Below are 72,089 nucleotides of genomic sequence, written 5' to 3'. Positions count from 1 at the left end.
GATCATTTTGATCATTTTGATCATTTTGATCATTTTGATCATTTTGATCATTTTGATCATTTGTAATATCGTTTATTTTGATCATTTTGATCATTTTGATCATTTTGATCATTTTGATCATTTTGGTCGTATTGATCATTTTGGTCTTTTTGGTAATATCGTTTATTTTGATAATTTTGTTCGTTTTGGCAATTTTGGTAATTTTAATCATTTTGGTCGTTTTTTTTTTTTTTTTTTTTTTATTGTTTTTTTTTTTTTTTTTTTTTTTTTTTTTTAAAGACCGAATTACGCACATCCAACATTCCATCCAACCAATCCATCCAACATTCACCTACTCCATTCGGAGTTAGGCTCGGTTTGTCTTATTTTTCATATTCTGATATTCTGATTATTTCTTTTTTTTATGGAGTAGGGCTACATGCCCTCTCATCTTTTCATCGATCTTTACATTTTTCATTAATACTGCAGCACGTGCCAGTGAGCCAGAGCTCCTTTAAGGCAGTGCTTAACTACTTAACAACTATTTAGGATTTTTTAAGATACATTTTTTATGTTACGGGACAGCTTGGTTTGTTCAAGTTAGTGGCGTGTGATGGTGAGGGGTGGCGATGGGTGGCGATGGGCGTTGGGCGGTGGCGTCGTTTTGGTCATCCAGGAGATCTTGAACTTCATTTCAAATTTTGTTTCATTTAAGCCTCAAGTTTTTCTCAATTTTCCTTGCCCGAATCACTCTGCCAAATTGCTTCCCCCAATTCCGATGGTTCTCTTCCCGGTTGGCATTATTACACTCTGGTCGAAATGGTTTATACGACTGCCGGCACGCGTTCTACCTTAGTTGACTGCTGCTTTCTAAATGAATTAACTTCCAGAGCTTCACCCTAATGGCAATGGTCCAACGACGTACCCACCACAGCTGTATAACATTATTCTGGTTGCAAGATACGAGAAAAAGGGGGTAGAAGTTTTTTCTGATGAATCTCATTTGGTAGATTGCAGCGCTATTTTTCATTAGAGAGCCAAAACACAGTGGGGAACTTTAAAATTGGGATGGTTTTTTTTACGGAGTTGGGGTTCTGGCTCGTTCTACGTTTTGTTTTTTTTTACTCCTTCGTTTTTTTAACAGTATCACTTTTAATTTAACGATGAGTAAGGGGGCGCCTGGTGTTTTGTAGACTCCGCGCGATTGTCTTCTGAGCTTGGCTTATGAAAAGTTAATGGAAGCATTAAATTAGTGGGATATATGGTCGTAATTAACGAGAAAATGAGAACTCGTGCTCGGCGGGGTACGTTCCTAAATAAATATTTTCATTAGCTGGCTGATTAATTATGTGATGGGAAAGTAATAAGGTTTGGCTCCAAACGTAAACAATCACAATGGGTAGTTAGAGTTTGGAGTTTTGTCGTTCTTCAAGTTCCAGCTGAAACCTGTCTCGATTAACAATAGTTTAGAAAACATCGAGGTGGCCCTACGACGATGATTTGTGACTATAGTCTCAACTCCCTCTATCCAGACCTAACAAACCCTTTCGACAGAGGATAGCGTGTTCAACGATTAACTTTACGGCGCGTTGATTATGGGGCCTTAATTTCTGTGGCAGGATGTGCAGCAAGTGACAGAATGCAGTCGCACGGAAGAACACCCCCTCCCAAGTGGAAAACCCTCTTGGGAAATGGCCTTTACGGCTGCTTCGCGTCACAGAAGAGCAATGCTGGAATTATATCACCCTCGATTTTACAGCACCACTACATTGGTTAGGGAGGAAATTAAGGAAACACGTTTGGAAGAACTGTACACTTTCCTTTAATTTGATAAAATTGCTTTTTGGTGAATCATGGACAAACTTATCGAGCAGAGTTCAAAGTTAAAAATAATTAGAAAAATTAAACATTCATAAATAGTACCAAAAAAACTTAAAAAAAAGTCTGCCCTAGTTTGCAATTTTATCTCGAATCTCCCTCTCCTACTCATGCCACCCTCTGGCTTTTCCGGCGAACAAACCAAGGGATATTGTACTCGGAAAGCCGAATCAAAACATGCCTTCAAGCTATAGAAAGATGCTAGGACACAGGAGCGTACCAGGTAACCGGAGAAACCCGTAGCAGACAAAACAACCAGCCTCGCAAACAAGCAGACTGTGGAAAATTCACCGGAAAAGCCTGCGGCACCAGTTCTCAGCCAGTTGAAGCTGCTCTTTTTTGATAAAAAGTAGTCTACATTTTAACGTGGTGGGAAAATAGTGAAAATGGCTGATGCAGAGGATTAGTTTCAGAATAGGTATGAATTTTCAAATTGCATATTTTAAAAATCACGAATCGGAACCACCCTTAAACTGATTGTCATACTTCACAAAAATGATTTTTTGTCCTCTGAGCAATTCAATAAACTTCGGCGACGTTTTTTTTTTTGTATTTTTGACATCAGTAGTCTGTGCAAGTCTCTTTGCACGACTTTGCACGCAAAAAAAAAACAAAATTGCTCAAGATATATGTCATTAAAACATTTCAAAAACGAGAATTTAAAAAAAACGGTTCTTGAAAAATTTCCGTTTTTGATATGTTTTGGAAGACAAAAAAATTTTTTTGAATTTGGCACGAGTTGTTCTAATTTCATTTGGCAGTATTGCCATTTTTTTTTTTTTGAAAAAAATGATGATATAAGTGTTTTGGGTCTTTTCAAATGTTAAGAATGATTTGATATTTAAAAAATATATTTATTCGAAAAAATTTACGATAGTATCATTTTTTACATTGAACATCGGACGCACATTAGCTGATTAATCATCACTCATAATTTTGACGCTATTTTCGTGGGGTCGAGCTTTAAAAACCGAAAAACAAAATGCCGATTTTTAAGAAAGCCGAACCACTAAACAGGCCGAACAGACTGACTCGGAAACATTAATTTAATTTCAAATATTCAGTGTATCTCTTGTTAAAACATTTTATTTGGTAAGCCTAAACTAGCAATAATATTTTTGAAAAAAACGAAATTAAATATTTATCTGGATACATTGAAAATGTATTAAAAAGATAGTGTTAAAATTTTATGTACAATTTGTTTAAGTTATTTAATCAAATGAATTATCCTTCTTTTTAATAAAAAATGTTGAATATTGAACTGAACTTGAAGATTCTTTGAAAATGTGTTTCAAAAAACTCTTTTTTCATTTCTAATTTTATCTCATTTCAGTAGACAATTGTTCATATAATCCGAGAAAACACTTTAAGAATATTTGAAAACCTTTACACTTTAAGAATATTTAAATTTTCTTAATTGTAGTTAATAAAAATGCAAATATTTTTTGAAGTTTATGTCCCTCGACTCTGACCAAAGTGAATGGAGTGGAAGGAGCAAAAAAATAAAAATAAAATATAAAGATTGAAATTACAATCCAGGGTTACAACATTTGGATGAAAACAATTGTTATTGAAAAAAAAAGTTTTTTCGCGAAAAAAAATATTTTCTAATTTTAATTTTATGAAATACCAATGTACAGTCCACATTGCTATTTCATAAAATTTCAAAATGATTTTAAAGAAGTTCAAACCTGCTAAATCTGACTATAAACACAGAAAAATGCATTTTAACTAGTTTTCAGTAAATTAAACTTAAATTGAAAATTTTCGAAGTTTTTTTAAAACATATTTTTTTTCATCCCTTATTTTTCAGGTCAGCTTTAAAGAGGGAGGTTGTAGGTGGAATAAACTTTGAAAAATATTTTCAACGGCCTTATCTAAATTTTTAACTTTCCATAATTGTTTGAAAACTACTTCTTAAAGTACTTAAAATACCATTCCGTATTAAATTTGTACTTTTCATGTTGCGGAAAAATCTCCAACCTGTCGAAGTCCGGCTATCAATGTCACTCCGTTTTACGGTATTTAACAAAAAAAAAAACAATATTTTAGTTATGGAAAACTGAAATTTCTGTAATGTACTTTTTGACTGCCAATTTGATTTTAAGTCTGAAAAAAAATACAGTTTTTACAATTTTTTTCCACAGTTTTCGAAATCGAAGATGTTTAGAAAATAATGTCAACAAAGCCAAATGAATTTTTACCAACTTTTGCTCAAAATATGGCATTTTCTGTCATTTAAAACATGTCCAAAAATAATATTCTGAAAAATGATAATTTTGCGGAACTTACATTTTTTGTGTAAAAAGTCAATTAAAAAATCGTATTTTTTAGGGTTCAAATTTTTTTCTTCTGAAAATGAATAAAAATTACATTAATAAAATGTTAAGGATGATTTCATTCTTACATTTTTTACAAAATGCTTAAATGGTTGGAAAAAAATATCAAAATTAAGTAATTTTTCAAACAAAGCTGATTCAGCTCAACCTCACCCTATGAATCGGAAGCACTCGATTAAGACATTTCCTTATCTTCATCTTGAATCACCATCATCATCATAACGATGAGTCGCTCAACTTCAATCCATCGATCTCGGGAAAGTTCATTAAACAGCTGCCAAAAGCTTAATCGAATGTAATCCCTTTTCGCCTTCGGAATGTCAGCAAAACTTCCCCAGCAGCCTTCTCAAAACCATGCTGTGCTGCCGTTCTGTACACGACACATCCATCCTTCCGAAGAACGCCACCGTTCTGTGTTATCCTACCTCGAAGATCTCTCGAAAGCCATCGAATCGAGACGAAAAAGTATTCTTCTCAACCCCCTCGTACACGCGATTCAAAAGATGTGCACGATATGAATCAGTTGGTTTTGGTCCAGCTACCAGCCAGCCAGGCAGTAGACTCCCCTCTGAATGACATCATGGGGCTTCCGAGGGTGATGCGGGAGTCCTGCCGTCATGCCACAGCAGTATACTACAGTAGACGGAGATTTCCTTTCAATTGAAATCATTCAGAAAATAGAATTTCTTCCGCCCGTGCAGCGGTGATCTACCTACGTAGTGCTTGGCGTGATTGTTCGGTGTGACGTCGACGTTGTGCTAGCTTGCCACAATATCACACGTCTCACATTTTACTCAGTCTTATCAAGTACAATACTGAAGAGGACATTTGAAGATTTATCGAGAATTTGACAAGCTTGCACTATAACGACTATTTGGACCTGCTGTAGTCTACACATTTATTAGACGTGAATCTTGAGAATCCTCAACAGAAGGTGTTTTTCCGCGTAAGAGTTGGCGTTTAATTCCACTGTAGAATTCCTTCTCTAATCCTGTAAACCTAAACCTTCTGTGGTTCAACCACCTTAAAGTCTAATCGAAGAAGACTCTTCGAAACTCCATCAATCATCTTCGACAGAGTCCTGAACACGACACGACGAGCTCGCACGATTTTCCCACGTTCCCTTCCCGTAAAAGCCATTGGATCCTTAATTTCCATGCGTCCATTCAAATGAGCCACTTAGAGCCCTTGGCATTGGTATAATTCCTTCAACGTTTAGCGTGCAATCTCCAGTTGAAGTGGCCTCGAAGGGTTATTTATTTAGGACGGCGTGCGTGTGTGTAAGTTGTCGTGGGTACGTGCCCAAAGGGCCAAACATAACATTATCTTCAATTATCTCCCTGCGGGTTCTCAACGCCTATCCGCCTGTGGAGAAGGGGGTGATCCGTTTTAAAATCTGAATGGCAGCAAAAAAAATGAGGTGGAATAGTGATGTGAAACAGTAGAACTGAAGTAGTTTATGGCGGTGGGAAAGCTCCTCGGAATGGGAAACAGGAGACGAAGGTGCGTTCTGCCAAAAGGAAAGGAATACACGGAGAAAAAAGAGTTCCCAAAATCGTGAACAAGCGTTCATGAAAATGGGAACCACGAACAAAGTGTTCAAATTTCATGGTACGTTTTTCAAAATCGTACTATGGGATTTGAACACTTTGTTCGAGGTTCCCATTTTCATGAACGCTTGTTCACGGTTTTGGGAACTCTTTTTTCTCCGTGTAGTTTGTGAATGGGAAAGTTGACAGAGCAGATTTAAGTTTGAAATAAGTGGATTTACGTTGAAAGTTTTGAAATTAAATCTGCCATTCGATACCAGCAAAATAGCCGGCGGGAAGTTACCATCGTGATGTTGTGATGTTTTTCGTTTTTCTATGAAATATGATACAATCTTTTTGGGACATGTTCCACTGAATTTATTTGATTCCATTTGCTTGTCACGAATTATTTCTGAACTTACAAACAAGGTATTAGACGTGTTCAATATTTTTTTTTGCTTATACAATGATTTGGAAATTCTTCAATTCTTAGAGTCTGAATTGTTTATGATTATGACCATTCGTTTAAAAAAAATATTCGGGTTTTATCCGAACGTATTGAAACTGTGAAATGTTTTTCATTGTATTCCCATGCTTGCCTTTATTGGTGTTATTTTCAGGAAGAAATTTAAATGTTTTCATTGATTGTTATTGCTTTAAATGTTTTTCATTTAATGTTATTGCTATAATTGTTTCTTCTTTAACAAAAGCTTTCAAAATAATGTAATAAATAACTTATGCTGGTTGGCTTAAGTTCAACTCAAATGAACCATAATATTTACCCGCAAGTAGTGAACTTTCGATTGATTCCTGGTATTGGAATATACTTGACATGAACATACATAGTTTGTTTTGATTTATTTATACTTTTGTGAACATATCTTTTATTTTGAAAACTACAGAAGTTTATGTTGTTATATACTTCGCCTCACATAAACATAGATTTTTCAAATGTGCCAAATTTTTAACGCAGCGTTGAATAGAAACTTTTTTTGCAAATTATCTGAACATTGTATTATTTACCCCAGCACCTGTTTTTACAATATAATCTTGAAAGAATCGTACCGGTTGAATTATATTTCAAAAAAAAAAAGGTTATTCTATCAATGTCACCCCGGATTGCGGTGCTCAAAATATGTTTGAAAATATTTTTGTCAATAGCTTGAGTACTTCTATTTTTTTTTTGTTTCAGCAAATTTAAGGATTTATTTGATTGTTGTGAGAAAGGTTTTGGATGCCCAAACCAGCTTACGGGCCAAATGTACAAAAAAGATTATTTTAAAAAAATCGTGTTTTTTCTTTAAAATGCTACAAAATACTTCCATCTGTTCAAGTTTTATCAAATTTCTTTTTTTTATTTTCGTTATTTTAAATATTAGAAAACAGAAAGTGGCAGTTATTTTTCCGTTTTGTTTTTCTAATTTATTGTTTTAGTTTTATTTTAAAAAAATGGTGTCATGAAATCTGAAAAATTTATGTTTCGGCGTAATTATATCTTTCAATCAAGTGTAACCAATGAAAAATCGATGCGAAATTACTGTTCAACAATTAGGACGATGCATATATTTAGATAAGTTTTTGTCCCTCCACCCGTGTCACAGTCGAGGAGAGACAGAAAAATAAAAAAAATATATACATTGAAATTAAAAGCCAGAATTTCAACATTATAAAAATCAAATTTAGAAAAAATATTATACACCCATTTCAGCTTAAAAACACTTTTTGCTGTTCATCGAGTATTCAATAAAATTCAAACTAATTTCAACATTTTGTCTGCCTAAAAGAAGGTTTCTAAGTGCAAAGTATGTTTGCGACTCAGTTCATAAAAAAGGGTAATTATGACTTTGAAATTAATGTGAAATACTTATATTTTTGCTTTTTGCTTTTATTACAGTTTTCTACCTAAGCCAAATTTTAACGTTTCACAAACATTTCTAAAAATGTTGAATTAAAAATTTGACGATATTTATTAGTTTCACTCACATTGAAATGTGTGCAATTGATTCAATTTGAAGGATTATTGAACTAAATATTTGTTTCGGAAAATGGTAATCAAAATATGGATAAATCATTAGTTTTATATTAGCAAAACAAAAAAAAAAAGATTATCATAAAGTTAACTTTGATTTTGAAAACTTAGCTCACTCTACAAATGGTCAACAGCCCATTTTACATAATCATTCAAAATTGTTCCGCGAGCCACAAAAATTCACATCACGGGTCATGTTTGTCACGCGGGCCAAATTTTGGTCACCACTGATGTAACTCAATAAAATTTGTTGCCGAAAATTATTGAAGTTTGAAGATAATTTGGTATTCTGTTTCAATAAAACTTAATTTTTTTTTTTTTTGAAAACGAAAATGAGAAGCTAAATATGATTCCCTACCCATTCCTAATTTATATGTTTTATATCAAAATTTCAAATGATTATGAGCACTCAATTATTAGAAAACAGTTTTACTGATTTGTTTACTGCGCATTTCATATGTAACATTCGACATGTTTGTTAATATGATTGAAAATCAAGTATTAACCTTAATAGATACAAAACAAATAAAATAATATAAAAAAATATAGTTACGACAATGCTAGTTTGATTTCATATTTTTATCTTCCATTTACCCTTTAAAAAAATATTTAAAATCCAGGAAGAAGTGGGAGGGGCAGAGAAATAATCAAATACATAAGGGTAATTCTCCGCCAACTCACACAGCAGTTGCCCCGACCCCTCTTCGATTTGCGTGAAACTTTGTCCTAAGGGGTAACTTTTGTCCCTGATCACGAATCCGAGGTCCGTTTTTTGATATCTCGTGACGGAGGGGCGGTACGACCCCTTCCATTTTTGAACATGCGAAAAAAGAGGTGTTTTTCAATAATTTGCAGCCTGAAACGGTGATGAGATAGAAATTTGGTGTCAAAGGGACTTTTATGTAAAATTAGACGCCCGATTTGATGGCGTACTCAGAATTCCGAAAAAACGTATTTTTCATCGAAAAAAACACTAAAAAAGTTTTAAAAATTCTCCCATTTTTCGTTACTCGACTGTAAAAAATTTTGGAACATGTCATTTTATGGGAAATTTAATGTACTTTTCGAATCTATATTGACCCAGAAGGGTCATTTTTTCATTTAGAACAAAATTTTTCATTTTAAAATTTCGTGTTTTTTCTAACTTTGCAGGGTTATTTTTTAGAGTGTAACAATGTTCTACAAAGTTGTAGAACAGACAATTACAAAAAATTTGATATATAGACATAAGGGGTTTGCTTATAAACATCACGAGTTATCGCGATTTTACGAAAAAAAGTTTTGAAAAAGTTGGTCGTCATCGATCATGGCCGTTCATGGTCACCCGCGACAGACACGGACGACGAAACAAAGAGAAACGCAAAAAGTAACTTTTTCAAAACTTTTTTTCGTAAAATCGCGATAACTCGTGATGTTTATAAGCAAACCCCTTATGTCTATATATCAAAATTTTTGTAATTGTCTGCTCTACAACTTTGTAGAACATTGTTACACTCTAAAAAATAACCCTGCAAAGTTAGAAAAAACACGAAATTTTAAAATGAAAAATTTTGTTCTAAATGAAAAAATGACCCTTCTGGGACAATGTAGATTCGAAAAGTACATTAAATTTCCCATAAAATGACATGTTCCAAAATTTTTTACAGTCGAGTAACGGAAAATGGGAGAATTTTTTAAACTTTTTTAGTGTTTTTTTCGATGAAAAATACGTTTTTTCGGAATTCTGAGTACGCCATCAAATCGGGCGTCTAATTTTACATAAAAGTCCCTTTGACATCAAATTTCTATCTCATCACCGTTTCAGGCTGCAAATTATTGAAAAACACCTCTTTTTTCGCATGTTCAAAAATGGAAGGGGTCGTACCGCCCCTCCGTCACGAGATATCAAAAAACGGACCTCGGATTCGTGATCAGGGACAAAAGTTACCCCTTAGGACAAAGTTTCACGCAAATCGAAGAGGGGTCGGGGCAACTTTTCCCGATTTCGTGTGAGTTGGTAGAGAATTACCCATAAATTGAAATTTCATGGTCAAAATATAAAAATACATTGTTTTATTTTTTGTATTTTTGATCGAGTGTGGATATTTTAATCTAATTAAAAATTAAATGCATTGACTTCTTTACTGTAGATAAACTTTATTAATGTAAAAAGCAGATTGTGATATTCTTTGTTCTTTGTTTGTTAGAAAATGGGGGGCTGTTTGGGTATAAATTTGAAAACATCAATTTTCAAGATTGTTTATCTTTTTATTCGAAACATTGAAGGTTGGACCTCTGGTTGCTTAGATAAGGAAGCAACCAGAGGTCTAATCTTCAATTATTCTAAGACTAAATTGTAGGAAATTTTCTGAACTCTTCCAAAAATATTTCAGAAATGGTTGAAAAGAAAAAAGAAGAAAAAACTGCAAATTTTTAATTGAAATCAAACGTTCGGCAGCCATATCTCAAAAACGATGCACTTTATCAAAATTTCAAAATTTCGTAGAGAATTGCTCAAAGGTGCTTTTGCATGCAAGTTTACCAACTGATTTTTTGCTGAGTACTTAAAAATACAAAAATCATTCAAATTTCTCGAAAAACATACATGTTTGATAACTGATAAGGTGTTTACTTTTTTTTAAAGATTTTAGGCAAAACTGTATCTTATCCAAACGGAAATATTTCTATTAAATTCCACCAAAAGTTAAATATAAGATTTTTAATAAATAAAAAAGGGTGAAAATTACTTCCCGAGCGTTGGAGTGTTAAGAACAAGACTACTCTACTTGATTTGGAATATTTGATATAAAAAATAAAACATAGCGTGTACACCAACGTTCCAATAATTAAAAAATACCACCACTTCATTCCAACCATTCGTTACGCAATTAATTCCTCCCAAAAAAACCTTTCAAAATACCAACGGGTTCGCCATCTCTCAAATTTCCTCCGTTTTAAATAAGGGTTGCATTTTCACCACTTTTCTCTCCCTCTCCTCCTCATCGAAAAGAGGTTTCCGATTTGTTTTCGAGTGGGTGTCAAATTTAAATCGCCCCTGTTAACCCTCCTGGGGGTCCACGGGATAATAATTAGACAGATCATGTTATGCTCACATCCGGCGGTGACGAAACCATGTAAGCTGGGTGGAAGAACATTGCAAAATTTGAATTTTTACCCCTCGTTCAATAACGCAACTGGGAAGGACGGAAGTTTAATAACGAGACATTAATCTGAGGGGTTTCGGGGTTTTGGGTTCCTGCGAGAAGAAGTGGGCATTAGTAACGAGATTGGCCAAGTATTAATTTGGCGAAATTAAAAACTGAGACGATATTGGTGGTGAGGGGGGAAGGAAAAATTTATTTATGGTTACGAAAATGGGAAAATAAATTGCGAGGATGGATTATGACGCCGGGGGTTGCCCTCTGGCCATTGACGGAGGGACGATTTTTTCCCTTCATCATCACCTTCTTCAAATGTGCCAAGGATTGCCAGTTAATCCCGATTGGGCCCCCTTCCGAAATTCCGAAATGCTTTTTCTCCCCACGTTTTCGAAGAAAAAAGCAGAAATCCCTTTCTCGTTCATTGCATTTTCCCATTCATCGGCGATTGGGATCAGTGGGACTTGGAACAGGGAAAATCCAGGTCGTAAACGGTGAACTCAGTCCTGTCCCCACCCCCCACGGTGCCAACATATTTCGACCCCCTCCCCCCGTTGACTCATCCCCATATTTATGGCTCTGGGTGCCGATTTTGTCATATTTTATCCATGCAACGATTCATTCACGGCGAAAGCCTCGTAGATTTGATCGAGTTTTTCCCCCTCATCAAATTGTATTCTTTTTTGGCCAACCCCATTGCAGCATCCAGCAACAGCAACAGTAGCCGGCGATGGAGAAAAAGGATGGGGAAGCAACTCCCTGGTGGGCAACCCAATTTTATGCCCCCGTCCTTTTTTTCGGGCGCAAGGATGTACAGAAAAGAGGGCGGAAAAGTTTGCGGAATTGATGTTGTTGAAATTAAATTTTAGTGGGGGAGGCGGGTTGGGTGTGGGTTGAGTTTGTCGTACCGTAAGGTGGATTGTTTTTGCTTTTTGCTTTTTGCTTTTTGCTTTTTGCTTTTTGCTTTTTGCTTTTTGCTTTTTGCTTTTTGCTTTTTGCTTTTTGCTTTTTGCTTTTTGCTTTTTGCTTTTTGCTTTTTGCTTTTTGCTTTTTGCTTTTTGCTTTTTGCTTTTTGCTTTTTGCTTTTTGCTTTTTGTTTTTGCTTTTTGTTTTTGCTTTTTGCTTTTTGCTTTTTGCTTTTTGCTTTTTGCTTTTTGCTTTTTGCTTTTTGCTTTTTGCTTTTTGCTTTTTGCTTTTTGCTTTTTGCTTTTTGCTTTTTGCTTTTTGCTTTTTGCTTTTTGCTTTTTGCTTTTTGCTTTTTGCTTTTTGCTTTTTGCTTTTTGCTTTTTGCTTTTTGCTTTTGAGCAATTCTCTACCAAAACCCGAATGGATTTATTTGTATTTTTTGATTTGGCTCAAACTTTGTGGGGGCCTTCCCTATGACCAAATAAGCTCTTTTGTGTCATTGGTTCACCCATACAAGTCTCCATACAATTTTGGCTGCTGTCCATACAAAAATGGTATGTAAATATTCAAACAGCTGTAACTTTTGAGTGAATTTTCTGATCAATTTGGTGTCTTGGGCAAAGTTGTAGGTGTTGTTGAGGACAATTGAGAAAAAAATAGGTACACGGAAAAAAAATTGCTGATTTTAAAATCAACTTTTTTTTTTACTAAAACTCAATTTCCAAAAATACGTATTTTTTGATTTTCGAGATTTTTTGATATGTTTTAGGGTACTAAAATCTGCAACTTTTGAGCCATAGAGAAACATGGTCAAAAAATCTGCCGCCAAGTTATGATTTTTTTTTAAAATAGTGATTTTTGGAAAAAAATCTAAATTTCATGCAAAAACAAATTTGAAGTTATTTTTTAATGCAAAATTGAATTTGCAATCGAAAACTACTTTACAGATTTTTTGATAAAGGGCTCCGTTTTCAAGATAGGGCCAAACATTGAATATTACGCCCATTTAAAATGTTAGTCTTGATTTAAAAATTTTCAAAATATTTTTTTCGAAAAGATCCGAAAATTTCACGAATGTTTCATGTTTTATCATTGAAAATCGGACCATTAGTTGCTGAGATATCGACATTAGAAAATGGTGGGTTGTTTTGGTGAGACTTAAAAAACTTCAATTTTCGTGTTTCTTTTTCTTAAAGCGGCTGTATCTCAGCAACCCAAGGTCCAATCTTCAATGTCTCTTAGACAATTTTATAGAAAATTTTCTGAACTTTAAAAAAAAAAAAAATTTAAAAAAAGGTCGCTTATGGTCACTATTTTTAAAAATCAAAAAACTGCAATTTTTTTGCTAAAATCAAACTTTCGGTGGCTATATCTTGAAAACGGAGCCCTTTATCAAAAAATCTGTAAAGTAGTTTTCGATTGCAAATTCAATTTTTCATTAAAAAATAACTTCAAATTTGTTTTTGCATAAAATTTTGATTTTTTCCAAAAATCACTATTTTTTTAAAAATTTATAACTTGGCGGCAGATTTTTTGACCATGTTTCTCTATGGCTCAAAAGTTGTGGATTTTAGTCCCCTAAAACATATCAAAAAATCTCGAAAATCAAAAAATACGTATTTTGGGAAATTGAGTTTTAGGGAAAAAAAAGTTGATTAAAAAATCAGCAATTTTTTTTTCCCGTGTACCTATTTTTTTCTCAATTGTCCTCAACAACACCTACAACTTTGCCGAAGACACCAAATTGATCAGAAAATTCACTCAAAAGTTACAGCTGTTTGAATATTTACATACCAACAAAGTTTGGTATGTAAATATTCAAACAGCCAAATCAAAAAATACAAAAAATAAAAATGGTCGAAATCGGCCGATTTCGTAGAGAGTTGCTCTTTGCTTTTTGTTATTTTTTTTTTTGTTTTTCTTTTATTCATATATTAATTTTGAATATTCTGGGAGATCTTTTAATTTTTTTTGTGTCATTTTTCATTTGAAATCAAAAAGAAAACATATTCAAACCACTAAATCTAACTCCACCTTACGGTCCCCAGTAGAATCTGCAGTACTAGGTTGTTCCCCTGTCCACAAAGTGCTATTTCTGAGGGGTCCATCCCCTCCGTTCAAGCCAGTGCGCATTTGCTTCTGCCCCCGTCGTCCCCTTATCGAATTGTTAGGATGAGATGCGGATTACTCGCTTTGGGGTTGGGAAAGGTTTTGTTTTTCACACTTGCCTCCCCCCGGGCTCTTACGCTCTCTTGAATTCAGGGGGTTGACTCATCTTGAAATGGGTTTTCCCCGAAAATGAAACCACCTGAAGCCAGAAGAGGGGATGTTGACTTCCAGCAGACGTAAATGAACGTAAATTTCATGAATATTTATACCACTTTGGCTGGCGGGCTCCGGTAATAAGTTGACTGTCACTATTTTCGTTTTTAATTTCATGGAGTTTGGCAACCATTTATCATCATCCCCCGGCCGTTGGAGGTTGGGACGAGTTTTATAATTCGGGGGAGGATTCCTCAGAACGGCATCGAGTTCACCCAGAACGGAAGCTAATCTACATATTTAACGTACTTACTGGGGAGAAAAACGTGCGCCGCCACTATCATGGGCTTACGATCGAAAATCCTTCCACGCTTTAACCCTTTCATCTGGTTCATAAATTTATGACGACTATATCCGTTTTCCGAATCAACCTTTGTTCAACACGAGACACCACGTGGAGACCTTGAAGCGGAATAAATTATCACGTTTTTAAATTTGAATAAATCTTTAATCACTTCTGATTACCCCCTGCTCCGCCGGTGTCCAAATCTTTATGTTCGAGGCCCATTAAAAGCGTTTAGAAAGTCGATACAATGCGCTGATAGAGGCGTTCTGATGTCGCTGATCTTTTATTCATGAGCCTGGACTTGGAGATAGCTTATGAACGCCTTCGATCGAACTAAGTTTTGCTGGTGGGTATCGACGAGAGTAATGGTCACGTTCCACCGTGCTCGGCTCTGATGAATGAATAATTTAGAAAACATAACTTTAATTCAGACGTTCGACGCCTGACATCAGAAATGTTTGGGCAGGCAAATATTGATGAAAATTTAAAGCACAAGCAGTAAGGTGCGCTGTGCTGTGAGTTCATGCAATCTGGCGTTGGCTCGTTTCCTGTTTTTGTTTCATTATGTGGGATTAATTAATTTTTGATGGATTGAAAAATATTCTCACGAAAAAGCTGATTAGCTGAGCTGTTTGAATTTGCCGTTTACCTTACTTTTATACTTAATTAAAATAAAAATGCTCCTGAATTTTCAAGAAAAATAAGATCACCACACAAATATTTGTGATATCTACGTCCCCTTGTTAACACTATCCGAAATATTTTTACATGAAAAAGAAATTTACTAAAATTTTACTTTTTTTATTGAAGGAAATAATTAAATCGATTATAAGACATTTGTAAACCATATTGAATATTATTTCTTATTTGGGTAATTCTCTACCAACTCACACGAAATCGAGAAAAGTTACCCCGACCCCTCTTCGATTTGCGTGAAACTTTGTCCTAAGGGGTAACTTTTGTTCTTGATCATGAATCCGAGGTCCGTTTTTTGATACCTCGTGACGGAAGGGTGGTACGACCCCTTCAATTTTTGAACATGCGAAAAAAGAGGTGTTTTTCAATAATTTGCAGCAAGAAACGGTGATGAGATAGAAATTTGGTGTCAAAGGGACTTTTATGTAAAATTAGACGCCCGATTTGTACTCCGAATTCCGAAAAATCGTATTTTTCATCGAAAAAAAAAACACTTAAAAAAGTTTTAAAAATTCTCCCATTTTCCGTTAGTCGACAGTAAATTTTTTTGGAACATGTCATTTTATGGGAAATTTAATGTACTTTTCGAATCTACATTGACCCAGAAGGGTAATTTTTTCATTTAGAACAAAATTTTTCATTTTTAAATTTCATGTTTTTTCTAACTTTGCAGGGTTATTTTTTAGAGCTTAACAATGTTCCACAAAGTTGTAGAGCAGACAATTACAGAATTTTGATATATAAAGACACGGGGTTTGCATATAAACATCACGAGTTATCGTGATTTTGCGAAAAAAAAAGTTTTGAAAAAGTTGGTCGTCGTTGATCATGGCCGTTCATGGTCACCCACGACAAACACGGACGACGAAACAAAGAGAAACGCAAAAAGTAACTTTTTCAAAACTTTATTCGAAAAATCGCGATAACTCGTGATGTTTATGAGAAAACCCCATATGTCTATATATCAACATTTTTGTAATTGTCTGCTCTACAACTTTGTACAACATTGTTAAGCTCTAAAAAATAACCCTGCAAAGTTAGAAAAAACATGAAATTTTAAAATGAAAAATTTTGTTCTAAATGAAAAAATGACCCTTCTGGGTCAATGTAGATTCGAAAAGTACATTAAATTTCCCATAAAATGACATGTTCCAAAAAAATTTACAGTCGAGTAACGAAAAATGGGAGAATTTTTAAAACTTTTTTAGTGTTTTTTTCGATGAAAAATACGTTTTTTCGGAATTCTGAGTACGCCATCAAATCGGGCGTCTAATTTTACATAAAAGTCCCTTTGACACCAAATTTCTATCTCATCACCGTTTCAGGCTGCAAATTATTGAAAAACACCTCTTTTTTCGCATGTTCAAAAATGGAAGGGGTCGTACCGCCCCTCCGTCACGAGGTGTCAAAAAACGGACCTCGTATTCGTGATTAGGGACAAAAGTTACCCCTTAGGACAAAGTTTCACACAAATCAAAGAGGGGTCGGGGCAGCTGCTGTGTGAGTTGGCGGAGAATTACCCATTTATAACTTATTCCTTATTTTGAATCCAATCTAGATAATGTAGGGAACAGCATCTAATTCCAGCGTGCCTCTAATGTTGCCATATCAGCAATTTGACATTCAAATTAAAGCTCATTAAAAGCGTTTTCAACTGAAATCGAAGTATTAATAGCTCAATAAGAAGTGAGCAAGCAAGTTTCTATCAAAAGTTTTGCAAAATTAAGTGTTTAAACAGTAGAAATCAGCAAATTGGATGGAGTTAGGAGCGAGTGCTTAACCTGCCAAACATACGAGGATTTCCCCTAGTAGTTGAAAATTTGATTATTTTAACTACATAAAAATTATCCGAAGGCCTTGGAAAAAATAACTTTGAAGAATAAAATCTTTAGATAATCGAATCACGAAAAACATTTTTTCTACGTAAATGAGGCCGCAGAACTCGAATTTGAAATTAAAATGTTAAAATGTGATGAGATGTTAAAATTAAAATACGAAACAAAAATTTGTTCGTGATTCGATTATCCGAAGTCTCACCTTTGGATAATCGAACTTCGGATTATCGAGTCTGGACTGTGTAGGAAAAATATTTCAAACTTAACATAAATGATAATTTTATGAATTTTACATGATTTTAAGTGATATCAAGATTAAAGCATTTTGTGATGCTTTTTGCTACGCTATTTTGAAAAAGCCACACATTTAAACAGCCACAACGCTTAAATTAACAATTTATTTATATTTTACCTCGACTTAAACAATTAAACAATTAAACAATACAAAAATACGTTTAGATTAGTTTAGATTAGATTAGAATAGATTAGATTAGATTAGATTAGATTAGTTTAGATTAGATTAGATTAGAATAGATTAGATTAGATTAGATTAGATTAGATTAGATTAGATTAGATTAGATTAGATTAGATTAGATTAGATTAGATTAGATTAGATTAGATTAGATTAGATTAGATTAGATTAGATTAGATTAGATTAAATTAGATTAGATTAGATTAGATTAGATTAGATTAGATTAGATTAGATTAGATTAGATTAGATTAGATTAGATTAGATTAGATTAGATTAGATTAGATTAGATTAGATTAGATTAGATTAGATTAGATTAGATTAGATTAAATTAGATTAGATTAGATTAGATTAGATTAGATTAGATTATATTACATTACAAAATAAGAAAACATATGATAATTAAGCCAAAATTTCAAAAAAATTTACTATGATTCTAAACGCAGGGTAATGCATGTTAAATAGATTTCAGTTGAATGCACTTAAATTGTCATTGAATTTGAACTTTTTTGAAAAAAAAAAAATAACATTAATCATAAATTTATTCAAAGACTATCTTTGCTGAAAACAACATAAAATTAAACGAATAATTTCGTCGTTTGGGAGCTTTCTTCTGACACTTCTGCATGTATAAAAATACTTTATAGAATTTTTCTCTTTCTGATCAAACTTGTTTGAGATTACCGATATAAATATTAACGAGATCTGATCTGCTTTTTTTATATTAATGTTCAGAGATATTTTTTTCAATTCTGCTTCAGATGCAGAAATCATGATGTTTTTAAAAAAGTTCTCTAAATGTGCAAAGCAAGTTAAATTGACAGCAGAATGGATTTAAAGTCGGAAAGGTCATTTCCGTTCCATTATTGCCAATTTTGTTCGTTTCCAATTGGATGGAATGCAGCGAAAGGAACAGCTCTTTTGCAGTTTGAATAAAAGCAATTCCCTCAAATTTGTTCAATTTTCGTCCGTAAAAAAGCGAGTTTGAGGGACGATTCCAAACTTCAAAATCCTCACTTTTTCATAATAACTAACAAATTACTTCTAATTTATTGGTGTTTGCTTTGGCCAGACAGAGTTAAAAAAAAACAGTCCCGTACAATTAATCCCGAAGCAAAAAAAAAAATCGGAAGGGGACCGGGGCTGCACTTCCGAGCATCTGTCCGTGCAACCCCAGCCCAACGTAGGAAGATGACTCTTTTTCTCTGTGGCAATTTTCGGGTTCTATTTTTTACGACCACCACGTGGCGCTTGAACGTGGGCTGGTTTTCTTTTTTTCGGCCGAAATGAATAAAGTTAATGGGTTTCCCGATAAAGTAATTTCCCTGACGGTGGAAAAATTTCAGCTTTCTGACGCCGCTGAGTGATGATTAATGGTTCTGGTATGGTGGCAGAAACAATATTGAGGTAGTCACTTTTTGTTAGTTTTTTTGAAAATTATTAACCATGTGGGACAGAAATAGCTGCAGTCAAAATTTTACTTGAATTTTTATTTAGCTAGAAAAACACAAACCCCAGCCATAGCTTGAAGCACATCGAATCGGGAAGGCGTGATTGCTGGCCATTTTCACCGGATTAAACAAGTGATTGAGTGGCCCCTCATCGGAAATGACAGCGCCATCGTCGCCAGAAGCAGCGAACTAAAACCTGATGGGAAAATAAAAGCAAAAAAGAATAATACAGCGAAAAAAAAGAAGGACACTAATCGAAAACTATTTTCGAAATGATTTATCGACAACTGCATCTGGAAGAGGGTCGAAAAGGTTGGATTTTCGCCCTTTTGTACTGTGTGCTGCTGGCGGAGGATTGCGGCTGGCAACACTGCTCGCACAGTTCACATTCAGTGAGAGTGGCGTTTCGATAGACAAGCCCATTCGATCGATCATAATTTATCACCGAATGAATGTATCCGAGCGCGAGTGTGCGATGAACGAAATTATTGATGAAATGAACGGTGAAATGCTGATATTGATATGGGCTGTCTAGAATGGGGGGAGATTATTCCCAATAAAACTGGATTAAGGACCATATCATCGAATGGCCATGTTGTAAAAAAAAAAACAGAAGAGCAATTAATCTGTTCACAAAATGATTGCAAATGGAGTGTTATTTCAACCTTTTCAAAATTGGAAAATCGCTTAATGAAAAGATTTTATGAAATCAATAAAAGTAACATTGAATGATTGAACAAGGAATTATTAATAAAAGTCGAGAACAAACAATATGCCAAAAACTAAACCAAAAAAGTGAAGCTGGTTACAAATCATCAAAACGGTTTTTTGAATCAATTCTAGACTTCAAGAGTTTTTTTTTTTTTTTTTTTTTGATTAGGTCCTATAAACATATGAAACACAATTGCTTAAAAGACCTTTTCAAACTAAAAAAAACTCTGGAATTTAAAAAAATAATTAAGCGGCCCTTCTTGAGAGAAAAGGTTTCACTTGACAGCTCTTTACTTTCATAGGCCATAATTGATCTATCGTAAAATGTTGTCATGTCATTTTAAAAAAGTGATCAGACATGTTTTTAAGCGTGTTTTTTAAAGTTTTACAGAAAAATTTACATTGGGCTTTAGGATCCTATAACAATGTTTTGCTTGATTTTGCACATTGCACATTTAGTATTGAGATAAACTGCAATGGATTATCAATACTTGGCAATAATTGGGTACTAAAGCCCTATGTCAATTTTTATGTAAAAAAAAAAAACACGATTAAAAACCATTTCTGATCACTTTTTTTCATTTTAATGCAAAAAAAAATATTGACAAGACAACATTTTTTCGATGGATCAACTATGTTCTCCTTGGAACGAGCTGTCAAGTAGGAACTTTTTTGTCAAGAAGGACCGCGAGGTTAATTTTTCAAAATTGATTTAAAAATCCATTTCAAACTCTTTATGGTCGTTCAAAGGGTCATTGTACTCAGAAAAATAAGCTTTATCGCTGTAAACAATAATATCAGCAATCTAAGCTTCATTTTAGGACCCAATTTAACTGAGAGTTAAATACTCAGAAATCCAATCCTTCTCCGATTTGACAGAATAAAAGTTTCCGCAATATGATTTCAAAGTATGTTTAATAGGGTGTTTCATCAAAACAAAAAAGTTCTCAGAATCAGGCAAACCGAGGTTCCTCTAGTAGAGGACACCCATAGGGACTCTCATGCCAAATATCAGTCAATTTGGTTGAGAATTGGCCTGTCCCCAGCGGTTTAAAGTTTACATGTAAATTACTATGGGATTTTTGTGCTTTTCGTTCAATCGTTCCTACAGGGACTATAGTTGATCCATCGCAAAATGTTGACCAATATTAAATTTTTTTCATGAAAATATAAACATTAGGGTGTTTTATCAAAACAAAAAAGTTCTCAGAATCAGGCAAACCGAGGTTCCCCTAGTAGAGGATACCCATAGGGACTCTCATGCCAAATATCAGCCCATTTGGTTGAGAATTGGCCTGTCCCCAGCGGTTTAAAGTTTACATGTAAATTAATATGGGATTTTTGTGCTTTTCGTTCAGTCGTTCCTACAGGTCTGGGGACAACATGGATTCACTCGGAATAAAGACAGGTGTGTAGGGGATGGTCCAATGAACAAATTCCAGAAGGAATTAGGGTTGTCCATTCTTTCCCCTAGGTGCGCAATGGATCGACGTCCGGTGTCTCCAGAATCAACGATTCATCCTTCAAATGTACGTATTGTTCTTAGTATGCTATGACGGCTAGGGGCAAATTACGACGCCCCATGTCAGACGGTGAACACGTGGAGAAGCATCGATTGCATTATTATTACAAAATCATCATGTTACGTTATTTAGAATAGTTCAAATTGTTACAGGAACATCAAGAATTGTAATTTCATTACTTTAAAGAATGTTTCTGAGCCAAAACTTGAGTGTATGCTCTGCCACGTGTTCACCGTCTGACATGAGCCGTCGTAATTTTCACCTAGCCGTCATAGCATACTAAGGACAATGCGTACATTTGAAGGGTGAATCGTTGATTCTGGAGACACCGGACGTCGATCCATTGCGCACCTTGGGGACAGAATGGACAACCCTAATTCTTTCTGGAATTTGTTCATTGGACCATCCCCTACACACCTGTCTTTATTCCGAGTGAATCCATGTTGTCCCCAGACCTGTAGGAACGACTGAACGAAAAGCACAAAAATCCCATATTAATTTACATGTAAACTTTAAACCGCTGGGGACAGGCCAATTCTCAACCAAATGGGCTGATATTTGGCATGAGAGTCCCTATGGGTATCCTCTACTAGGGGAACCTCGGTTTGCCTGATTCTGAGAACTTTTTTGTTTTGATAAAACACCCTAATGTTTATATTTTCATGAAAAAAAATTAATATTGGTCAACATTTTGCGATGGATCAACTATAGTCCCTTTGAAAAACTTGACAAACAAGATTCATTCTGTCAAGAAAGGCCTCGAATCATTTTTTCAAAGTAAATTTGAATTTTCATTTAATCTATACTCAATTTAAGAACCCAATTCAAAATAAATTATGGACATTTCACAGTTTTTCAAAAAATTCAGGGTATTGCAATCTCAAAATTATTTCTTGACATCATCGATTCATTTCACAACAGTAAAATTGAGCAAATACTGGAAATCAAGTAGTATTAATTTCTCTGCAAAAAGTAAGAAACATGTCAAACATGTGACCACCATTCTTTACCGCACACTTTTCAAGCCAAAAAACGTCCAAAATTGCTCTGTGATGGAAATAAAAGGAAGGTCCCTTCCGATTCTAATTTTATTCTGCACTGTCAATTCATCTCGTTCTGCTTGGGTGAAACAGTTCATAAAGCAATCAAGATGGCACGTCAGCATCAGAAAATGATGGGAGTTATTTGATTTTTATTGAGGAACACTGGGGAAAATATTTGTTAGACGATATACAATTACACATATTTTTTGACTTCAAGCGAATTCCAAGAAAAACAAATTAAGCAAAGACTTGTCCTTCGATTACTGAGTTGCTCAGTTGAGTCTTATTTTTATGAGAACAAAAGTTCAAAAACATGTCAAGTTGAACAAACAGATTAAATTGTAGGTTGAGCAAATAACACCTATTCTGGGAAAATAAATATTGATAACATCAACTCTCGTCCAGATTTCCGAGAAACTTAACTTGATTTACAATCATGATTCATCACGAAGCCACACACACTGTAAATTGAGTGTGAAACTGGAAAATCTCTTTAATTTCATTGGAACAGATTTATTGGACGCTTTCTTCCTCTACTTTCTCCCGAAAACCCCTCTCACAAAGGGGAAATCCCATCTGTCGGCCCCCCACAAAACAGTGTGACACTTTGAGGCTTTCAACTATAAAACACCATAAATTAGTTTTACTCATCGAAGCGAGGGCCCATAAATGCGCCCGGGCCACCATCATCGTGGTATTAAAACTGAGCAACGGGTTGACATTCCCCTCGGTTTCCTTTGTCGAATGAAGGGCGTTAATAAAATTTATAATCCCAACTTGAAGCTTCAAATTACCGACACACGGAAGCTCCCGGCTCGATCGGATGCTGGTTGGAAGTTCCGGCAGCAAATTTCGCTCCCTAAGTTTGTCGGTTCTCGGAGTTTATCTCAGCCTCATCATTATTATCTCCGGGCTCATCTCTAATTGGACAAACTCAGACTACGCGTGGGTAGTGGTTCCAGAGATAAAATTGATCAATTTTGGATTAATTAAAGCAAAACTCGAATTTCCACAGCATTCCAAAATAGGGTTGATTAAAGGAATCGGAAGCCAAATGATTGGATTTTCAGTTTGCTGCTTTAGAGCGTTGCTAGCAGGTTTCCGGGAACTGGAAGCAATCAGTGGCTGGATTGTGATTCTATTATGGGATCAACACGGTTGATGAGTCGTGAAAATCAATTTCGTTTTAGGCCCCAGGAATGATGAAAGGCCGGAACGAAGAAGCACAAAGCATCCATCCAGGTCTTGTGTCTGAGGAAAATCAGAAAGTCATTTGGGGGTTTTGGGCTTTCTGGAGAGTGGTTTGACTTAGCTTGGCTGATTGACCTAAGATGAAAAGGAAGTCAATTAAATTATTTCACTTTGAGTTGTGAGCTGTGACAAGCCATGGACTGGTTAGATGAACTATGAGGTAGCAAAAGAAGAAAAATGAAACAAGAATTAATCTCTGCCTAATTTTGATTTAACAATTCTAATCAGTGACGATAAATACTTTTTAAATAATTAAAACAAATTAAAGTCAAACAACAAAACATGAATACACTCAAACCCCGATGCACAGTGGGAAAAATCGAGGCAAAAAAGGACTTAATTGATGCCGGCCAATTAGAACTTTCAACCAGGAATTTTCTTATGCGAAAAATTCCGAAAAATCGATTGGTGATGGTTAGAACCTGCGGAAATTTGCGTAAGGCTCATTTAAGGCCGATTTATCCTGTTTTTATTAAGTTTAAGTGAACAATTGGGTCCTAAAATGAAGCTTAGATTGCTGATATTATTGTTTACAGCGATAAAGCTTATTTTTCTGAGTACAATGACCCTTTGTACGACCACAAAGAGTTTAAAATGGATTTTTAAATCAATTTTGAAAAATTATCCTCGCGGTCCTTCTTGACAGAAAAGCTCCTACTTGACAGCTTGTTCCAAGGGGACCATAGTTGATCCATCGAAAAAATGTTGTCTTGTCAATATTTTTTTTGCATTTAAATGAAAAAAAGTGATCAGAAATGGTTTTTAATCGCGTTTTTTACCGTTGTACATAAAAATTTACAAAGGGCTTTAGTACCCAATTCCGAGGAATTGATTGGTGGTAGTGAGGACCCGTGGAAAAGGCCGGTGTATCCTATTTTTTGCTGTTTTTATCAGTTTTAAATATCTTGCTGAAATGATCAATTCTTTGAAATAAGAGCAATTCTCTACCAAAACCGGAAATGGATTTTATTTGTATTTTTTTATTTGGCTCAAACTTTATGGGGGCCTTCCCTATGACCAAAGAAGCTATTTTGTGTCATTGGTTCACCCATACAAGTCTCCATACAATTTTGGCTGCTGTCCATACAAAAATGGCATGTAAATATTCAAACAGCTGTAACTTTTGAGTGAATTTTCTGATCAATTTGGTGTCTTCGGCAAAGTTGTAGGTATTATTTAGGACTATTGAGAAAAAAATAGGCGCTCGGAAAAAAAAATTGCAGATTTTTTAATCAACTTTTTTTTCACTAAAACTCAATTTCCCAAAATACGTATTTTTTGAATTTCGAGATTTTTTGATATGTTTTAGGGGACAAAAATCCGCAACTTTTGAGCCATAGAGAAACATGGTCAAAAAATCTGTCGCCGAGTTATGAATTTTTGAAAAATAGTGATTTTTGGAAAAAATCGAAATTTCATGCAAAAACAAATTTGACGTTATTTTTTAATGCAAAATTGAATTTGCAATCGAAAACCACTTTACAGATTTTTTGATAAAGGGCTCCGTTTTCAAGATATAGCCACCGAAAGTTTGATTTTAGCGAAATATTTGCAGTTTTTCGATTTTTAAAAATAGTGACCATGAGCGACCATTTCTAAAAATATTTGTTTTGAAAAGTTCAGAAAATTTGCTATAAAATTGTCTTGGAGACATTGCAGATTGGACCTCGGGTTGCTGAGATAGAACCGCTTTAAGAAATGAAACAGGAAAATTGAAGTTTTTTAAGTCTCACCAAAACAACTTACCATTTTCTAATGTCGATATCTCAGCAACTAATGGTCCGATTTTCAATGTTAAAACATAAAACATTCGTGAAATTTTCCGATCCTCGAAAAAAAATTTTTTGGATTTTTTTGAATCAAGACTAACATTTTCAAAGGGCCAAACATTGAATATTACGCCCATTTGAAATGCTAGTCTTGATTTAAAAAATTTCAAAATATTTTTTTCGAAAAGATCGGAAAATTTCACGAATGTTTCATGTTTTAACATTGAAAATCAGACCATTAGTTGCTGAGATATCGACATTAGAAAATGGTGGGTTGTTTTGGTAAGATTTAGAAAACTTCAATTTTCGTGTTTCTTTTTCTTAAAGCGGTTCTATCTCAGCAACCCGAGGTCCAATCTTCAATGTCTCTTAGACAATTTTATAGCAAATTTTCTGAACTTTTCAAAAAAAAAATTTTCAGAAATGGTCACTCATGGTCACTATTTTTGAAAATCGAAAAACTGCAAATATTTCGCTAAAATCAAACTTTCGGTGGCTATATCTTGAAAACGGAGCCCTTTATCAAAAAATCTGTAAAGTGGTTTTCGATTGCAAATTCAATTTTGCATTAAAAAATAACTTCAAATTTGTTTTTGCATGAAATTTCGATTTTTTCCAAAAATCACTATTTTTTCAAAAATTCATAACTCGGCGACAGATTTTTTGACCATGTTTCTCTATGGCTCAAAAGTTGCGGATTTTTATCCCCTAAAACATATCAAAAAATCTTGAAAATCAAAAAATACGTATTTTGGGAAATTGAGTTTTAGTGAAAAAAAAAGTTGATTAAAAAATCTGCAATTTTTTTTTTCCGTGCACCTATTGTTTTCTCAATAGTCCTCAACAATACTTACAACTTTGCCAAAGACACCAAATTTATCAGAAAATTCACTCAAAAGTTACAGCTGTTTGAATATTAACATACCATTTTTGTATGGACAGCAGCCAAAATTGTATGGAGACTTGTATGGGTGAACCAATGACGCAAAATAGCTTATTTGGTCATAGGGAAGGCCCCCACAAAGTTTGAGCCAAATAAAAAAATACAAAAAATAAAACTGGTCGAAATCGGCCGATTTCGTAGAGAGTTGCTCATAAGTCTTCCTTGAAAAATTCAGAGGATTCGATTGGTGATGATGAGAATCCGCAAAATGTATCTGAAACTCATTTCGATGGAGTAGATAAGAGAGAAGAAAAATTTATGACAAAATATTGAACATTTCCGCAACATATTTAAAACTAATAAAAACAGCAAAAAAAAAACAGGATAAATCGGCCTTAAACGAGCCTTACGCAAATTTCCGCGGGTTCTAACCATCACTAATCGATTTCTCGGAATTTTTCACATAAGAAAAGTCTTGGTTGAAAGTTATAATTGGCCGGCATCAATTAAGTCCGTTTTTGCCTCGATTTTTCCCACTGTTCGATGGTTTGACACCAATTGTTGTCAAACGAACGGGATCACGTTTTACTTTGACACCCCTTTTACACGGAGTTCACACACACTGCCGAACATTTGTTTTGATAGTGTGCGTGAGCACCGTGTAAAAAGTGACAGTTTATTCTCCCTTAGGCTCTTTTTTTTAATTTGCAAAATGGCATTTTGGGCGCCCTGGGGCTTCCTGAGGGGCGCTTTCGCTTTTTCAAGAAGGCGCAGCACAAATCGGCAACTTGGCAAATTTGCAAAATGCAAAGTTTCTCTTGGGCCCTGCTGAGGGCGCCAAATTGTTTAAGGAGGGCGACATTTTTTGTAAAGAACTTGTTAGTCGACGACTAACCTCGACTAACCTACAGCTCAGCCCTGCAGTTTGTCACTTTTTAGTTTGACATTGACTTTGACCAATCAAAGGGGTACAAACTAAAAAGGTGTCAAACGAAAAAGTGACCAACCACCGGGGGTTGAGTGTATCTTCAATATTTATCATTCTGTGGGATAGATATCCCATCAAAATGATACAACTTTTTAATCAACTTTGCCAACTACCTCCATCTTTAAGCCCCCATCCTGCGGGAGAGAGCAAACCTACCGAAAAGACATTTATTGCACTTGCTCTGCTGAACCGATCCGTGACGAACGGAAAAACCTCCAGCCTCGACCAACAATGAGTGGTGGTGGTGGTGGTACACAAGTTTTGTGAAGTGGAAAATGTTTCTCAAACAAAAACCAAAATCAAAAGCAGCTAGCAGCTACAGCAGGAGGGGAGAATGGAAAATCACGATGACGTCATTGTACTTGTTTGGAAAAACTTCCTTCCCTCGGTTTTGGTACTTTTGGAGTGGGGAAAACTGCTGTTGTTTAAAAAAGGATCATAACACATTATTTTGTTCAACGTTTAAAGTTTGCATCCAACGATCCGGCAAGAAAAACCCCGAATGCAAACCCCAATAACTGCTACTGCTTTTTGAGGAAAATTCTGGACGGGGTGGTGGAAAAACCACCCTCCCTCGTCGTTCCAATTTCGAATATTGCCCACCACCACCCCTCAACTGCCTTTTTTTAGTTTTCCATTGTATTTTCCGCACCCCCTTTCAAAAATTCTGAAAAGGGGATTTAAGGTGTGTTTTATTTGACGACGACTACAAGATTAAATTGTGTAGGCACTTTTCCGTATTATAGTCGTCGTCGTCATCGTCGGAATCGTCGTTTTGTTTGTTTAATTTTTCAAGGGTGAAATGTTTTGGGATGCTGCGGAAATGCCACAGGGGAATTCGCTGCTAGGCTTGAATTTTATGGCTTTCGTCGTCGAGCTGAAAGATGCCAGAAGGCACATCAAGGAAGATTAAGCCGAGGGAAAATTTATAGAGGAAAGTTGGCTGCTGGAATGGGGGAATGTTGGCGAGTGCGTCACAATGTGGTGCCTCCGCTGTGGAGTAATTCCGCCATCTGTGGAATTTTGTGTCGCTTTCTGTGTGTGTGTGTATGTTGTGCTTTTATCAAAATGTTTGAGAATATCGATTGAAGTTTCTTTCAAGTTTAAGCGCGGTATCATTAATCAATGCAAGGGAGCGCAAAGTTTTAATTAAATTATTTCAAATTGAAAGCGTCTTCATGATTATCAACACTGATGATGCAACTAAGAAAACTGTTTTTTTTTTCTTTGATTTATAATATGGATCATACATCATACTTCTTATTATCACAAAAAGTCTCAAATATCAGTATTTATTGAAAAAGGCTGATGGTCTCATTTTTTAAAATTTAAAAATTTCAATCCTTTATTAGGATGAGTTAAAAACACATAGGGCAAATATGGACTGCTGCCAATTTTATTATAAAACATTTTGAAAATTTTAGTTAATTTAGGTTAGAAATCAAATCAACCTATATTTTTAGCAGCTGAAAATTGTATGTAAATTTCTATCTCGAGAAGGAATTTTTCGTTCGATTCGATGTCTTCAGCAAAGTTGCAGTTTAAATTTATTTATTTTTTCCAAAACCCGATTTTTATGTAATTCAGTGAAACAAAAAAGACAACTTTTGAGTCACAGAAAATTCTGCCCATTTTTAAATTTATCAATTTATAAAAAAAAAACATGACAATTGTCGTTATCCACGATCCATACCAAAAAAGATGTTTTATATATAGATGCTAGACGGGAGGGAGGCGGGTCTAAAATTTAAAAAATGTCCACTTAGTTTATGGATGATCCCTCAGTTGAGTTCAATGCCAGTAAACACAGAAAAAATATGGTAATTTTTATCAGGAAATGGTGACAGATTTTGTATCAAAAAAATATTTAATATTACATCAGGAACTGATAATTTATTTCAGTTTTTGAAGAATTTTCATCAGATTCAAATTTTTACACATTTTAAGGTAACATTACTCAAAAAAGAACTAATATTCAAAGAACCAAATTGTCAACCTTCCAAAGTGGCCAAAGTCCTCAAAAAAGACATATTAGAAGAAAAAAAAATTTCTTTTTACGGGTTCAATCCCATTTTAAATTCAAATCCATAGCGCGAGGTCATGTTACCTTAAACCGGGGTGACATTGACAGGATTTCAATTTATTTTTCAAATATTTTAGATTTATATTTTTAAAACATTTACTGGGATAGGATACACAATGCCCATGTTTTTTTTTTTCAAAAAAGTTTTTTTAAATAGTATGAAAAAAACATTTAAAATCAATGTTTCAAAAGCCCCGACTTGGATAGTCACTGTATTTCTCACCAGTTTCCGCCTACAAATTTACGGATTGAACTGATAACGTCAAATTGACCCTTAGTGAGGCTACTTTCAATGTTTCATTTAAAAAAGATACAATTAAATGTTTGTTTTACTTTGATTAAGCCGTTGCAAATATCCCCCCCCCCCCCCCCCAAACATCAAAATTTCAATGGATATAGAAGTCTAATCGACTGAGAACAATCTAAAATACCTTTTTCTGCATTGATAAGCATATTTAGCATGTTTGGGCTCGTTTAAAAATATTTTATACTTTTATGAAATTACAATGTTCAGCACCACAAAAAGTATTTTTGTCGCTATTTTTTTTTTGTCAATAATTAATATTTTGGAAATCAATGATTGCAAAACAACTGGACAAGTGTATAATGCATTTTAAATTACTTTTTATTCTTATTTTGTTACCGTGGCCTGTAATTTAAATTTTTTAACTTTTTTTTTGCCCCTCCCCTCGAATTTGACCAGATTCGAGGGACATAAATTTCAAAAAATATTTGCAACGGCCTTATAAACTTTTTTGTAAAATATATATTAATTTGAGGATAAGTAAACAAAAATTTCCAAGTTTCATCAAAACTCATTTGATTTTTTTTTCGATAAAAAAACAATTTCTGATGCCACCAAAATAAATGTTATATATTTCAAATTTACTTAGAAACTTATTCTATTCACTGAAAATGCCAATAAAACTTTTAAAAAATTTGATTTCTATTACAAAAACGCTTAAAACATGTAATTTTTAAATCTAATTTTTATTGTTTTTAGTGTAGAATCATCCACAGAACCTGATAATGCAGTTCTTTTTGAATGTCCGATTTGAATTCATTTTGTTTGAGTCAACATGCCACTTGGAGAGTATTGAAATAATTTTTCTAATCAATGTTTTCATATTTATAGTTAGGTAACTTTTAAAACTTTTAAAAATTTGTTGAATCCCACTTCTTGATGTGCTGTGAACACTTATTTACCAATTTAGCTCTTTCATATCATGCCGTTTGTACTTAATTCGTAATTTTTATTTTGCTAAATAAAATCTTCAACCTATCAATCTTACCCCGGCTATCAAAGTCACCCTTGTTCACGGTACGTCCGATCAAGTTCATTTTAAGGATAAGGCTCAGTACGTCCACAGGAATAGTCAAAAGAATGCCCACCAAAAAGTAATTTTTGTTAGACTCTACTAAATATGCAATGGAAAGTACTCTATTTTTTATTTAAATAAAAACGTACAGATTTCAAGTAAAACCCATTAAAGGGTGAATCAATGGTTAAAAAATGCGTATTTTTTTTGAATTTATGAAAAATCTAAATGGCTGAAAAAAATTTCTACAATTATCCGGAAATCGGACATAATATCGAGATTTGCGTCGATGGACGACGCTAAAACATTGAAAAACGAGCTCAAATTTCTCCATATTTCAAGCAAAACATTGTAAAACGTCCAATCTCATTTTTCAAAACATTGAGAAAAACGAGGATGAAATCTGCGATTGGTTTTTCAATTCCTATTTCGAACTTAATTGGCCAACTGCGATTATTATTCAAGTAAAATGCGTGAAACTAGATGTGTTTCGCATCCCCATATTCAATTTTATGCAGAAATGTAATTATTCCTGTAAAATTGATGAAAAAATAACATAGGCCTGAGAAAAAAGTTATCAATATGCGGGATCAGATTAAGCCCTTTGCGTTTTAGAGCCTTTGTAAACATTGGCGTGTTCCATTTTCCATTTGGGCCCTATGTCAAACGTCCAAACACGACGGCAGGATTTATTTTTGTTTTTGTTTAGTTTTTTGGCCTCGTAGGCCAATCCAAAACAAATCACGCTTTCGTGTTTGGCCGTTTGAATAAAAAAAATATTTTCGCTCGTTTTTGTCGATTTAATTGTAAATATCGCGTTTTTTCTTACAATTTCTGTTGTACATCGAGTATTCCTGCATTCCAAATGGTAAGTTTAAACTTTGAGTGATTTAAAGTGGATAATAAAGTTGTTATTTTGCAGGAAAGTTCGTGATACTTAGATGGCTAAAGAAGCCCACAAATTTGGATAAAAATGGCCGGTAGGTGCTCCAGGAAAAAGGGTGAGGACATTTGTGTAAAGGAATAACGTCGTACGATGCCGACGGAGGCGTTTGTTGCATTCCGTTATCGGAGACGTAGAGACCAAGCCGCCAAATCGCATGAGTATCTCCGTCGAACCTGTACGTTGCCGACGGGTCGATGGCACTGACGGCTTGACCGGCTACAACCAGGAGGAAAAGGAGTAATCAGTGCGAATGTACTTATCAACGGGTAGATTCATCGGAACTGGTGACATGGAATAGCAAAGAAATGGTATGATGTAATAAATTTATGTAAATGGTTCGTGTTTTATGTTTGTTCAAAAACCAGAAAATTACTAGAATCATAATGATGCACTTCTTTAGGGAGTGTAGAAATTTTCCAGAAATACTGAGAACTATTTATTTTGAATAAATCTCTGTAAGTGGCAAGATTAACTCGTTGATTGGAGCCTTCGCAGATGATGAAGATTGATCAGTCGAGATGGCCCGGTTGAGTTGGTCAAAGAACGAAGAACACGTGTTGGTGTTCGATTCTAAAATGACGCTGACTTGTACCCAAGCTAGTAACGGCCGCAGCTGCTTCTGGTAGCAGTTTCTCGAATGCTGCCTTTACGGTTCTTCGCCAACACCCTCCTCCTTCTCGTCGAAGCAATCACAGCCATCGGAGTTTATGATCGCGTCCGAGGCCAGCATGTTCTCGTTTCAAACACTGAAACAACTGCCGCTCCGGATCAATGTTCCGACTACACACGGCCCCGCTCGTGTGTAGTCGTAGTCGTTAGCGAGGATAGGTTCCACCCTGCTGATCTAGCAAACAAAGTACGTAGCGGAAGAGCTCCGCCTGAATAAAATATTCGAGGGTTGATTGGAGTGAAACTCGGACGAGATGACCAGTGCCTTGGTCGTTCAGGCTGTTGTTGAACCGGCCACTAATATGACACTGCCGGTTCCGCTAGCAGACTTACGCTTGGGCAATCTGAATAATCAAAGACAATTATTGTTTATATCAATGGCATTGTTTATATTCGATGGTATTCAAATTGCATTTAATTTAATTAAGTAAAACATCTTCATAACCATGGGGAATCCCATCTTGGAGGGAGGAATTGGCCACAAATGCCTGAGATTTATCATTTGGGTCAAAATAGATATTTTGAAGGAAAAGGCCAATGTTGGTTCCGATTCTTGTTTGCAAACAAAATCGTGATTGTCCCTGGGCCGAACACGATTCCAAAACAAAACAACCCAGTTTCCATATTGGACCTTAGAGGCAAAGGGTCTATGAGGATTTTGAATACAAACAAAGTGTAATTGACTTTGGCCTTATGTAAAATAGTTATTTTTTCAAAGAAACATCATAATTTTCATACTTTTCTCGATATGTACGGATAGTTTAACTCCTTTAGCATCGTTTAGAAAGAAAATCTGGTTTGTTTACACTTTTGACTTTGGACCTTTTACATTGTTTTGCTTGATTTCACTTTAAACCACACCTTAGGGCACTTAGGGAGTCCTGAGATCCTACGACGAAGACTGAACTAATTATTTTATTTTATTATTTTAGGTCCAAAAAATTGTTAAAAATCTAAAAATGATCACATTTTTGAAAAACATGATGAAATTCAAATTTATATGTTGCGGTCAATTCAACTTTTGAAATTTAACACAGATTTGCAAATAAATATTTAACTAAAAATTATCCACCACGCGCCTCCATTAAATCTGATTAAATCACGTGGGACTAGCACGCGCGTGTTCAACGCTACGCCTCAACTTATGCTTCGCGCGCGCTCTCTCTTTTGACGCGTCGCCTCCATTTTATCACCTCAAAAACCATAACAAAAAACCAAAGCGCCGATAGGGCACCGTGTTTACATCGCTCTAACCTCACTTTTTGTCCGATGCTCTCACGGTGGGGTGTACTTTGTTATGACAGTTGTCTCTCCCTGGCCGAGCGAGCGAGGACTCGCACGTGTGTTTATTATTTTGGTACCGCGCGCCACACGACTACGGAGTTTTTTCGCTTTCGTTTCGGGTTGTTTTCAATAGTTTTAAGTGGTTAAATAGTGCAAAAATTAGTGAAAAATGGCAATGAAAGAAGGTTAGTGCAGTATGTTCAGTAAAAATGTGATGTTGAGTTAAATTATGTTCATTTTTAGAAATCCTCAAACGCCTCACAATTCCGGACCAGGACTTCCACGCCAACCTGTCGTACGGAATCAAGCTGTGGAAGTCGGGCAGCTTCTACTACATGTCCAAGTACGAGGTCATTTTCGAGCACTTTTTGGACGGGCTGGGCGGGTACGCGAAGCAGTTGGCCAAGCAGGACCCGGCTGGGTTCGATGGGCGGTGGGCTTTGGTGAACGAGTTTTTGGCCCTACCGTGTCCCTCGAATGCGCTTCCACCGAGGGTGATTCCAAGGTTGGGGGAGGTCTTTGACAAGTTGAGGAAGGGGAAGAGCATCGTTAAGACGAGGGTTCTGCTGGAGAGCTTCCTGACGGTGGCGTTCGACGTAAAGTACAAGAATTTCTACAAGTTTGATTATTTGAGCTACGGGACGATTCTGGGGATTGCTTTGCGATATTACCTGTCGTTTTTGGAAGATGGTTTCCAAAAGGACGAGGAGGAGGACACGATCAAGCGGATCTTTGATGACATTCGAATCTACGTGAAGTCTGCTGGTGGGGAAGAAAAGTGGCAGAAAGCCTTCACCACGGTGCTTCCTTCACTGTGCGAAGTAGTTTTGCAGTTGAAGTCTCGGGGATTGGACTGCCAGGAGAGTTTGCTGGACCTGCTGAAGCAGATCTACTTCCTGGACGGGAAAGGTCCGCAGTACAATCGCGTTACGGACGCTTCGAAGAAGCACCTCTTCATGAGCTGTTTCGATGCGAATGATTTGCCACTTCACGTTATTGCGATTCTGATTGAGGGATACCTGAAAGCATATCGCGAGGTCAAGCTGGACATCCTGTTGTTCCTCAAGTACTTCCTGCTGCACGTCTTCGTTGACGCGGAAAAGTCCATCCTCTCCGACATGCACCAAATCTTCCAGCTGACCAAGTTTGTGTTCCATCTGCTCAAGAAGTACTTTATCAAAATCGACCAGAAGCTGGTGGAAGACTTTGACTTCACCGGAATCTTCACCGTCAAGCTGAAGGACTTCCTGGACAAGTACAGATCGTCGGAGACGCACCTCGCGGACATCTTCGCCCTGATCTGCACCATCAACCAGTACAATCCGCTCATCCTGGAAGCGAGCATTATCGATATCATCCTGAGGGGCATGTTCACGAAGAAGGGTCCGCAGGCCCTCGGACGGTACCAAGCGATGCTGATTTCGACGATCGATCTGTTTGGGAAGCTTAATCGGAGCGAGAACTTCCGCGAGGAGTTGTTCTTGAAGTTGGGCGATTATCTTGACGATCATGAACTGGGGGACACGCTGAAGGAGCTGAGGAAAGGTTCCAAAAAGAGGAAGTCCATTGCGGCAGTGGACACTCCCGGAAAGCGACGAAAACTTGAAGATGGAGAAGACTCGCAGGATCCAGACGACTCAGAGCACTACCTCAACCTGCTCTACCCATCAGACCCGGAAGCTTCAGCCCAAAAACCCTGCCAACTCCAACTGCAGGACCACTTCAAGTCCCTCTCCTTCGCCTGGCCCGACTCGGACGGCGCCCTCGGCCACGCCATGCTCGACTACGTGCGCGGCCTGCTCACCAAGCGCAGCTTCATCTACTGGCGCAAAATGCAAGACTACCTCGCCGAACAGCTGGAAACCGTCGCGGAAGACCCAAGCGAGGCGGAACTCTTCAAGCTGGACTTTGCCGTGTGCTGGCTGTGCTACTTCTTCGCCGGAAATACCCTCGTCGAGCAGACCAACCTGTTCTGGGAGAAGCTGCAGAAGCAGTTTGGCGAGTTTGACGAGCTGATGGCCAGCTTTGGACGGGCGTTGATCAGCGAAAATGTGACGGAGTCAAGAGTTTTCGCTTCTTTTTTGAAGTTGGTGTATTTCTACGGTAATTACCGCCTCGTGGTCCACCACTACCGACCCGACTCGATTGAAGACAGCCAAACCCACCTGATTCACGAATTCCTAACCCAAGAAGAGTGGAGCCAACTCGAACAAAAAGTTCCAACCTCCGAAGAACCGCTCTACAACCGCGTTCGCCTGCAAAAACTCCGTCAAACCCAACTAACCACCGAAGAACCCCCAAACCTCGACTGCGTCCACAAGATCCTCGCCTCGCAAGACTTCACCCAGCTGCGCTGGCTCCTCGCCGACCGCTCCACCAACGGATGGTTTCTCCAACAGCTGGAAGCGCCTCAGAAAACGACGGTCATCGAGCAGCTGCTTCAAAACGGTTGCTTCCCGGAAATTAAGCAAATCGTGACGCAGCAGTGCAACGATCACGCGCTGATGGAGGTGACGCTGCTGACCACGTACAAGCGCCTGGTGGAGTCGGTTCTCTGCGATTGTAAAGCTTCCGTGGCGAGAAAGTTCAGCTTTGAGGGGATTCACGAGGCTGGGAGTGAGGAGGAGACGATGGCACGCGTTCAGAAGCTGCTCGAGAAGAAGGTCAAGCAGAGCGATGAGCAGCAGGGAGTTGTACTGGACTTCGGGAACGGAGAGTTGAGGGAGCTGCTTGGGGTTTTGGATTTTATAAGGATCGATGAGATGGCGGTGGAGCGGAAGACGGTCATCGTTGGAGTTGGAGTGCTGATTTTTGCCGATCTGTTCAAGTCTGAGCAGCAGGAGATTGTGGCGGCGTTCAAGAATGTTATCAGCAGTAAGTAAAATTTTATGCGATTTGCTTTTTATTCGTATTTTAATTAAAATCATAGATTTTATAAATTCCAGAGTTCTCAAATTCGAAAATATAATTAATTTAACAATTCAAAACATCAATAATTCAAACATAAAAATCAAACGAATTTTAAAAAAATATCGATTTTGAAATTCAGTAAAAAAAAATCAATTAAAAATTCAACAAAAAATAATTCAAATGATTGCAAATCCTGAATTCAAGAAATAGTTTAAAATAAGGAGACTTAAAAATATTTTAGATTCGGTTATCTGAAGTCTCTATAAAAACATTTGATTTTTTTTCGATTTTTTGTATTTTTAAATTTATGCGGTAGGAAACTATTCAATTTTTGATTTACCTTTTATTTTTTATTTTTGTATTTTAAAATTTAGGAATTTCCAAATTTTAAAATTTTAAAAAATTTTCAAATTTCAACAATTTTACTAATTTTAACAGTTTTACAAATATCAAAATTTTTAAAATTTGTAAATTTTAAATTTTTACAAATTTTAAGAATTTTTACAAATTTGTACAGTTTACAAATTTTAACAATTTTACAAATTTTAACAGTTTTTCAAATTTTAACGATTTTACATATCATAACAATTTTACAAATTTATTATTGTTTACTAATTAAGATTCTTAATCTTAAAAATTTCTGGAATTTTGCAAATTTTAAGAATTTTACATTTTTTTAGAATTTTACAATTTTTAAGAATTTTACAAATTTTAAGAATTTCACAAATTTTAAGAATTTTACAATTTTTTAAAATTTAAGAATTTTACTAATTTTAAGAATTTTACAAATTTTAAGAATTTAAAAAATTTGAAGAATTTTACAAATTTTAACAATTTTACAAATTTAACAATTTTACAAATTTTATCATTTTTACAAATTCTAACAATTTTACAAATTTTAACAATTTTACAAATTTTAACAATTGTGCAAATTTAAACAATTTTACAAATTTTAACAATTTTACAAATCCTAACAATTTTACAAATTTTAAAAATGTTACAAATTTTAAGAATCTTACAAATTTTAAGAATCTTACAAATACTAAGAATTTTACAAATACTAATAATTTAACAAATTTTTAAAACTTTAATTTTTTTAAGAATTTTACAAATTTTAAGAATTGTACAAATTTTAAGAATTAAACAAATTTTAACAATTTGACAAATTTTAACAATTTTACGAATTTTAATAATTTTACAAATTACATTAATTTTAACAATTTTACAAATTTTAACAATTTTACAAATTTTAATAATTTTACAAATTTTAACAATTTTACAAATTTTAACAATTTTACAAATTTTAACAATTTTACAAATTTTAACAATTTTAAAATTTTAACAATTTTACAAATTTCACCAATTTTACAAATCTTAACAATTTTACAAATTTTTAAATTTTTGCATATTTTAAAAATTATACAAATTTCATGAATTTTAAAATTTTTAACAATTTTACCAATTTTAACAATTTTACAAATTTTAACAATTTTACAAATCTCAACGATTTTACAAATCTTAACGATTTTACAAATTTTATTTTTTTTACAAATTTTAAGAATCATAGGGTACGTTAACCATTAGTGGACCCCTTTCCTATAGTGGACCCTCTGAAGCGTTTTTGATGAAAAATTCAATAAAATCACAATTTCAAGCGTGTTGTTGTTTACAAATCTTTTATTTGGCATGTTCAGCATCATTTAAAACAATGTTGACTGACATTGAATCGTCCTTTTCACCAAAATAAGTGTTTTGAGTTCGACATCTGAAATCAGCCATGGCCACTAGCATTTTCACAACAAAACAGCATTTATTTTTTTTTTATTGAATTAACTATCCAATCATTTTTGACTGATCATTTAACTTCAGTAAGTCGAAATAATGTAAGTTTAAGGAACTTTACTAAAATAAAGCGAAGAACTGCTAATTTTCGAGCAAAAATTAGGGGGGTCCAATATAGGACAACGAAAATCCATACTTTTCCAAAAGTGGACCCCTGTAAATTTAACCTTCAAAAATGAAGAAAACGTTGTATTTAAGCAAAAGTTTGTCTTAAACATACAATAAATGCTTGTTGTAATCAACCTAAACGCATATTTTTTCAATTATGAGTATAAATATAGCTGTTTTCATGTTAAAAGTACCAACAATTCTGAAGCCGTAAGAATTTAAAATTTATCGAAACTATAGTTAATTGTACTTAACTGAAGCATCATAAATGTAGTTTGAAATGATATTTTATAATAATAAATCAATAACAAAACATTTTTTTTAAATAAACGTGCGTGGTTTTATCAGCAACTGTAAAGCAACTGTATTGTTTAGTTTCGGTCCACCATTTATGTAATAAATATGGAAAAATTTGAATCAAAAAAACATTTTTAAATTTATTTTTATTTTTACAGTAGTTTTTGAAAAGTTTTCTCTGATCTTTTACGGAAATAAATGTGTTTAAATGTCTGTTAGATTTTTCCGTTGTTTAAAGCCAAATTTGTTAACAAAACATATTTTCTTATGATGAAAAGTGAGCAAAATCCATCTTTTATTCGTTATATCTATCATTAGACCTACACCATGCATCAAAACATCCAAAATCGTTTAAATTTGGTATAAAAATAACAGTTTGCCTATAGTGGACCCGGGTCCACAATCGGATTATGGACCCGGGTCCACTATAGGAAAAGGGGGTCCATAACAGGCAAAAAAAACTTTTTTTTCAAATGGCTATTTTTCTGCTCAAAAACGAATAACTGATGAAACAAATAGTCAAAATTGTTCAAAAGACTTCAGATTTCATTGTTTTGTACAGAGGGTTATGAAAAAGTGCTTAAAATATTAAAAAATTGTAAAAAATGTGTTTCGGCTCTACTAGGGGGTCCACTAATGGTTAAAATACCCTACATTTTTAAAAAAGCTTACAAATTTAATAAATTTTACAAATTTTATAAATTTTACAAATTTTTAAAATTTTAATTTTTATAAGAATTTCACAAATTTTTAAAATTTTTAAAATTTTAAGAATTTTACAAATGTTATGATTTTTACAAATTTTAACAATTTTACAAATCTCACCCATTTTAGAAATCTTAACAATTTTAAAAATTTTACAAATTTTAAGAATCATACTAATTTTAAGAATTTTAAAATTTTAAGAATTTAAACTTATTTAAGAATTTTTCAAATTTTAAGAATTTTTTAATTTTTTACAATTTTAAATTTTTTTAACAATTTTACAAATCCACCAATTTTACAAATCTCAATTTTTTTTTTCATATTTTCAGAATTTTACAAATTCAAAGAATTTTACAAATTTTAACAATTTTACAAATTTTAAGAATTTTACAAATTTTATGAATTTTAAAATTTTTTAGAAAAACTTAAAGAATTTTAAGAATTTCAAGAATTTTAAGAATTTTAAGATTTTAAAAATTTTAAGAATTTTAAGAATTTTTAAAATTTTAGAAATTTTAAGAATTTTAAGAATTTTTAGAATTTTTAGAATTTTTAGAATTTTTAGAATTTTTAGAATTTTTAGAATTTTTAGAATTTTTAGAATTTTAAGAATTTTAAGAATTTTAAGAATTTTAAGAATTTTAAGAATTTTAAGAATTTTAAGAATTTTAAGAATTTTAAGAATTTTAAGAATTTTAAGAATTTTAAGAATTTTAAGAATTTTAAGAATTTTAAGAATTTTAAGAATTTTAAGAATTTTAAGAATTTTAAGAATTTTAAGAATTTTAAGAATTTTAAGAATTTTAAGAATTTTAAGAATTTTAAGAATTTTAAGAATTTTAAGAATTTCAAGAATTTTAAGAATTTTAAGAATTTTAAGAATTTTAAGAATTTTAAGAATTTTAAGAATTTTAAGAATTTTAAGAATTTTAAGAATTTTAAGAATTTTAAGAATTTTAAGAATTTTAAGAATTTTAAGAATTTTAAGAATTTTAAGAATTTTAAGAATTTTAAGAATTTTAAGAATTTTAAGAATTTTAAGAATTTTAAGAATTTTAAGAATTTTAAGAATTTTAAGAATTTTAAGAATTTTAAGAATTTTAAGAATTTTAAGAATTTTAAGAATTTTAAGAATTTTAAGAATTTTAAGAATTTTAAGAATTTTAAGAATTTTAAGAATTTTAAGAATTTTAAGAATTTTAAGAATTTTAAGAATTTTAAGAATTTTAAGAATTTTAAGAATTTTAAAAATTTTAAGAATTTTAAGAATTTTAAAAATTTTAAGAATTTTAAGAATTTTAAGAATTTTAAAAATTTTAAGAATTTTAAAAATTTTAAAAATTTTAAGAATTTTAAGAATTTTAAGAATTTTAAGAATTTTACAACATTTTCGTTTTGTCTCCTTCTTCCAGAACAACTCATCTACGGCACCACCCCGAACCTGCTCAAGTTCCTCAACTTTGAAACGCTCATCGCCATCTTTGGCCAATCATCACCGCTAACAATTGCTTTGTTCCGTCAAACTGCGGTCGACCTCTCGGAAGAAGCCTTCGCCGCCTTCCAACAGATTCTTGACCACTTCAAATCGCAATCGTCAAAGGATGATCGCTTCGAGTTGGTTCTGCTGGTGTTCAACTGCTTGCAGAAGAACAGCGCCAATCGCCGCAAGCTGATCCCGGCGGCGCAGTTGGGCGAGTTGATTTCCGGCTATGTTGAGGCGATTGAGGCCTTTATTGTTGAGAAGGAGCCGAAGGCGGTGAAGAAGGAGGATAAGGAGGCGTTCGAGAGTCTGCTGAAGGGTTGCTCGCTGATAATTCGTTACAAAGCGGTGAAGAAGCAGGAGTTGGGTGATAAGCTGAGGGGGAAGTTCTTGCGGTGCGCGGAACAAGCGCTGAAGTTGGAGAGCTCGTCTGCTTCTGGATTGCTGGTGAACGCGCTTCAGCACAAGGACTATTTGAGGTTGGAGGCGGATCGCGTCGAGTCTATTGTTGAGAATCGCTGGAATGGCTTTTTGGCGCAACTTCGTTCGGAGGTTGAGTTGAACCAAGACTCGGCGGACAAAGCTGGTGACGACTCCGACGTCGACGGGCACTTCCAGTCGCAGAACGCAAAGATCTTTGCCAACTTTTTGACTCACCACGAGAGTCCGGGCAAGCTGACGAAGCGGTTCGATCGGTTGGAGACGGAGGCCGCGACTGGGACGGATTTCAAAACGTTACGGTACATCATGCGGGTTTACACGACGCTGGCGAAGTTTGCCTTTGGTACGGCCGTGGCTCCGGAGGTCGAGAAGGCTTTCGTGAGGGCGTTCGGAGCTGTTTTGGCCAAGTCGGTTATGGCGATGAGCATTTTGAAGAAGCACGTCGCGGAACCGGACTGCTTGGAGGAGGTTCTGAACTGCTTCGTAGCGATGGTGGCGAATCCAAAGGTAAGATCTTTGTAATTTTCAATCTTTATCCAGTTTTTAACTCTCTATTCTCACCCAAGTTGACCCTAACTCCCTCGATCATGGACAACATCGTGGAGTTCCTGAGCAGCATCAACATCCGAAAGTTCACTGTCAAAGACGGCGAAGAGAAGCCCTTCTACCGGCTTCATCGCCTGATCAGCGACGTCCTCTACCTCCTAATGACCACCCGACCAAACTACGTGGACAACCGCTTGCCGCATTACTTCAACGTCTACAACGGCCTAATGGCCGCAGTCATCCAATACAAAGAAGATCGTCCCGCGGATCAACCGCTGAACAGCTTTGAGATCCTAACGCTGTCGGACCTGCTGCTCCCACTGGAAAAGTAAGTCACTCGTTCAAACATCCTCAACAATTTCAACAAATATTCAACATCCTTTTCAGAATCATGTCGCTGGCGGAGAAGAAGGTCGAGAAGGATCTGCGTATCTGCGCGCCGTACATCCTGGCGCAGATCATCGGCAGCATTACGGAGGCGAAGCGCGCGACGACGCTGCACGAGAAGATCGCGCGCAATGTGCACAACATCTGCTACGGGCTGATGGCCATTTACGATAAGCACTCGGCGGCGTATCTGCTGAGGACGTGCGACGAGGCGGCGAAGAATGTGTACACCGACATCGTGAAGGGATTCCGCAAGTATCGGTCGTTTAAGGGCAAGGTTTGAGGGGAGTTGCGAAGAGTGTTGGGAGTGAAGGTAAGTGGAAAATTGAACAGATTATTTACAAATGAATGTTTGTTGCATAAATATTATGCAATCAAGAAATCGTAGCAAGATTATTTTTGAGAAATTTCCGTTACTCTATGGTTCAAAAACGTGCCTTTTCCGGCATACAAAGCGCACCAGACCAGAACCGGGTAAAAAAGTTCTATTGTTCGAAGGTTTGTATGGGGACATCGGAAAATCAAATCATGACTAAAACATTTTTTTCGTATTATTTAACTTTCTTAATTTAAACATCAAATTCGAATTCTGCGACTCCATTTTAGTAAAATTTGGATGGTTGAATACCAATTTAATTACAAAATGTACTTTTTGCCTTCCTCACCTAACTGAGGAAAGGCTATAAAATCACTCGAAAAATGAACGTTTGAACTAGACCCCCTAGACCTTGCTCATTTGTACATATCGACTCAGAATCACCAGCTGAGCAAATGTCTGTGAGTTTGGCTGTATGTAGACATGTGTACCGAATCAATGTCACTGGACCGGCTCCGTGGCTTAATGGTTGCGGCTTCTGCCTCGAAAGCAGAAGGTTCAGGGATCAAATCCCGGTCGGTTCCGTTGAAATTTGGAAACAGGAATTGAACTTTAAATATGAACAAAAAAAAAACTTTAAGAATCAGGTGGGATTCGAACTCACACCTTTGGATTGATGGTCTTGGGACGCTAACCAGTCGGCCATCATGGAGTTAATGCTCTAGAACTGAATCAGCCAAGACGGGGGTTCAAATACATACATACATACATACATGTGTACCGAATCAATGTCACTGGAATATCTCGTCACTGGCTGAACCGATTTTGACCGTTTTGGCCTCATTCGATTCGAACCACGAAAATTATTATTTTTTCGTTGTCTTAATTTTGATTGTGTGAAAGTGATTCATAAATTCTAAATCCAAGATGGCGACCAAAATAGCGGTGATGAAATATAAAAAAACGTTACTTAATCCACCAGAAGGTGGTTGCTGCCTTCCTCCTAAAAGCCTTGCAACCACACAATACGAAAGCTTTGGCTAACGCTTACTTAGTAAAGACACTATACATCTGAGTGCTGCCATCTATGATAAATTTGATGATTCATTTGAAAGCACTGCAGTGTTTGTGTGCGTGCACTGAGCGGAAAGTTCCGACAGTTATCCGCCGGAGTTTTCAAATTATGTAAATAATGACCCTTTTTAGTATCAACCAAAACAGTTTTTCGAATATAATTTTTAAAGTACTGCACCAAACCGGATGAAATTAAAAAAAGACTTAAAGGACCTGATTGCGAATCTAAAAACATAGATCCGGACAAAATCGGTCGGGCCAGTTCCGAGAAAAGTGAGTGAGAAAAAAAATTCTACGTCCATCCACACGCACAGACATTTGCTCAGAATTTGATTCTGAGCCGATATGTATACGTAAAGGTATATCTTGGAAGCATATTTAAAAAGTTCAATTTTTGAGTGATTTTATAGCCTTGCCTCAGTGAGGTGAGGAAGGCAAAACGTTAATTGACCACCCTTTGGTGGTTGTTGCCTTCCTCATATTTAGAGGGTAATGCTATCCAAAATAGATACAAAAGGGCGGACCTTCAGATCTTTATAACTCAGGGCACTTATGTGCTTATAACTTTTGTCAGATCTTCAATCTTTTGAACTCGTTGTGTGTGGTGGGATGTTGATCATAAAAACACAAAAACCATCCTTTTTACAGTTTCCCGGACTTTTGCTAACATCGTTTTTTCAGCATAACTTTTGAAGTACCGTAAACTTGGGTGACTTTGATAGCCCGGGGTGACATTGATAGAAATTTGATTTGGCCACTAATTTTGATACATCCAATGTAACAGTCACATTTTTGCATATATGTTCGATAATAAGTTATCCCTTAATGCTTACATATTCAAAATTCTCAAAAACGATTAGATATTAATTTGACGGGCATTTGAAAAACCTATCAAAGTCACCCCGGACTATCAAAGTCACCCCAGTTTACGGTACTTAACTAAACTTTATAATGTTCAATAGCGACTTATGGGACCCCAAGACGGATCGAATAAGACCAAGACGGTCCAAAGCGGTTTAGTCAGTGCCGAGATAATCCAGTGCAAATTTGTTTGATCAACATCCCACCACACACACAGACATTTGCTCAGAATTTGAGTTATCGCGATTTTACGAAAAAAAAGTTTTGAAATCGTTGGTCATCGTCGATCATGGCCGTTCATCGTCACCAGCGACAGACACGGACGACGAAACAAAGAGAAACGCAAAAAGTAACTTTTCAAAAAAAATTTTCGTAAAATCGCGATAACTCGTGATGTTTATGAGCAAACCCCTTATGTCTATACATCAAAATTTTTGTAAGTGTCTGCTCTACAACTTTGTAGAACATTGTTACACTCTAAAAAATAACCCTGCAAAGTTAGAAAAAACACGAAATTTTAAAATGAAATTTTTTGTTCTAAATGAAAAAATTACCCTTCTGGGTCAATGTAGATTCGAAAAGTACATTAAATTTCCCATTAAATGACAGGTTCCAAAAAAATTTACAGTCGAGTAACGGAAAATGGGAGAATTTTTAAAACTTTTTTAGTGTTTTTTTCGATGAAAAATACGTTTTTTCGGAACTCTGAGTACGCCATCAAATCGGGCGTCTAATTTTACATAAAAGTCCCTTTGACACTAAATTTCTATCTCATCATCGTTTCAGGCTGCAAATTATTGAAAAACACCTCTTTTTTCGCATGTTCAAAAATGGATGGGGTCGTACCACCCCCCCAATTTTTTTTCAATAGTTGGCAACGTTACGTGAAACAAGTAAAATCATTAAACTCATCATTTTCTGAAAATGTATGAGTTCTTCTTCCCAATGCTTTTTTAGAGCTTTAAAATAGGTGACAAATTATCTCGATTTTTTAAGTGGGGTTGGGAGTTGTCTTGTTTCATAACTCAATGCATTTTTAATTATTTTGCAAAATTCGATTTTATTATGTTGAAAAGAAAACAAATCTGAATATAACTAGGGAAATGACTTAAGATGTACAATTAGGCCGATTTCAAATGTTAATCATGATAAAAAAAACGTTACTTATTCCACTTTAAGGTGGTTGGTGCCTTCGTCACATTCATGTTATATTATTTCATTTAATTTTTTTATAATTATCGATTTTACCAGAACAGCATTTTCAATTCTTTTTTACCAACTCTCCGAAATAAAGGAGAAAAGTTGGGGATGTAATTGAATTTAAAAGTGCTGATATGCCAACATTAGGTGCACGGTGGAATTGCATGCTGTCCCCCTAGTCTTAGTAAACAATGTCTTATGAGTTGTATATTTCAGTAAAAAGTTCGTGTAAATCTTTGTCGAGACAAAATGATGTATTCAGCAACATAATTAATACAGACTTTTTCCAGAAGAGACGCAGACACTGCTTAAGCAATGTGGCAACCGGGCGATACGCATGCAAGGGGGTGTGGCTGCCAATCCCCCGCGTGGTAAAACCAAAATCCCTACGCATGCTGCGCGACTCTCGCGCGTAAGCAAAAAGACCCGGCCTTTGAGGTTATGCAAAAATCACCCTTTTTGTAGCTGCAAAAAAAAACTTTTTCTTGGCATAACTTTAAAAGTACTTCACTAAACAGAATAAAATTTAATAGGGTCTCAGGGGACCCCAAAATGAACAGAATAAGGCGGATCCGGCCAAAATCGGTTCGGCCAGTTCTGAGATAATCGTTTGGAAAAAAAATCATGTCTACACACATCCCCACAGACATTTGTTCAGAATTTCTGAGTCGATAGGTATACGTGAAGGTATATCTAGGAGGTGTATTTAAGAAGTTCATTTTTCGAGTGATTTTATGGCCTTGCCTCAGTGAGGTGAGGAAGGCAAAACGTTTATAATTATAGTCGTTTTATATTTTATATTGGATTATTTAAAATGTTAAATAAAACAATCGGTACATTTTTTTACAGTGTACTTATTTTTTCCCTGAATTTTCCTAACTATATGACTATACTACCTATTCAGATTGTAGTATATTAAGATTCAATTTTTGACCCCTGTCTAATTTGTATAAAAAATTAGATGTCGCAAAATGGCTCCTTTGTTCATAGGGAAGGCCCCTACAGAGTTTAAGGCGAATAACAAAAATAGTGTTTCTCTTTTAATCTGTCATATAAATAAAAAAAATACTTCAAAAAAGCTGTTGTGCTGGATATTTTTAAAGAATTTTGTTGTGAGCTTGGAAAGATGAAAATCCATCAGTCGTATCAAAATATTTATTGTTGCGCATATATTTCATTTCCGGGGTTACATCTTATCGACTAGGTGCAATTACATTATAATGTGTTTTTCATAAGTTTTCCTTACTTCGTATAATGTATGAGATCTTGATTCTTGATAACTAAAACAAACCATCCATGTTGGTAGAACAAAAAACCTCAACTATTGCAGTAATTAACTAAAGTTTCACGTGTAATATGCCTATTTCTTTTGCTAAGAAGAAACCTTTGCGCGCTCCCGAACTCGCATAAAATGCGAATGACTTGTGAAAATTTCGACTAGAACAAATCAATTAAATAAAATAAAGAACAAATCGCAACGTTTGCGAAACAAAACGAAACTTGAATTGCACAATCATACTAAGCCTACACAGCAAAAAAAAGTTGAATTTTGGAATGTTGAAAATTTGGTAGGTTGAATATTACTCATTTTTTGAGTAATATTACTCAAAAAATGTGTAAAAATGTGAACCTGATGAATATTCATCAGAAACTGATGAAAATTCACCAATTCTTGATGTAATATTACACATTTATTTTGCCACAAGATCTGTCACCATTTCCTGATGAATATTACCATCATTTTTTTTTCTGTGTAATTGATGCTAAAATTTTAGATTACACTAATTATTCTTTTTCTTTAATTGAGTGAGGAATGCGGGGGAAAGACCTTCTCTACAAAAAGTCACGACACAATCGCACGCACAAAATGTTACTAATTTCAACCGATAGTCCGAGTAATTCAGGACATCATCTGCGACGCCGGCGGAATCGGATGGTACTGCGGCGGCTGAAGTTGCTGATTTGTGCTCTGCGGTGGCAGCTGTAGTTGGGGAGGTGGTCCTGGCTGGGGTTGTTGTTGCTGCTGCTGGGATTGACTGTTTCCGCGGGAAGACCCCGTTGTGGAGCCTCCTTCGGTTCCACCCTGTTGGGCCTGTATTTCGGCCTTCAGTCGGCGGGCAATGTGCGACCGGGTGTGCTTCCGGAGGTGGTCCTTGCGGTAGAAGCCTGCAATGAGGGTTGTGGTTAGGATTTGGGTAGAGATTTTGAGGTTAGGTTCTTTACCTTTTCCACACTCCTGGCAGATATGTCTCTTCTCTCCGGAATGAATTACGATATGAAGCGTCAACTGTTCCTTGCGCTTAAAGGCCTAAAAAGTGCAAAGTTATTAATTCAAATTTAGTACTTAATAAAAAAACCAACCTTCATGCAAATCGTACAGACGAACGGTCGTTCCGGGTTGTGGCTCTGCTTGTGACGCGTTAGGTGGTCCTTCCGTTTGAGCGCGGCGTTGCAAATGTCGCAAATAAATCGACGCTCCAGGTTGTGCCCAATCAGATGTTGCTCGAGCAGTTCCCGCTCCGGGTAGGCCATCTGGCACTCGGGACACAGGAACAGCGGGCTGCCGTCCAGGGCGGTTCGTACCTGGATCTCGCCCGGTTTCGGTCGGGGCTTGCGCTCCTTCGGGGGCTTTTTCTTCTTTTTCTTTTTCTTCTTGTCGCCGGGGGCTCCGTTGGTGGCGGTGCCGTTCACGGGACCGGAACTGGAGGTGGGTCCTAGAAGTGAAAAGTAGATTTTTTTATTTTTTTATTAGTTAAAGCCAATGCAGATTTTATTTAAAGGTTTTAGGGGACAAAACCAAACTTTTCAGGATAAAAATCATTGAAAAAGGTTATACAATCGAAGAGCTACACCCAAACGAAAAATATATCTCAAAATCTGCAACAGTGGATTTGCTGCAGAAAATGTTATATTTTATTACATTTTTTGCAGCAAGCCCATAGATCATTTTTGCCCGCGTGTAAACACGTCAGCGATCTGCAGTTCTCACCAACACATAGAATGCTGGCGCGTCCCCGAGCAACACTCTAGAGAGAACATTATGTTCGCGCTCTGTCCTTCACCATTCATCAAGCGTCCATGGCGCGGTGGTAGCGTGTCGGATCAGCAACCTAGAAGTTGATGGTTCAATCCTCGTTCTGTTAAGATTTTTTTTCTGCAATACAATCAATCTGCCGTCGGTAATGTCGATAATTGTCGGTAACGGGCAAAAATGTCATACCCCTATATCGCAAAAAATGCATGAGGACAGTTTTCATGCAGATTCTGATATACTTTCATGCCGCCATGCATCAAAATCATGCGACCGCCGGTTGGGTGTAAAAAGTGTCTCATGATGAAAAATGGATGAAAATAAAAATTATTGACCCTCCAATGCATAATTTTTACTTCTCTTGTTTTATGTTTCTTATAACATTTGTAGTTTTTTAATTTCTATTTATCCATGTTTTTGATAGTATTTGGCTTATTTTATCTCCTCTTATCATAACTTTTTTTTCAGTTTTTCAAGTTATTTTCATTACTTTTTAATTTTTTTTACTTGTTTTTCATATTTTCTGCTCACCCAACCGGCGGTCGCATGATTGTGATACATGGCGGCATGAAAGTATATCAGAATCTGCATGAAATCTGTCCTCATGCATTTTTTGCGATATAGGGGTATGACATTTTTGCCCGTTACCGACAATTATCGACATTACCGACGGCTGATTGATTGTATTGCAGAAAAAAAAATCTTAACAGAACGAGGATTGAACCATCAACTTCTAGGTTGCTGATCCGAAACGCTACCACCGCGCCATGGACGCTTGATGAATGGTGAGGGACAGAGCGCGAACATAATGTGCTTTCTAGAGTGTTGCTCGGGGACGCGCCAGCATTCTATGTGTTGGTGAGAACTGCAGATCGCTGACGTGTTTACACGCGGGCAAAAATGATCTATGGGCTTGCTGCAAAAAATGTAATAAAATATAACATTTTTTGCAGCAAATCCACTGTTGCAGATTTTGAGATATATTTTTCGTTTGGGTGTAGTTTATAAAAAATAAAGGTGAGAACACAGATCGGAAAAGAATGGAAAACTCAAAATGAAATTTGTAATAACTTCAGAAAAACGAAAATCTTCATAAATTATTTCTTAAAAATATCCAAAATACCTTTAAAAAAATATGAAAACATGCTTTTATTAAATCAGTTTGTTTTTTTCAATAGCAGTTTGATTTACAAATTTTAAGCATCCATGCAAAAAAAAAACGCTGTAAGCAAACATCTTAACTGATTCACATTTTCTTGCCATTAAAAATCAATAAACTATTTTATTTGTTTATTTTTGTAAACATGGACGAGGGAACAAACTTTTCATACAGTTGAAATGAGCTATTAAATTATTCAATAATGTTAATATCTCACAGAAACGTACAAAGACTTCGGGAAATAATGAATTTTTGTTTTTTTTTTTTGTACGCCAGCAAGTCAATTTCAACAAACCTTTTGTCGTACAAATTTCAATACTTTTCTGGGAGGTGATCGGACAAAAATATCATGTTTTGATCTAAAATGTAATCTTAATACAAGATTTTTGGTCGATGTTATGGCATCGCGAAAGTTGTAGTGTAAAATGGCAAAGTACAATTTTTTATAATCCAATCTCACCCCCCAGTAAAAAGAAACCACTTTTAACCAAATCTACCAATTTTTTAACTCCCCTTTGACGGGAAATTGGGAACGCCGGAAAAAAGTCGGAAATTGTGATTTTTTGTGTTAAAGTCGGAAAAAGTCGGAAATAGGATTTTATAAATATTTTCAAATTTTTGAAGAATTTTCAAATATTTTGTACAGATTATAAATCAATCATACTAGCAGGCCAAGGATTGATACCTAAGAGCATGCAATAGAGGAGAAAAGCAACTCGCGACAAAATTTTGAGGCTAGGAATTTTGACAGGTATGATTTTCATAAAGTATTCGCCTCCTTTTCTCTCTCACAAAAAAACTGGGGACAAGGTAGCTGTCAAACTAGGCCAAAATGTTAAAGTCACTCACAAAATGAACTTTGAGTGATTTGAGTTCATTTCTGACGTCACGATTTTCTCCCCTATGGCACTGACCTTGTTGCGTGCTCTTCTATTGACGTCCACGTAAGGAACATCCTGGAAGGAACGTAACTAACTACATCCGTAGTTCTGTTAGATCATCCGAATTATCTTGATCAGAACAGTATAGCTCTGGTTCCTTGCGAGTGTCCTATTTTCTTACCTCCACGTTGGCTTGGTTTTCATGATGACCTAGCTGGTGGCCTGTGGAAACGGATCGTAAACCTTTGACCACCGCGGGTCAGAGTCGAGACGGCTAAAAGAAAGGGGCGCGACAATGTGGGAAAGGGAAGTAATTTGTGATTGTAGACGGTATTGTTTTGATTCGCAGTATGTTGAGTCAACTGCTGTGGATGTACCTGAAACATCGCACAATGGGGTTTCTCTTATCTTCATTCTCAGCTACCACCTATCTCCTATTTTTATTTTGCTCTACTGATTCGTTCTTCACCACTAATTCTTCTGTTTACCATTTGGTTTTGATTTTATTAACTCTTGATTCTCGTATCTCTCAATGCTTGTCACTCTTTTTTTCCAAATAATGCTGCTTTAACAAACTGTGTGTTTTCTTTAAAATAAACCTTCCCCTAATGTACTAGTGATACCTAGTCTAAATATCATTTGCCTATTCTTTGTTGATTTACTTCTTTATTTATTCATTTGAATAATTTTTTATCTTGCCCATCATAACAATAATCTAAGCTTGTTTGTTATTTCTATTTATTAACTATTGCCTATTTCTAAATCTACTACATCAAGCTTATTCTTTTTATTTTTTAACACACAATTATGATTCTCTTACTATTGCTTCTTTATAAAGTATATTCTCCTTTACTGTCTATTGTTTTCTAACAAGTGAGGTTCGAGCCCTTACTCAATTTATGGAATGATTGAAGGAATAACACAAATACTACTATTGTACATTTGCTAAATTTTTATAAAATGCTTAGGTCCAGAAAATTGTAACAAAACACCGCGACATAAGAAATATCAACAGATAAACACGACTTAACATTAGGGAATATTTCAGGAGAAAACAATACACAGTAAAATAACAATTAGTTTTTGAATTCAAACTAAAATAAAACAGATTTTGCTTTAATGAAAATTGATAGGCACACTATAAATGATTAGGCGCTTATACTTACATCAAACCCTACGTAATGTACCACCCCCGGCCGAGTTAAAATGCCTAACCGGAAAAGAAGGTGTGCATGCCTGGCACGAACACTCAAAGCGTGTTCTAGCGTGCTGCTCGTACTGACTCAGAGCAAGGGTGAGATGTAGGTGTAAGGGCAGTGCGTGTTTGTCGGGAACCTGGTGCATAAGATCGGTCAAGGCCCGTTCTTACACTGAAAATTGCGAATTGCGAATTCAGGCTAAGATTATCGAAGTACAAATTCATATTTTAATGATTTTTTCCAATGGAAAAAACATATTTTTTTTAAACTAAGGTACACTTCTATAACTCTACCTTAATTTCAAAACTTCATAACAAATTTAAAACTTCTTGATTGGTGTAGAACGTTAACACAAGTTCTTCAATAATTTGAAACGCTGAAAAATTAATAAAATCATGTTTTCAGCCTATTTAATCATTTTTCTTAAAAAAATAAATAAATTGAAGAATAACATTTAAATAATTTTATTCTGTCTTTGCCGCCCTTACAGGTAAAACCGAGGGAAAAAAATATATGCATGGAAATTAGAATGAACCATGAAATTTGATATTTTGTGACGATTTCATTATATTTCAAGTGACGAATTACCTCTCTAGGTTAAAGTCACGTTAATAAAATAAACATCAACATTATATTTCAAAGGTTGATTGCTTGAGCTTTCTCTGAATCAAATTATAAAGGTTTAAATATTCTTTTTTCAACTTTCTTTTTTTAGCAACAGTATCAAAAATCAGATGTTTAAAAAAAATCTATTTCAAATCTTGTACCGAGGTTGATGTTGACCCAATTATTAACAGTTTTTGATTAATTGCAATCACTCTTTGAATAAAAAACTAACTTAATCCACCTATGTGGTTGGAGCCTTCCTCACTCATTACCACCATTGCTGATATGATGGGGTTGTACACAAATTTCATATCATATCTCATATCTCGAGACAGGGTTGCCAGATCTTCAATTTTTTGGACTCGTTGGAAAGGTTTTTTGATAACCTAACCAACGATGGGTCGGATGGTGGATCCGGACATAGTTTACATACATTTAAGTGAGATCCGGATTTATGTGAAAACACATTTTTATACATAACTTTTGAACTACTTATCGAAACTTCAATCTGTATAAAACTCGATCTATGGGACCCTAAACCAAGTCGAATGCAACAGGTTCGGGTCAAATCGGTTCAGCCAGTGCCGAGAAACATGAGCTAGTTTGTTGGTCACATACATACATACACACACACATACACACAGACATTTGTTCAGTTTTCGATTCTGAGTCGATATGTATACATGAAGGTGGGTCTACGACGTTTTTATACAAAGTTCATTTTTAGAGCAGGATTATAGCCTTACCTCAGTGAGGAAGGCAAAACGTTTATTATTTGAGGTTCTGTAACAATCGGGAATTCAGAAATTGGTTTTGAGTGGCCACCCTGATAAAAAGCAAATTGCCAAATAACAGTGTTTTTGAAATTTTTATTTTTTAATAAATTTAGTTCTTAATTCGTCATGAGTCAAAGTACATAATTTTTTTTAAAAATATGCACTATTAATTCAATTTTCAATGTCGAAAATCAGACAAAAGTTTCATTTTTTTCAGAATGAAAAATTAACAACAGTGTTTATTTTTTTTTAACTTCATGAAAAAAATATATTCGAAACCAGGACAAAATTTTGTTTATGTTATCATTGAAATTTCGCCAAAATTCAAAATATTAAGATATAGAGATGGTGTCATTTTTTTCAATTGTGGATATGGATTTAGGGCCCAGAAATAGTAAATTGAAATGAAAAATGAATCACGATATGGAAAATGCTTCTAAAACAACGTGTAGAAAACCTTTCATTGATTGATGCTTTCTGGATCAAGATTTGATTGTTTTTCAAAAACAAACATGGCCACCTAATGCCTTTTAGAGCCTTAAACTGGTTCAAATGTGCTAAAACGATTATCAAGGAAAGGAAAATAAATTCTAAATTGTTTTCAATTCTTCAAATGTCTATTTTCATTGAAATTTCGCAGTTTTACGAAAAAAATAAACTCTTTGTGTCCTCTTTTTTACCGAGAAGAAGGATTTTTAATTAATTGAAAAAAAGTACTTTAAAAAGCATTACACAATTGTACCGAAGTCTTGCAATAATTGATTCTTAAAAAAAAAAAACAAAGTTTTTAAGTTTTCTATAATTCAAATTATTTTGCAATGAGCTTAACCCTACTTAGGCTTCATCCATAAAGTACGTCACGCTAAAATCAGCCAAAATTTACCCCCCCTCCCCCCCTTTGTCACGCTTTTCCTATACTTATTACACGCAATGTCACACTTGCTCATACCCCCCCTCCCCCCCTAGAGCGTGACATACTTTATGGATGACGCCTTAAACTTATCTTGAAGGGGAGGGTGACATAAACTTTGACAACATATTTGCAACGACCTCGATAAAAAATTTTTTTCTTTACTTCAGCAAAACCAAAAGCATTCAATTTTTAAACCTTTTTTAAGAAATTTCCAACTAACCTTGCTGTCCATGCTGCTGCTGCCCTTGCCCTTGTCCGCCAGGTTGTCCCAAAATGTTGGCAATGGTTTGCGTCGCCGGGATAATCATCCCATTGCCATGCTGCTGCTGTCCGTTACCATTCTGTCCCATATCCAGCGCAGACGGATTCTGCGTTTCCTTCTTGATATTCTCGGCCGAGTACTTGAGGAAGTGGTGCAACGAGAGGGGCAGTGCCGTTCCTGGCAGGTGGGACAGGTAATCCGCCACGGATGCCCCGGGGGCTAGGGTTTGCCAGCTGCTCGGGTTCTGCAGGACACGTTTGCTGTCCGCTTGCTGGAGCAGGGCCGTGATGTCCTGGCTGAGTTCCTGAGGCGATTGGACGGGCCCTGACGAGGTGGTGCTCACGGCCGTCGTTTGTCCCGGGTACATGTTGCGCTGCTTGTGGTCGTTCGGATCCGACGACGAGTGCTGGCTGTACGGAATCGAGTACTGGCCGCTGGTCGTCGTGGCCGGAGCGCTGGTCACGTTCGTGTGGCCGTTGTACTTGTGGCCCTGGTTGAAGTGCGAGTTCACGTTCGACTGGATGGTGTGATATCGATTGTTCGAGTCGTGGTTCGTCGACGACGGGACACTTGTGACCAGTCCACCCGCGCTGGCAAACTGATGAATCCCCGGGATGGTCCCCGGGAAGTGAGTCCCGAACGGTGAAAAGTTCATCTTGGATGCTGCAAAAAAAAAAGAAAACGAAGAATTCCATTATAGAACACACCTACTTTAGTTTGCCCAGCACCAACTTTTTCCAAACGCCTTCATCGTGACCAGCGAGCAACAAACGGGTGTTTCTTCCGGGAAGGCTTATCGTAAAATGCCTTCCTGCCTGCGCCCAAAAATGTTCTTCTTCGATCCCGTCCTCGGCCCGACCCCCCGAAAAAAGGGATCTAAATATATACTTCATTCAAGAGTTTTTCCGAGTTCGGTTCGCTCGTTTTTCCATTTTTTTTTCTTCTTCGAAGCCCAGACACCCACTCTTCTTTCCTTTAGCGGAGATCTCCGGAAGGAGTGGGAATTGGTGGGGTGAGGGAAAAGGTTGAATATAGTAAAAATTGTGTAGGAGTTGGGGTGGGGTTGGAGTGAGGAAAAGCGTAGGGAAGGGAGAGGGGGAGATTGAAAGGAAACGGGCAGGTACCCAGAAATCCCCATTTCCCATGTTCCGCCCACTCTTGCTCTTAGTTTTTCGACAGTCCCGGGAGGCTGAGGAAGCCTGGGAAATTGTTTATCACAAGTACAAGGTTGAGACAGTGTTTGCGGATCAATTTGGTTGACCTTTGCTGACATGTAAATTTTGGATTAATAATGCGGTGGAATGAGTGAAACATAATGTTGATGAACAAATTTTTAAAAACTAACCCTAAAAATTCGAGACATACTAAAAATATTTTATTAGAAAAAAACAATGCTCCGAACTTAGAACAAGCAGAAATTGTCAAATTACGGAAGCAGCGATTCAAGAATCATCATCAAAAACAAAATCTTTTGATGCTCATCTAGAGAAAAAATCGGAATGGAGCATGACCCTCCTCTCACGCGCACGAAAGATCGGTAAAAGAAATCTACTACTACACTTACAGGTAAAACGTCACACGTCGAAAATGACCTGTCACTTTTTGTAGATGGGCGATATGTGTAAACAAAACGAAGTAAATAATTTAAAGTGGCGGTAAAAAGAAAATTCACAAAAAATCCTAACTGATTGATTTTTTTTTCGGGAAGCGATTCTCTTTTGCGTGTAGGGAGCGGCCGTGGCTGACTGGTTACGGTATTCGCTTTGTAAGCGAATGGTTCTGGGTTCGATTCCCATCTGTTCCCAACGAGAAAGTTAAGAACACAATAATTTGAAATAATGAATATGAACGAAAAATCAAAGTCGCTCGCGGCGGGGTTCGATCCCCCGTCCTTTGGATTGGTAAGCAAAAATGTTAAACACTAGGCCATGACGACTTGGTGAGCGTGGACTGGAATTAGGAATACTGTTACAGAGAGCGAGTTGTGGCGCTATAACCACGACAAATAGTGTCCAGGGCATTCGTGGAAATACAATGTCCCATCCCAGAGGGTCCCGGAGTACCAAACCTTCTTAGCATGGTGCTCCCAACGAATACAACCAAATCTCGGAGCGTATGGTGGTGTGTCCCCACGCTTCTTCCTCCCCTGTCGATTCAGAATTGTGTTGTTGTTCGAACACTCAGTGCTCAAACTCAACCCAATTACGAGTCATCTCTGCGATACGGCTTTACGCAGTAGGCCTGGCCGCTTTAACGCTTGTGATGTTTCAATGCATTCTAATGCAATGGCGCACTACAAATGTTAATAAATGACAAGAAGAGTGCTAGGCGTCATCTAACCTAAGGCACTCTCCAGGATCCCTTCGAAAGATTGGCTGCGCTAGGGTCTGATTAGATTAGATTAGATTAGAGAAGCGATTCTCTTTTGCGTGTTTCGCAAAAAAAAAAAAACAATGTCAAATACAAACTTGAAACCTATCCATACAAAATATGGGATTTCCTGATAGATTTGGTGTCTCCAGCAAAATTGTAGGAAAAAAGGAGCTCACGGTATAAATCTTTATTATTTGTTTAACATTTATCGGATAAACTTGATTTTGATAATCATTACCCAATTCGTTTTTTTTTATTTTTTATTTGTTTTTTTATGGATTTTTTTTAAGGTGACTTGTAAATTAACCTTCTACAACCCAATCCGCCTCTAGGCCGGTTTCGATCTAAAAATTCGCCAAAAAAACATTTTTCATCCAATTTTGATGTTTAAAGAAGAACTCATCAAATTTAAGAAAATTTTGGGGTTGGAAGTTTCACTTGTTTTCCTAACATTTCCTATATGTTTTGTAAAAATAACTAAAAAGTACTGAAGTGAAATGGTGATAAGGCAATTTTATATTTTTCAAATCATCGTCAGGTTGAAAAAAAATACAAGAGCTGAGAAAATTCCATCCATTTTTTTTCAATTTTTTCAAATGTTAGTCGTGATTTTGTAATTCTGAAAATATTTTTTTTAAGATGAGAAAATTTACAAAGGTTTTATATTTCAATTCAATTCAATTCTGTTTATTTCTTTAGTTATCGGTTAACAATAGTTTTTGTAAGTGCAGTACAGAGTTTTGGGGGATCCTTACCCTAGTTATAGGGATTTTGATTCATTTCTTTCTTCTAACATTCTCAAAACATTTTTTTTAATTTGTAGCTTGGATGAGTCCATTGGCTATTTACATAGTTTTGCTTGAAATAAAAAAAAGTTGAAAGTCTATGTTAACATTTTAAAATAGCCAAACATTCAATATTACGCCGTTTTAAAATGTTAGCCTTGATAAAAAAAATCAAAATATTTTTTTCGAAAAGATCTGAAAATTTAACGAATGTTTCATGTTTGAACATAGAAAATCCTAATGGTCCGATTTAAAAAATGTCATTTTTTTCTGGGGTCAACTGTGGCTGTTTTTTTCACTAACATTTCCTATATGTTTTGTATGCAGTAATTTTTGTAATGTCTCAGACTAGACCTCTACGCATTTTTTTACAATATAAATGACTATGGTAGCGTTCTATAGCAGAAAATGTGAAAAACAAGCAAAACAAGCAAGCACAAAGCTGCTGTAAAAACATGAAAAAACTAATAAGTCAAAAATAACGATTAGAGGTGGTAGAATAAGCCTAATACTATCAAAAACAAACATAAACTTAACATGATAAATGCAAATAAAAATACTAAAATTGTTATAAGAGAAACCAAAATCAAGAGAAGTAGAGTTTTTTGTAAAACAAAAGTTTCTTAAAATTACCTCCTAAATACGGGAAAAATAAAAAAAATTGATGAAAAAAGCTTGGACAGTAGAGGGTTTAAAAACGTGTGAAAATATTTCCATCAATCCTTTTTGGATGTAAAATGTAAATTGACAATCAAAAATTACTGAAGTGAAATTTTGATCAGGCAAAGTTATAATCAACTAGATATTTTTTATATTTTTCAAATCATCGTCAAGTTGAAAAAAAAGTGTTTAAATGTTAGCTGTGATTTGGTAATTCTGAAAAAAAAATTAAGATGAGAAAATTTACAAAGGTTTGAAATATATTTAAAATTTAAAATCTGATCGATAGTTTCCAAGGTATTGTCATTTATAAAATTAAGGCTCATTAGGTAGCGTTTGAAAATATTAGTTTCAGTGGTGGACGAATATGGACATTGCTATAACGAAAATTAAAATACCTAATTAAAAATTCATAAAAGTACTTTTTGATTCCAACTTCAATTTTACATCCAAAAATTATTTATGAGAGTTTGTTTATTTTTTTTCTTGTAACATTTTTTTAAAGTTGTAGCGTGGACGAGTCAATTGGCTATTTACATTGCTTTGCTTGCATTAAGAAAAAGTCGAAAGAATTCAGCATTAAATAAAAAGGTCCAACATACATTTTTTTTTGCTTTTTTGGTGTTTCTGAAAAGCAAAAAATTAAAATTTTGATTGTTGGAAATTTTTATTTTCCCTATGACCTACAAGTCTCCATACAATTTGACAGCTAAGCATACAAAAATGTTTTGTAAACATTCGAAAATCTGTAACTCTTGAAAAAAAATTCTGATCGATTTGGCGTCTTCGGCAAAGTAGGTTAAGTCCTTAAAAAATTAAAATAACTTTATATTATTAAAAGTTGATTTCCCAAAACCCTTATTGTAAGATTTGTTCAAAAGTGCACTGTTCCCGAATATTCTGAATTTTCCGGTTTTTCTAAATAGTGCCTTTAAGTTACCACATATGAATTCTTTTTTCTTCAAAAAGCTGAGGAAATTTCCTATAATTCGTAGAAGATTCATTGAATATTGGTCTACTCGTTCCTGAGATACAACAACTCAAATTTTAAGAAACAATAAAATTTAAGTTTTTAAGTTTCACTCAAACTGCACTCAATTTTTAAATACCGATATCTCTGAATAAATAATCAGATTTTCAACATTAAGAATAAACATAAGAATTTTTTGTGTCTTTACGAAAAGAATATTTTGAAAATGTTGGAATCAGGACTAAAATTGCAAAAAGGTCAAAAATTCAATATTAATATTCAATATTAATTTTGGAAAGTTTAAAAACCAAGCTTTTTTTTCTAAAAGATCACGTTTTTTTGCTATTGAATTCAATTGATTGTGCTAGCAACAACTAACAAATAAAAGATGAAAAGAGAAATGTTTGAAATGATGCATTTTAGTATTTCTTAGCCATTTTGTTTGGTCTAATTAACATATCACGTTAATGTGTATAAAAGCCCAGCTGACAAAACAATACTACACGCGCTTCAAACTTTCAAAACTAAACGTCAATTTCACTCAACCGAACGGTAATTTGAACTACGCTTCAATATATAAAACTATTTAATTCAATTTTGTCTCTGAAAAAAAAAAACAACATCCCCACCCTCCCACACAAATCCAGTCACAATTTTTCGCAGCAGCAAATCTTCCAAAAACTCTGACTACTACGCCGTACCCACCCTCTATCGACCCGCTTCCCACATCACCTCCCCCTATCGACCGCTTTTCCGGGAGGGGGGAAGGGAACCCCCAAACCCGTAGCAGGAGGGGGAGGGAAGGGTCGCTTGACGAAAACCACCAGCCACGCAATTTTCCCACTTTGCCCCTCAGTCAGTCAGTTACGACGTAGTAAAACCCCCGAGCCCACCCACCGAAAAACACTCAACCCAAAACTTCCATTAGCAGGACGAAGAAGATGGTGGTCGGAGGGTCGTCGTCGTCGCCGTTCAGAACAAAGCCACCACCGCACCACGGTCGTGTCGTGTTCGAGGACGTGGAAAGAGAAAATGGTGGATGGAGTCAGTGCGGCGGTGGCGGAGCAGATTCACTTTCACTTTTTCTGCCCACCCAAGGTTTTCCCGGAAGGGCGCGCGCGGAAAATTCAAAACAAAATCCCTTTCCCCCCTGAACCCCAGTTCAAGAACCCGGGCTCGAACCCTTTACCGTGGGGGTGGGGAGAGGACACTTACCGAACTTTTTTTTTCTTCCTTTCTGCTGATCCTGGACCACTTTTTTTCTGGTAATCCACAAAAGCTGGCAGCGGACGAGGAGTATTCCTGAAGATATTGCAGCGCACTAAAGCTGAACACACACTCGTTCTAGACGGGGACCGGCGGCCTCATCCTGCCAGGATGTCGTCACCACTCGGAATGAGGAGGGTTGTGCGTCCACGCGCGCGCCTCACTCCTGGAGCACCGACGTCGGCGTCGGTCGTCGTCGAATGTTGTGTGAGTGTGGGCATCGCAGGGATTCGCTGCTAGGAGTCAGGAGTAGGAGTGCAAAGGAGAGACAATTAAATGTGCTCCTACGGGAGAGGAGGATGGAGTGAGCAAATAAAAAGTAAGAACACAAGCTGGACTTTATTATTATCGATTAAAGTACAGCTAAAATATATATATATTTTATATTTTTTACGTCTTGTGATCGTATACTGAAACGGGACGATGTGGAAACAACTAACTACTACATGGACACACTTGAACGAGCTCCGCGTGTGGCTTGGAGCCTTCGGGATGCGGTGCATGGATCGAGGACAGGGTGGCTACCCATTTGGAATCCAGGTTGATCATACCTGATTTACATTTCGAAAGATTTTCATCTAAATATCCATCATTTGTTTTGAAAAAATAACATATTCTGATTTGAAAAGCATCACTTTTAAAGATTTGCGACAAAATCTGTGTAGTAAAAAAAAACTCATAAAAATACAAAATATTACCAAATACCGCTATTTTGACACATTTTGGTATACTTCTGAAGATAAATTCATTATGTTAAATTATACGAAAAAAAGAATTGGACAATTTTCGAATTTAGCAGGGTGATACCGTGAATGTTTCCCTAAAAAATGAGACATTTTCAAATACAAATCTCTCGTGTTTGAAGAAAAATACCCTTTCAGTTTTTTTTAACGTTTTACCTCTCTCGAATGCAATTCGGTGTAACAAATTTTGCTTGTTCATTTTTCTCGAGATATTGCAGTTTGAAAATTACTCTTTTTTTACCTTGAAATGGCATTAACATTATGACCAATAAATCCAAAATCAATTCCTAAAAAACGAATATGTTTATCCTTCAGTGCCTAAATTCCTCGGAAAATATGGGAAAATGCTGATAACTTTTACAAAGGTCTTTCACTTTACATCAAAACGAATGTTCATTGGAAAAGTAAAGATTTAAAATTGTTTTTTTTAATTATTGTACTCAAATATTTATCAAAGTTTAATTGATTTTTTTCGGGCTGGTTTAAAAAAAAATCATTTTTTAAATTCCGACGTACAGTATCTCGAAAACATTTTTTTCGTAAAAGAACTTACTTTTTAAGAAATAATTGCAAACAGCTCAATACGGTTTTTAAACCTTTGTTGAAACAAGGGAATATGAATGTTTATATACAGCAATTCCCCACGAAAACAAGATGGAAAAAAACAAAAGTGATCGGATCGGGCTCAAAATTTTTCTAGGGGTTCCCTGGCCGAAATAATTAGACCCGTATTTTTTTGTTTGGTCATTAGGGTGACCTACGCCGTGTTAGGGTGGTCTGAAAAATGGCCATTTTCGTCGATTTTCGCAAAAACCACTTTTCTCGAAAAATCATAACTCCTCGCCATTTCAACCGATTTCAATTGTCTTATACGCAAATGAAAGGTGATAAGTTGGACTTTCATTGAAAAATAATAAGAAGTATCAAAAATCTAGCCTAACATATGAAAAGGGCGTATGAAACATTAAAATGCCGTTTTGACGGTGTCTGGACCAAAAAGCCTATGTCTGGAAATATTTTTATCGGATTCCCCGGACATTTTTACATGATATACTAAAAAATGGGAGGAGTTCATTCACAGGATTCCGAGATATGATTTTTTGGAAATAAAATCCGTGTTTTTCGACGCACCGCGCGCAAAAATCGGAAAATGACGAATTCGGCAAAAAATCAACTTTTTTCACTAAAACTGCGATAGCTTTAAAATGTTAGCGATGACCTATACATGTCTGGGTGCCAAAATTTTCGTAATTGAAAGACGCAACTTTTGGTACCCAGACATGCATAGGTCATCGCTGAAATTTTAAAGTTATCGCAGTTTTAGTGAAAAAAGTAGATTTTTTGCCGATTTCGTCATTTTCCGGTTTTTGCGCACGGCGCGTCGAAAAACACGGATTTTATTTTCAAAAAATCATATCTCGGAATCCTGTGAATGAACTCCTCCCATTTTTTAGTATGTTATGTAAAAATGTCCGGGGAATCCGATAAAAATATTTCCAGACATAGGCTCTTTGGTCCAGACACCGTCAAAACGGCATATTAATGTTTCATACGCCCTTTTCATATGTTAGGCTAGATTTTTGAAATTTCTTATTATTTCTCTTTGAAAGATCAACTTATCACCTTTCATTTGCGTCTAAGACAGCTAAAATCGGATGAAATGACGCGGAGATATGATTTTTTGAAAAAAGTGTTTTTTGCGAAAATCGATGAAAATTGCCATTTTTTGGACCACCCTAACACGGCGTAGGTCACCCTAATGGCCAAACAAAAAAATACGGGTCTAATTATTTCGGCAAGGGAACCCCTAAAAAAATTTGAGCCCGATCCGATCACTTTTGTTTTTTTCCATGCTGTTTTCGTGGGGAATTGCTGTATATATTTTTTTTTTATTTTCCCCTCCTTGACTTTGGCCAGAGTCGAGGGACAAAAAATATAACCAAGAGCAAATTATTTGCGTAAGTATTACACAGTTTGAGTATTTCCGTGTTATTTTCCTTTGCTCGGGTTCAAAATTTACAACGGTATTCACTGGCAAAAGCATGGTGACTAATTCAATTTTTAGTGCTTACGTAATTTCTAGATATGTTATAAATCACTGGGAAAAAAAATATACGCTTTTATTATTTAAAATCATTGCTTAAAATCAGGAAGCAAACAATTATATAATTCTCAATGAAATGTACAATCAACATTTAACTGTTTAGAGTGCATTTTAAAACGTTTATTCTCCTAAATTTATGGCTAGTACACATTGTATTAGAAGTTTTTGTCCCTCGGCTCTGGATGAAATCAAGGGGGAGGGAGACAAAAAAATCAAATTTTATGCTTGATTATCTCAATTTTTGAACAAATAGTATCGCAAAATGCTTAATACATCATCACAGTTATGCTACTGTCAAATTTTTTTTAAAAAAATATCAATAAATCTTGGGAAATATACTATTTACTAAAACTTTCGTCTGTTACCGATTTTTGGTTCCAGATTTCAAAATTTGAAAATTTTGAAAAAGTGTTGAAAAAACAATGTATTTTAAATAGTTTACAATCGATTTTTCACAATAATTTCAATGAGAAAACAATTTTAAACATTTTTTTATCTCGCGTAGTGGGGGACAAAAACCTCAAATGAAACTTGCAATGGCTTAAATAAACGGCAAAATAGCATTTTTTAAACCACAGTTCTGAAATTGTAATTTAGGCAACAGGTTTCAAAAATTAGAATTTACTTTTAGGTGTTACTGTTCAATACAAATAATTTAAAGTTAAACTTTTTAGCACTGAAATAGATACTGAAAAGTACTTTTCAGTATTGTTATTTATGATGATAAAAAGCAGTTTCGTCATCGAATGGACCAGCCTTTCAAAATTTTTTTTTAAATTTAGGCCGTTGCTAATATTTTTTTATTCCCCCCTTCAAAATTGGTCCCAAAAATCAAGAGGCAAAAAAAGGGTTTTTTCGAAAAATTTCGAAATGAAAAAAAAGAAAATAGAAGCCGAATCAACTGATGACAATCTAAAATGCATTTTCGGCATTGATTATCATATTTAGTATGTTTGGGCTCGCTTTAAAATGTTTTTTCAAAAAAAATCGTCAATATTGGAAATTAATGATTGCAAAACAACTGGATAGGTGAAAAATGCATTTCAAAACAGTTTTTTCATTGAAATGTTTAAAAAATGGCTTGTAACTTAAATTTTAAACATTTTTTTATGTTAAACATTAAAAATTGAATTTTTAGTTTGTTTTGGGAAAAAATAGTCAGAGCATTGATATTTAGAAAATTAATAATTGGACTGGTGAAAAATGCATTTTAAAACACTATTTTCATTCAAATGTAAAAAAAAACTCCAGTTGGTCAGAGTCGAGAGACAGAAACTTAAAAACATATTTGCAACGACCTAATTGAAATTATATATAAAATATTATTTGATACAGTATATGCTTCATAATTTGTAAATTGAGCTTGAAATTTGTTTGTTTTTTTTTTTTTTTTTTTGCGCGGAGGATAAATGCTTTACATAAAAATTGTAGGGGAAAGTGGGGCAAGTGTAACAAGCTAAGGAAATGCTCGTTATAACCCATTAAAAAGTTAAAAAATCTGTCGGATTTTATTATAATCATCTTATTCTAGGTCTTGACTAAGACTTTTTTAAAACAAGTTTTTAAAAAATTCTGTTTTTTAATGTGAAAAATTGATTTTAAATTTTTTGATTTTCCATACATTCTACTCAACTAGTGGGGCAAGACGAACAACCCGTTGGGGCAAGAGGAACAATGCATGAAAAAACATGTTAATTTGCTAACAATTGAACTGTTATCACTTAGATACATCAGATTAGAATGTATTTGAATGGTTTCTTCATTTTTAGATTAAAAAAATAAAATTTTACTAAAAATTTTATCGTTTTTTCGAAAAAAAATACTATTTCGATGATAAATAGTAAATTTTCATAATATCACTATACTATGTATGAACAATTTTTTTTAACGATTGTTTATCAGTTTTTAAGTACTTTCATGTATTTATTTCCCAATAAAATATGTTCTTGCAGCAATTCGTATTTTTTTTTCCATACTAAAAATCCATATGGTACACTTGCCCCACCTGAACAAGATTTTTTAAAAGCTCTCAACAAAAATAACCAAAAGTTAAATCATACTTTGTAATAGGTGCATGTCATTTGTAGGGACACTACTGATCTAGGAAAAATAGCATTTTGATAAAATGAGCCTTAAAACGAACCCTAAGCCTTATTTTGTACTTTCCAAATATTATAAGAAAACAAAGGTTTTGAAAAAAACTTCATGAAATCTTATGCTCAGCTAATTGTATTGCTAGCAACAATTCCTCATACTGGAAATAATCAAAATTGTAAAAATTACGCCCGTAGGAGCGATTGTTCCTCTTGCCCCATATGGCCGTCTTGCCCCACCTTCCCCTAATTGCTTTTATATAGAATAAAAATGCCTAATTGACTAAAACTACCACAAGAAGTCTTCATAAATAAATGTTTGATTTATTAACCCTTTCAGGCTTGTTTTTTTCTGAAAATATTTTTTTGGTAATGATGGGAAAATGATTCTTATGATCATACGAAAACTATAGGCTAGTTTTGGAAATTTTGAATGTTGGGTCAAAGTAAAATATTTTTTATCATTACATATTTAAAAATTGAGCAGTCACCACTCATAAAGAACGCCCAGGAATCGCACATCCTGTGTGAGTGAATGAGTGTGCTCCGCGCAATGTACCACCTACGACCGTGAAGGTCCTCACCCCGCCTGCGCCACACCACAAAAATGATACTAACATTCATCAAGGGGCTATGTTGGAAAGGGAAGTTGCTGGTGGTGGTGGCGACGATGACTGCCGTATGTATGCCCTCACACATACCATACATCAAAACGCGAACCTGGCGAGGCTCTTCCACTCTGCCCACACATTCCCCGGACTAATCCTCGGAACGCGCAAAACCATGAATGAAATTCGTCGTCCGCCGCGCCACTGCCCCTGACGGTAGGCATCAATCAGCGCGAGTGGAAGAGGGCCCCTCGACACCAGGCCGGGCGCGTTGCCAGGCCTGGTTCTCCCTCCTAATGTTGTTTGGAATTACAGCGTAAAATCAGCCCGAGAGGGTGAGGGTGGGAAATATATTGTTTGTTTTGCTTTTTTATGCTCAGGGAGGACCTTTGGAGGTAGGGAATTGATTTTTGTGAAGTATTTTTGGGTTTTGACCCTAAATGCAGACTATTTCATTCAAACTAGACAATTTTGCTACGGCCAGATAGCCCGAAGTTACGCTATCCCTGATCAAATTTAAACTATGTTTTAAAAACTTATTAATTTAATTTAAATTATTCATTTGAATTCGAATTAAAAGAAATATTGAAATTAGCACAATGAAAGACTGAACAAATTCACAAATTCCATCCATTTTACAGTACTACAACAAACTGGTCCCAAAGTCGCACCCTACTCCGTCCACCTTATGCTACTCCCAAGAAAGAAAAGCTCTTGATAAGAGAGTTCCCTCACCCCAACCAAAAAACGTAACATAATGTTTTATGTACGAAACCTCACCCTTATTTTCGGCGCAGCCAAACTCGAGTAAATAACGTAAAACACCCCTCTTTCCAGCTAACTGCTGCTGACTGCTACGCAAAAACTGTCTTCTGTTTTGTGTAGTACAGTTAGGGCGCAGGCTGAAGTTGGAACCAGAGGACAGGTTCTAGAGAGAAACAGTGCGGAATCGACAACAACCAACAGGCACACAGGCCTTGCAATGCTAAAGAACAGAGAGCACGTGGTTGTTGGTTGTGCGCAAACGCGTGTTGAGTGTTTTGAAGTTGGAATGCATGGTTTGAGTCTCGGGTGGGAACAGTAGAGGACTGTTGAAAGAAAGTTTCGAAGACAATAATATTCCATTTCAAATCATCGAATGTTTTGAACATTGAATTAGGATTTCTAGATATTGATTTCAAAATTCTTAAAACATATAAGAAATTCAAGACATACATGACAAATGATTTCTGAAAGGATCAATTTTGTGTATAAAGCTTATTTTTACAATCGTGACTTTTTAACCTGTAGAAGTCATGACCAAGCTTGACCACCCCAAAAATATTTTTTATCGAAAAGGTCAGAAAAATGTCTATAAATTAGCTTGAAAGACATTGAAAATTGGACCAATGCTTGCTGAGATATAGTCTATGAAAGAAAAGCAAACCACGGTGTGAACCCTAGAAAAAAAAACTTAAGATAAAAAAAATCGACGAGTCTGATATGTGGCACCATGAAAGAAGGGCTTTTTCCCGACATCGGTCCATCGAAATATTTCGTGGAGGGGTCTAGAGCCACATTTTTCGATTTATAGGATTTTTCTTCAGAATGTCGCTGAAAATTAATGGATTTCTGAAAATATCTATAAAATTTCTTAAAAATATGCCATGAGAAACATTAAATTACGTATTTGACCAATATTTGACCTCAAATAAAAAGTTTCCGAACCAAATCTGCCAGATTTCTGGCTTTCTTCGAATTTTTCCCTATTTTTATCCTTATGGCATTTTAAAACATTTTGGAATTAATCACATTATTGGGTACAGTTTCCAGACCAAGTTCCATTGAAAAAGTTTAATTTTGCTTCAATATAACCAGAAATATACCCAATTTCGTAAAATTAAAAGTCTTGACTTTTTTTTGATAAGGTCCTATAAACAAATGTAAACAATGAGTGTATCCCTTTCACACCTTATGTCAAAGTCCATCGGAGTAAGCGGGATACACTCAATGTTTACATTTGTTTATAGGACCTTATCAAAAAAAAGTCAAGAAGTGATCTTCTCGAAAATTCATAATTCTCATTCTTGCGATAAACACCGCTTACTGAGTTTTTTTCATGATTCTAGTAAATTAATTCCCAAAAATTTCATCAAAATTTGATATAATTTTCATGTGTCAACAATTGTTTTTATCATAACAAATGTCATCTCGTCGCTGTCGTGCTATCTTGTCGCACATGCATTTGGGCCAAATTGAGTTAAGAACGCAATTGTGTGCATCTCAAAATGCCTCAACTTTTGACCTCACAGATCTCCAAAATTCGTTTTCTGAGATGCATTTTTGGCACTTTTCATAATAAAGAAGTCTTAATCTTGTCGTGTTATCTTGACACACCCTGAAAATGGCTGTAGCTGGCCAAAAGAATTTCAGGTCAGAACGCGTTTGACATACGTACAAGTCCGACTACCGTAAACATTTCCAGAGTTTTTCTTTGAAAAGGTCCTATAAACTATTGTCTTTCATATGTTTATAGGACCTATTCAAAAGAAACTCTAGATTTATAGTTATAACGTCGGCAACCAAATTTAACCAAACTTGGGGACAATGCACATAATCACGGGTATGAATCTTCAAGCAATTTCAATATGGCGACTTGTATCAGAAGAAAGTGAGGCATTTTCGCTAGTTCTCACTGTTCTGTGTTCTGCGTGCACGTCCGCAAATATCGACCACACACATACTAACACAAAGCGGCACCAAGAGGCAAAAGGTAGTTACGAATATTTTTGGCACTTTTGTTAAAAAATATGCGGTTTTGCAAAAACAAATAACAAAACCAACTTTTAAGTGTAGTTCGACTATCAAACTTGTAATTCGTTGCTGATTTGTTGGGAATTTTTTTTAAAATAAAAAGTTTTTTTGCAGCGCCCCTTTTGAGTGGACATTTCTGTTGTCACCTTTTGGTTCCTTGGATTAGCCATGGATAATTTCACAGTGTAATAAACAGGGCAGCTACCACCACGCGGCGCCACCGTTTTGATTGAGAAAATGATACAGGTTTTTCAGACGAGTTTCAATCCCGTGACATAATGGTTAGCCACACAAAACATGTTTGTTATTGTTTACATTACGTGTTCTTTTTTAGTTATTTTATTTATGTCAAACTTTAAAACGCGTTTTTTCTCGGAACGTCGAAATGGCAGGTGTGGCAAAATAACACGATAGCGTCGATTTGACATAAAAAATAAATATGTTTTGACATGTTCTGCTAGTGGTGCTGATGACAGGTCTTTGTTCTTGAGTTGTCTTCGCATCTCTCATGATAATCGGAATAAAAGTCAATTGAATCAAGCCAGTAAATGCTAGAGTAAATGGCATACATTTGTGTGCTTACTCATGGGCGTGCTGTTGCTTGCAAGTTTATGGCCTGAAAAGTTATTTTGCAATTGCTTCAAACGAGCAACAAACTGAATGATATTATTTCAAAATATAATTTAGTTTTAAAAGGCTTTCTTGGCCTAATGAAAAAAATATAATCTAACTAAAAAATGAAGAACTCCTCGCCACACTGTCCCGATGCACACAAAGATCGAGCTCGAACTGTTACTGTCCCTGCGAAATATGTTAACTGACGTCGGGCGGTAAATTATGCAAACAAACCAACTTCTGTGGCACTCAGAGGTGTGAATGTGTTATTAAATTTTCGACTGGGAAGCCTTATTTTAAAAATTAGAAGCGTATACACTCAAACCCCGATGGTTTGACACCAACTGTTGTTAAACGAACGGGGTCACTTTTTAGTTTGACACCCCGTTTACACGGAGTTCACACACACTACCAAACGTTTGATTTGATAGTGTGCGTGAGCGCCTTGTAAAAAGTGACAGTTCGTCACTTTTTAGTTTGACTTTGACCAACCAACGGGGTACAAACTAAAAAAGTGTCAAACGAAAAAGTGACCAACCACCGGGGGTTGAGTGTAGTTACATTAAAAAAATGTACATAGGGTTGGACACTCTTTTCCTGTTCATCGTGTTTCTACGCGGCGTGCAACATCCACAAAATGTATCACAGCTACCTACCTCGTACATTACAAACCTTGTAACAACTTGTTATGTCAGAGAGGTAAACAGTACCGTCCTGTCAACGAAGCTTAAAGCATAATAAAAACAATTAGGTAAAATTTAAGGAAATACAAGGATTTTTACGAGTCGTGATGAAATTCTTGCTAATTTCAATCAGTGTTATTACCAGTAAGTATAAAATTGCTTTCAATTTACCAAACCAAGATGTTACAACAAAAGGTGCTTAATTTTAGTTGCCCAAAGCTGTAATGCGTTTCGCTTCAGTGGATTGGAGTTTTACGCGTACATTCTGAATGGAGACTTCCTGGACTATAAGCCCTTCGGTGGTGGATCCAGTTCCAAGAGCGAGGAGGTCCAGCAAACCGTCGCATCGGTTGGGCAGAGCCCAAATTCGTTTGTGGATTTCATAACCTACCAGGACAAGAAGCACTGCACGATCTACGAGGAACAGGCCGAGCCGGATGAGGTCAAGGTCTCGGATGGGAAGCGAGGTCCGCTCAAGGTTAAATGTATTCCGGCCAAAGGAAACGGGACGCTGCATATAATAACTTCGCTGAAGGAGGTCATAAGCGTGCTGGCACCGCATGGCAACTCAACGAAGCGAACCCAGGCCGGGAGTTGCGTCGTGATGCTGTTCTATACCAAAACCTGCATCCACAGTGCCATGATGGCACCGCACTACAACGCACTGGCCCGTCACTTTCCCGACCTGAAGGTGGCGGCCATCGATGCGTTCAACTTTCACTCGCTCAATACGGAGTTTGGAATCGTGGGACTGCCCACGATCATGTTCTTCCACCAGGGAAGGCCGCTGGTCAAGTTCAACGACACGGAAATAACGCTCGAATCTTTAGTCAAATTCGTTACCAAACACTCCGGCGTGGAACCCCGACTGGTGAACCACAAAATGACCATCACAATGCCGCACTACATCTCGGACGACTTCAAAGGGCCACTTTTGAACAAGGTCGAAAAGCGAACCGATTACTGGCTGTACGTGGCCTGGATATTCATCATCGTGTGCAGTTGTTACTACTTCTCCAAGTCGGCATTCTATGTGCAAATTATCGAGATGATCAAACGAAATTGGAGGGAATCCGAGGCGCACCATCACAGCTAAGCATGGGCGCGTGTGATTGTACGTGTGTCAGTGTGTGTTACCAGCCCTCCCCTTCTTTGCTAGTGAAATTATTGTTATGTAATTTATTTCTCCCCTGAAGTCAGTTTTGTTCAATAAATTTAAAACAAAACACATCTGAATTCTGAGGTTATTCTTTTTAATGTTTAATCATTACATAAAATACCAAAATTATCAGGTAAAAATTTAAAACGTATGGTTTCATTGAAAGTCTTCCTATGGCTACATTTTAACTTCTTTTAAATTTATGTACTCAACTAGTTCTAAATGATAATTCTTACGTGAAATCAAGGACATCAACTCAAATAAGGCTTTTGGAACCTCGATTCTCACATCCCATATGGTCTAGTGGCTAGGATATCTGGCTTTCACCCAGAAGGCCCGGGTTCGATTCCCGGTATGGGAAAGACTTTTTGTTGCAATGAGATTGACATTTTGTTATGGATGTATCAAATAATTTTCATTTGTTCATTGTTTTTTTTTTTTCATGCATTGGTGAGTGGTACAGATCACAAAATTAGAAGAAAATATTTATAACACTCATAAAAATAGTACAGTTGAGGGCGGTTTGGACGTCTTCGCATGAATATCTGATGTGTATTAAAAAAAAAATAAACATGTTTTTGATTTTTTACATGTCACAATTCATTTCAAGCCTGATTGAAAAAAGCAAAAAGTATCACAAAAACGTTTAACAAATCGAGAGTTTTTTTTTTTAAAGGTCCTACTCTAAAAAAAACTCTAGAAATGTACAGTTATGCTACTTTCGATAGTTAATTAATTTTTCGAAAAATTCTCGTGCTATCAAAAAAGTTGTAAAGTCTAGACTCGATTATCCGAAGGCCTAGGAAAAATTTCACATCGGATAACACTGACCTACAAAAATTGACAAAAATGACAGCGAGGTCATTTGTTGGTCGGTATAATCGAATCAGGAATAAAAAATTTCTTCGCTGTCTTATT

At 35.6% G+C, this 72,089-nt stretch overlaps 3 protein-coding genes and 1 non-coding gene across 5 annotated transcripts; 3 read left to right on the top strand and 1 right to left on the bottom strand.

Moving 5' to 3' along the window:
• The first annotated feature begins 33,374 nt into the window (after positions 1 to 33,374).
• Positions 33,375 to 42,423, top strand: LOC120421563 (uncharacterized). The gene is made up of 5 exons (XM_039584790.2): positions 33,375 to 33,510; positions 33,569 to 36,199; positions 40,600 to 41,615; positions 41,675 to 41,982; positions 42,042 to 42,423. Exons 1-5 carry the CDS (start codon positions 33,495 to 33,497, stop codon positions 42,322 to 42,324), a joined length of 4,254 nt encoding a protein of 1,417 aa, XP_039440724.1. The 5' UTR covers positions 33,375 to 33,494; the 3' UTR covers positions 42,325 to 42,423.
• Positions 42,424 to 46,633: 4,210 nt separating this feature from the next.
• On the bottom strand, positions 46,634 to 60,547 carry LOC120421553 (zinc finger and BTB domain-containing protein 49). Of its 2 annotated transcripts, none has more exons than XM_052708582.1 (5): positions 60,323 to 60,547; positions 54,278 to 54,982; positions 47,854 to 48,206; positions 47,716 to 47,800; positions 46,634 to 47,658 (listed from the first exon to the last, which is right to left on the bottom strand). In XM_052708582.1, the coding sequence occupies exons 2-5, from the start codon at positions 54,972 to 54,974 to the stop codon at positions 47,393 to 47,395; spliced, it is 1,401 nt and encodes a 466-aa protein (XP_052564542.1). In that variant the 5' UTR covers positions 54,975 to 54,982; positions 60,323 to 60,547; the 3' UTR covers positions 46,634 to 47,392. The 2 variants fall into 2 exon arrangements, with proteins under 2 accessions (XP_052564542.1, XP_039440715.1); XM_039584781.2 differs by lacking the exon at positions 60,323 to 60,547 and adding an exon at positions 55,052 to 55,186.
• Positions 60,548 to 70,009: 9,462 nt separating this feature from the next.
• LOC120421558 (thioredoxin domain-containing protein 15) lies at positions 70,010 to 71,248 on the top strand. The gene is made up of 2 exons (XM_039584784.2): positions 70,010 to 70,156; positions 70,222 to 71,248. The coding sequence occupies exons 1-2, from the start codon at positions 70,120 to 70,122 to the stop codon at positions 71,106 to 71,108; spliced, it is 924 nt and encodes a 307-aa protein (XP_039440718.1). The 5' UTR covers positions 70,010 to 70,119; the 3' UTR covers positions 71,109 to 71,248.
• A 212-nt stretch (positions 71,249 to 71,460) lies between these two features.
• Trnae-uuc (transfer RNA glutamic acid (anticodon UUC)) lies at positions 71,461 to 71,532 on the top strand. Its single transcript has one exon. It is a non-coding gene; the product is annotated as a tRNA-Glu (tRNA).
• The last annotated feature ends 557 nt before the right edge of the window (positions 71,533 to 72,089 follow it).

The sequence above is a fragment of the Culex pipiens genome, chromosome 2 (assembly GCF_016801865.2).
Source record: "Culex pipiens pallens isolate TS chromosome 2, TS_CPP_V2, whole genome shotgun sequence".
Lineage (NCBI taxonomy): Eukaryota > Metazoa > Arthropoda > Insecta > Diptera > Culicidae > Culex > Culex pipiens.
This window is presented reverse-complemented; position numbering and strand designations above follow the sequence as displayed.

Excerpts from the sequence above, each read along its gene's own strand:
- LOC120421563 (XM_039584790.2), top strand. Across the intron at positions 36,200-40,599 it reads GTTCAAGAATGTTATCAGCA|AACAACTCATCTACGGCACC; the intron begins GTAAGTAAAATT and ends TCCTTCTTCCAG. Across the intron at positions 41,616-41,674 it reads CGATGGTGGCGAATCCAAAG|TTGACCCTAACTCCCTCGAT; the intron begins GTAAGATCTTTG and ends TTCTCACCCAAG.
- LOC120421553 (XM_039584781.2), bottom strand. Across the intron at positions 48,207-54,277 it reads GCAGCAGCATGGACAGCAAG|GACCCACCTCCAGTTCCGGT; the intron begins GTTAGTTGGAAA and ends TTTCACTTCTAG. Across the intron at positions 47,801-47,853 it reads TCTGTACGATTTGCATGAAG|GCCTTTAAGCGCAAGGAACA; the intron begins GTTGGTTTTTTT and ends TGCACTTTTTAG.
- LOC120421558 (XM_039584784.2), top strand. The coding sequence starts at position 70,120 with ATGAAATTCTTGCTAATTTCAATCAGTGTTATTACCA. Across the intron at positions 70,157-70,221 it reads TTCAATCAGTGTTATTACCA|TTGCCCAAAGCTGTAATGCG; the intron begins GTAAGTATAAAA and ends GCTTAATTTTAG.